We start from the raw sequence: 71496 nt of genomic DNA, 5'->3' as shown, positions 1-71496 counted from the left end.
TCCCACTCTGTGGGGGTGGGGTTCATACTTATGACGTGATGGCAGTTGGCTCTCTGTTTTGGCTTCCTTGCAGCTTGCGCACAGTCGCACCAAAGCCAGGTGTGTTACACAGGCTGTAGCTGATTCTTAGGCATTCGATACAAAGACAACACTCTTTGCGAAGGCGAGAGGCGAGCGGCGGTCAGGAGCGATGTGCGATGGAGGGAGAACACGAAGAAGTAGCACTCGACGGGGAGGCATGGCATTGAGAAGGTGCCCACGCACCGATCCGTGGAGGTGGCAGCGAGTCATATGCGTAGGTGCTCGATGTTGAGTAGGTGTGCACAAGCAGATCCATGGAGGTGGCCGGTGTTGTGTAGGATGCAGTGAACTAATCCGAGGAGGCGGTCGGCACGAGGTGGTCGGTGATGATCCAATGTACTCACCTTCAAACTCGATCTCCCCGTCGTCCCCTTTTTTAGCGGGATGCGCGGTGGTGGCAGGGTCATCGACCTCCCGGCTATGGCCACCTTGTTGCTCGTTGAGATCAGAGGCACCATGTAGTAGCTCAAAGCGATTGTCGCAAGATAACCACACATCAATTGAAGTGGAAGGAGATGAATTAACAGATGGAAGGAGACATATAGTATGGAAAGCAAATAATGGGTGATTAATTGTATTTTTTTGAAGAAAAATAGAGTCTAACTTTGCATGGTGACCATTTGATCAACGCGGATGGATGGTGGAGATCATTCGAATCTGCCACAACTAATGAATTATATAGGAGTATAGATACACATGCAATTTTTTGGCTAAGAGAAAATTACATTAACTTGTCTTGGAAACATGAAAGTTACATTAATTACACTCATTCAACTAGCTTTTAATAGAGGTACTTGGGAATACATTACCTAGAAACCTAAAATATTATCTATTTGGGAACTGAACTAACTTTTCAAAACTTCATCTAAAAGAGAAAAGAGTTAGTACAACCATATATTTGGATGAGCAGGTTCATTTATCGAGCCACTATCCAAGTGTTTTAAACCGTTGGATCCACTATCAAGAAAAATAGTTATATGTATAGCAACACTTGTTAAAAAGAAATACAATTATTTGTCTTTATGTGGATAGTTTAAGGTCCTGTTTGTTTCCAGTTTTTGGTCCTGCTTCTGGTTCTGGTTCTGGTTCTGGTTCTGCTTCTGCTTCTGCTATTGGTAAAAACCAGAAGTCAGAACAAACAGGGTTCTGGAGAAGTAGTTTCTAGTTTCTAGAGAAGTTAGAAGCAAATAAACTAAAGTTGAGAAGCTCGTTGAGATACGCTTTTCTGAGAAGCTATGTGCTGAGAAACCAAAAATATATTGTAGAAGCCAACAGTATATTTTCAAAAGCAGCTTTTCAGACAAACCAAAAGCACAACTTTTCAGAAAAACTCAAAAGGCAAAGCTCAAATAAACAGGCCCTAACCCTACATCGACCGGCTATTCATGACTTTATGTTTACCATAATTCAAAGAGCGGAAATGAATCTCCCCTAGAAATCACCTTGAGTTAGATTTTGTTGACCTTTGTTATATCATTTTGGGTAGCAAAGTATGCCAAAGGTAAAAACAACCCTTATCATCATCTTTCCCCACATATTTTTATGAAAAATGCCGATTGTGGCTCCTCTTGCTTTGCTGATTGTGCAGTTCCCCTTGGCTCTAGTTTTTATTCCACACCATGTCATCCATTTTTCCTGCCCCTCCAGCTTCACTAGACCTTTGTAATCGCCAAAGTGACAATATAAGGTCTTTTGATCTAGGGCCTGTTGGTTGCTTTTACAATCAGAAACTGAAATGAATAGATAATTTTTTGTCATAGTTTTTTATAATCTATTCGGTGGATTGTAGGAATTTAAGAAGATAGTTTCCTTCGGTTTTTCACAGATTGTGAAAGTCTATTTTATTGAACTGTCTATTAAATTTTTTTAGAATTTATAATTAAAAACTTTTCACAACCTAAAACTTTTTATAATCTAGTTTTTTATAATCCACAATCTATAAGCTACTTTTTATAATCTATAGTTAAAACAAACAACACCTATTACACAATTATACCACATATAAGGGGCACTTGCCCACCTGAGACTATGAGCTAAAAAAATATAAAGTGATATCTAGAGGCGTATCTGCAATTTCTCGTGAAACCATAATGACATGTAACGATCGGTGGATTTTTTACATTTTGACATTTTTAAAAATCATATTATACAAATAGATTTCTACGAAAACAATTTTTAAAAATAGACCCTTTGCATGGCATCATAACATTTGTCATTATGGTTGAATAGCACGGTGTCGTGACATCTGACGTGGTGCTAGTGATCTTTTATTTCGGATTTGAAAAATCATACGTGGTAGCTATTACGGTGTCAATTATTACGGTACCATATTATTCAACTATGATACTAAATATCATGGCATCATAAAAAAATCTATTTTTTTATATTATTTCTCCGTAGATCGGTACCTAAAAAAGTTTCTAAAAAGAGCCAAAATTCTAAAAATTCCACTAACGATTGAGTAAAAACTGCGTACTCGAAGTGCAGAACTACCGGAAAAAGGCAACCACAGGATATCCCAACGACCCTTTGCCCGTACGGCAGATCCACCGTGTGGGCCCAGCGGGACCCACCCATCTTAGACTGACAGTTCGGGCCCAAATCTCCCTATCGCGGCTCTTTACGCTCTAACCCTGGAGGCTTCGACATTTCAGCAAGAGCCAATCCCCTCGGTCGTAGCTCGGAAGCAAGCAACGGCTCAATTGCTCGCGCCCCCAAAACCCCTCGAGATCTCGGCTGGTGTTCCCTTCCCCTTCGCGCGAGACTCCCCCGACTCCGAAGCTTCGATCCCGACCCCCGGCGAGGCCACTGGAGGCGAATCCGGGATGCGTCCCAATATTGTCACCGAGGTCCGGTTTCCATTCACGATTTCAATTTTTTTTTGAGGGGAACACGATTTCAATTTTTGGGGTGGTTTTTCGGGCTGCATCCTGGATCTGAGGGCGCATTCGCTTGGAGTTGCTGCGGAATTCCCTCTTATTTTCCTGCGAGACCGGCGAGATCATGTGGAGTGGCGCTGTTAAGGATGTTTTTTGGGGGGGGGGGGGGTGTTGGTGGTAGGAATTCGGTCGTTTGGTGTGAGGCTTGGCGGTGGCGTTCAGGACATGGTGCTGTGCTGTTAGGGTTCGCGAGGGGAGGTGGCTGCCCGTGTGGATTAAGCAAGGAATGGGGGAGGCTTATATGCTTCGGACCAAATTTTGTTTTGGTTGCGATTTCTGTGCAGAGGGCCCCTGGTTTGCGTGTGGTTGTTGGAGTACTATTTGTTAGGCTTGAACACTTCAAGCTGGGCTTATGCTGTGTGTTTAGGCGGAACAGAGAAGGAAATGCAGCAAATATTGACGCTCTGTAATTTTCTTATGACACGACTTTTCCGTGGACGCAGGCTGGGATTTCAACTAGGTTGAATCAGTGGTGGAGCAGCATCCCGTTCATTACATCTGGTGTTGTCTTGGTATGCGGAGTGATTTATTTGCTGTGCTTGTTGATTGGCTATGACTCCTACGCCGAGATATGCTTCTTGCCTTCTGCAGTGGCATCACATTTTCAAGGTTTGTCTCTTTCTCATCTTTCCTTCTTTTGTATAACTTAGAATATGAGTCCTTCAACAGTTTCGAACAATAGCTTATTGCGTAAGGAGAGAACATATCCTTAGTGCAGAGCATATGATATGTCCAGACTCCAGACCTCGCTTGGCTTAAAATCATGAAATCTTGTTCTGTGGCAAATCTCGAACATGTAAATTCAGCTTCTATTTGCACATATACCTTATTGGTTATATACTTATATGACATGCCATCAATTGATGCGCCATTGTACTAAATTAACTTATAACAGAGTTTTTTTCTAGGGTATAACATTCGCTCCTCTAATAATCTGAATACTGAAGAAAGCTCAAGACTGTTTATACGATTGTCAGCCTAACTATTTGATCTACACATGCTTTAACTTCAGTTTCTTCCTTCCTGTGCAGATTATGCCATGCTTTTCTTTTCCTTTGCTATATCTAATTATTTACCCCTGACATAGTTCGTATTTTTCCTTCAGTGTACAGGTTCTACACGTCTGTTCTCTTTCATGGTTCTTTGCTTCATGTGCTATTCAACATGCTTGCCTTGGTTCCCTTGGGCATCGAGTTGGAGAGAATTATGGGATCGGTCCGTCTCTTATTCTTGATGCTCCTACTTGCGACAACTAATGCAATTCTTCATCTCGTCATTGCTTTCTTGGTGGCTTATAATCCGCTGTACCCTGTTCCATATCTGGTGAATGAATGCTCCATTGGCTTTTCTGGAGTTATATTCTCAATGATTGTCATTGAGACAAGTCTGAGTGGTGTGCAATCTCGAAGGTGCGTTGATTTTCTGGTGGTTAATACTTAATAGTACATTAATCACATTTGAGGACTCATAATTTTTCAGTAGATATGAGTGTCTTACAGAAACTGAGTATATACATATGTGGCTAAAAGTTTGCATACTCAAATTGTATGTGCCATGGGATGCCTAAAAGTTCTATTTGTCGTACCGTCTTTTATGCATGCAGAATATAAGATTATAATTGCTGTTCAAAATGTTTAAATTTGATTCTGTGTTGTACGATGAAACATTAGAGTAGTTTATATATGACACCATCACTGAAATTTGACTAGCTGTATGCCTGTATGTTTTCAGTGGGCGTAAATGTCTCATGGAAGCTGACTATATACATTTTATGTTAAAAGTTTGCTTACTTAAATTATCTGTGCTGAGAGATACTTGGAAATTCTGTTTGATCTTTCCATTTTTGTCCATGCATAATATAAGATTGTGAGCTGTTCAAAATGTTAAAAATTGGAATCATATTGTATGATGACACATTAGACTAGTTTACATATGACACCATCATTGAGTATTGCTTTTATTTATTACCAGCGCTTACTGATTTGAGAAAAGTCACTCTATTACAAGGGGGGTCAGTCTAGTTCAAACTCAAATTTGAGTGCAGTTATGCTAGGTATACTCCCAAATGGACTGCTGGATAAGGGTTAGATGGATCAATTTAGTGTGTCTTGAGAAAGTTGGGAACCCTCAAATTACTTTGCTACAGATGAGAATTGTCCATTGAATCCCCATAAATCTGATCCATCCACCCTGCACCTCATGGACCATGTGGAAAATTTGCACGGCTACACTCAAAATGAGTTTGCACTAGATATCTTGCTCTATCATAATTCCCAACAAATCCTTCTTAATTTTGTTGGTTGCTGCCTTTTATGCCCTGGATATTGTGGCGAGAGGCAAGATTGCCATTAGCAGAAAAGCATCTAGAAACCTCGACTTCAAAGTTTTAGATTTTTGAAAGAAATTGCCCGCTTTTCCTACTTGTATGCCCATAAGAAATCCAATTAATACTTTCTAACTTTCTGAAAGAAATTAGTTGTTTTACTATTTTATGATATTTTTTTGCATATATATTGACATCTCTTTCATTTGCCAGTGTCTTCGGCCTCTTCAATGTTCCTGCAAAATGGTATTTATTTTATGCACGTTCCTCACTTCCAGTTTACTAGATGCTATTGGAAAGCAATATGCTAAACGTGTATGATTTCAGGTATGCATGGATTTTGCTGGTACTGTTTCAGTTTCTCGCGAGCAATATTTCATTGCTGGGGCACCTGTGTGGCATCTTGTCAGGGTTTGCATGTTTGTCCCTTGTATCCTTCTTATTTTTTAAGTCCTTGTGAGCAAGACTAGTTATTATCATATTCCTTGCTAATCTTCTTTATTTGCCACCAGACACTTATGGGCTGTTCAACTACCTGCTGCCTGGACCATCATTTTATTCTTCTATTGAGGGCTTATCCGTGCTAGTAAGTCTCGTCAAAATGTTTTAAGTTGTCCTGGTCATACCATCCTCCATATTCCTGAGGAAAATACTTCTTCTTTCGATATTTGGCCGGCAGTCTGTTTGCGTGAGGCATCCTGGCTTTATTCTGTGTACTGGAGGGACTACATATGGCCAGCTTCCTACATACTCTAACACGTCTGCCGCACCAAGGTATTGTTTCCACATTGATTTCTATCGATGTAATGTTCACAGAAGTAGTATACTAACTGTTTTTTTATTTACAGCACTCTGATAAATGAAAATTTCTTAAGAAATATTTCTTCATGGGTGCCAAGCAGGCGGACACCCACTACTCAGGTAAGTTACAAATTATGGATGCTATTTCTGAACTTATGGTTGCAGGTATAATTTTCTGTTGATGACATTCGTCCGCTGTTTAGGGTTTAGGCTATTGTTGTAGTAATATTTGTTGGCAAGCTTTTGGGACTTTCTCCAATCTAATTGGTTTTACACCTATTGATCTAATTGGTTTTCCACCTATTATGTGATCAAACCGTGGTTGTATCTGTATGGCGGCGGTTGCTAGACCTGCATGCTACAATCTGGATCTATCCTCAAATGATGAGATAGAGTTAATTGGTTCATGGAGCTTTTCCATGAAGCTAAAAGATTATATGAGGAACCTGGGCTCAAAACCGAATAATTTCTTGGATAGAAGACATCATATCATTAGTTGCTTTTGCTGTAACTTTTGTGCAACTTGATTGTCCCATTGAGAGATAACTCATTCCAAGCATCACTCTAGATTAAATATTTAAATGAAAAGTTACACTTGCCGGTGCATTTTTTCTGAAAAGACAATTGTACAACAACCTTTGTCCAAGCAAGTTGGGGTAGGCTAGAGATGAAATCCATAAGATCCAACTAAAAAGATGATGAGAAAACTATAATGATAATAAATGTACTAGTAATACTAAAAAAATAAAAGTAATAACAACACAAGGAGACTGATACATAAGTTATGGTTCTGGCACGTGGATTGCTAACTTTCATACGCTTCTATTTATGGATAGTTCTTTGGGGATATTCCATTCCTTCAAGTCTCTCTATACAGTCTCATGCTAGGTTTGGGCGACCCCTGCCTCTCTTCACATTATCAGCGCGTCTTAGTATTCTGCTATGAATAGGTGACTCTAGAGGCTTCCATTGGATATGTCCAAACCATCTCAACCGATGTTGGACAAGCTTTTTTTCAGTTGGCGCTACCCTTACCCTATCACGTATATTATTATTTTGGATCCAATCTTTTCTTGTATGGCCACAAATCCATCGCAGCATATGCATATCTGCTACACTTAACTGTTAGACATGTCGCCTTTTAGTTGGCCAACATTTAGCGTCATACAACATCACAGGTAGAATCTCCGTCCTAGAGAACTTACCTTTTAGCTTTTGTGGCACCCTCTTGTCATAGAGGATGTCAGAAGCTTGGCACCATTTCATCCATCTGTCTTGATTCTATGACTAACATCTTCATCGATATCACCATCCCTCTATAGCATCAATCCCAAATATCGAAATGTATCCTTCTTAGGAATCACCTCTCCATCAAGACTAACATCTTCTCCCTCATGCCTAATAGCACCGAAATCGCACTTCATATACTCGGTTTTGTTCTACTAAATCTAAAATCTTTCGATTCTGAAGTATATCTCCACAACTCCAATTTCCTATTAACCCCTATCCTACTCTCGTCAACTAGCATCACATCGTCAGCAAAGAGCATACACCAAAAGACAACTGTACAGCAAAATCAATTTTTAAAGCACTGTACTACTTCATGAACCGTATATTGAACAGTTACGTGGCAAAATTGCCATTCTGCTTGTCCTGGTTAGTCGATATGGGTGCTGATTTTTATCCTCTTATAGTTCAGTTCAATGTTAACATGTTTTGTTCTGTTTCGTTTGGTAGCCATTGGAATAATGCTATCTGAGAAATATATCTGCTATAAGCTCACAAGATTTTTTCATCCATTTGATCAATACATTATATAGATTTGTACCCATATAAGCTTAAGACTGTTGAATATTCTTCTGTAGGAACAAGAAGACCCCAGGTTTCCAGGGAGAGCTCGAACACTTGCTACTGCAGGAACTGAACCAACTGCAAGGGAGGCAAATGCAAATTTGCATGCTAGGTTGTTGGATAACACAACTCCAAGTGATCCCCTAACACATTCACAGTAATGCATTTTCTACTTTACATTTTTTTAATGTGTTACACACCCAGTGTCTGTTTCGTTTTCTGTTCTCAATCTGACTTCTTATCCCTATCAAATAATTATCTCAATACTACCCTGATACCACATATAAGTCCATTTAGGATTGTTGTTGGTCAAACATTTTAAGCTTTGACTATCAATATCTAAAAAATCATATAGATTGACAAAATAAGATTATTGTTACTAGACTCATTGTGAATAATATTTTCATAATATATAACTCTTTCTACTTAAAATAATATATTTTCATAGATATTGCTAGTTAAAGTGTCATATTGGAGACCGTGTCGATGTCCTAATGTACTTATATTTGGGATCGGAGGGAGTGCCATTTTATTTTAGTAGCTTCTTTTCTTTTATTCCTTTTTATTTTCTTTATGTAAATTCCCATGTCCAATATGTCATACAATTTTGAAGTAATGTATATTAATAATAAGTTTCTCTTCAACAAGTTGTTCAAATGACCTAGTATTATCAAAGACTGGTCTGAAGTAAAATGCTGTCTGCCCATTGGTCTGAGACAAGTAAGCAGTGTTCAATTCAAGTGATTGTAGTTAGGCTTCGTGTGGTTTTCGTTTGGTTTGCCACCTCAAGTTTGGCTCAAAGTACCATATCAAGCTTGGTTCAGATGCACCCATGGTTAAATTATGGTGACCTGGCAATTTAATTATACAAAATTTGTAACTCATTCACAACTTTGTACTTAAGATTTAACTCCAATTAAGTAATGCTAACTTTACATAACCGAACAAGGGTAAGTGATACATAGTAAAGATGCATGAAAGAAGTTTTTCAAGGATTACAACTAGGGGTGGGCAATAAGTTAATACGGTTAAACCAGTTCGGTTTATTTAGGTTTCTGAAATTCCAGTTTCTGCGAACTGAGCAGTACTCAGTCGGTAGTGCCTCCAGTAGAGAGGACGGTCACCCGGGCTCGAACCCGGGGTGCACCGGTTTGTGAGTACCTCCCTGAGAAACTAGTTTCAGCGAGTTTTCTGGCCAGCCAGGGTTCGGTACTCCCCTACCTTAAATTTAAAAAATGTCCGAGGGAGTCTACTCGTGATCGAGAAAAAAAATCGGTTTCTGATAAATGAAAACCAAAACAACCACTTATTAAACGTAATATTTCGGTTCGGTTACTTCGGTTTTGGTTAAAACCGAATAGATGAACAATGACAAATCTCAATTTGCACAATGAGTCAATGACACAACTAAATCAATAGAGGATTCAATTTTCGGCATAGAGACATCACATAAGAATAGATTAACTTGTACTCAGATGGATCTTGTCTGCTCCTCCTTCCTCTTGGAGTCTCGATAAGCGGTGGGCTGGTAGCCCATCGTCGATGGGCGGAGCCATGGAGGGACGAGGGGAGTGACGAAGCTATGTGGGGGAGGGAGGAAGGCACCAGCCAGAGGAGGGAGGAGGGCAAGGCAGAACTGCGTGGGGGTGCTGTCATGAGTTGTGGCGGAGGAGCCGTCGAGTAGTGGTGGATCTGTGTGGGCATCTGGGCGACAAGAGGTTTTGTCTCTCTTCCTGGAGCGTTGGTCTCGATGTGTCCATTGGGGTTTTTGGTCACTGCATGCTACATAGGCCTTGGGCCTAGGGGCACTATGTGACTGCTGCTACGTGCATCCAAGCTATAGATCGGTTTCTTCGGTTTCCAGGAGCTGCAAACCAAAAACCTAACAGAGTCAAAACAAAAACCGAACATAAAACCAAAAGCTGAAAAAAATGAGAATATTGGTACTTCAGTTCGGCTTTGGTTTTGGCCTTCAGTTCATGGATTTTTTGCCCACCCCTAATAACGGTCTTGTACTTGATTCGGTTTGGTTCCTGAGATGCATTAGAGTTCGTACCAATTGGCAGTATGCATTCAGAACAAATAACATTTCTGGAAATAAAGAACACATAGGTTTCCCTCTACCTACCCAACTGCGGACAGATAAAGTTGTTGGAAACAGGGAAAAGGTTTTATATAACCAGAGTTCTCGCCAGGTGCCAAGAATGATGCGAATGGGGCTTGGAATTTTGAATTTAAGAATAAAAGAAATAGATATATATATATATATATATTTTTGCTATTACATAACACACGTGGATTAATAATTATGACACTTCTTTTCTTAATATGAGAATGAACATTATTGGTTTGTGTTTTCTAATCTTTCACTACAACAGGCATACAGCTGCAAACACAGTCAGAGTTGATGCAACAGTAACACCTGGCCAGGTTTTGTGTTGCTTACCTTCTATTGATTTCTTGTTAATGTGTATATTGACATGATAAAAGACGTTATGCAGGCTGATACATTTGATGAAGAACTTAAAAAGTTGGTTGGGATGGGCTTTGAAAAGGTACTTCAAGGCTTGTCATGATTCATGAACGCTAATTACTATGTTGCATCCCCTAAAAAAACTTTGTTACACTCTTTACTATTCCCATTTATCATGTCATGCTTGTATATTGTTTTATCATGTCCCGGCCTCCATTTGGCCCGCCCATATATTTGGAGCGAAGGGGTTAAACAAACAGACAGTCTGTTTTCAATATTGGTAGTGTGTGATTGGCGAGTTGCTAAGAGGATTCAGGTAATTGCATTGACAGTCATGTTAGATTATACTAGTGTTGGAAGACAAAGCACAAGTTATAACTCAGATGTTTTATAAGAGCCTACAACTGTTTAACCTATCATTCCACGTTTATATTTATGTTGTCCATATGGCACGACCGTGAGCATCTCACTGATGTATTGATTACCTCGCTGCAGACTCAAGCTGAAGTTGCTCTTGCTGCAGCCGATGGAGATCCAAATGTTGCTATTGAAATTCTTATGAGTCAGCAGGTTTGATTGACGTGTGTTTGTTAGTTGCTGATAATTATGATTACTCTTCGGGTTATTACAATTCTTTTCGGTTTATTTGGCCTTAATTCCAGAGTTAAGAGATTGCGTACTACTGTTCAGAGGAAGCAAGCATAGATGTTTGAGCCACCTTGTTTCTTTGTGGAGGTTCAAGATTAGACAATGGTACTGGTTGGTCAACTTCGAGAATGGAGCATTTATTGATTTTGATTGTACCAAAGTGGTTGCTGAAAAAGGATGCCCGTATTCATGTTTCTTTTTTGTTTTTTGTCAAGATGTAGCAACTATAGTACACAGCCTGGTTGTATTTCCACAGGTTCTGTCCTGAAGACATGTAAATTAGAAGTTAATGTTCGTGGCCCCAAGGAACATTAACACGGACAAATCCCTGAAGCTATAGGTGGCTATTTGTAATTTATCACCTTGTCTGACTCCTAATTGGTTATCATCTCTAAGAAAAAATAGTTTTCATCTACTTGTTTCTCTTGTCAACCCATCCAAGCCAAAGGCATCAGCTTAGTCGCAGGATTGGTCCCTGAGTTACCGCCTCATCATTCATGGCACGAGATCTCTGTGCAGTTCAGCTCGAGGACGTTCAACTAGTGTTCTGTCTCATGATCTAATGACTAGATTGGAGAGAAGAGAGAGTAAAGATCTTTGTCAAATTTTATTTATACTATATATCTCATGATCTGATAACTAGATTGGAGAGAAGAGAGTAAACACGTGTCATTAGGGAGAAATGATCTTTTGTATGATCGAATCTTATAAAATTACTTCCTCGTTCCGAGCATCTGATTTTCATCGGCCTACTCAGCCAAGCCTTCACCATAGGGACATTACTTCGGTAGTAGATATAGTTATAGACCAAATAGCTACAATCCTGGACTGTTGTCCTAAGCCAAATAGCTACAATAGTTGTGTGTTTCTTTTTTGAATTACACGAGGCCAGCTACCCCGGATACTGATTAAGAAAGAGATGAGCAGCCAAGTTCAAGTCTCTATGGCGTGTAGCTCGTTGGCTACCTCTACCAACCGAGTAGACACTCGATCTCTCTCTAGGGAATAAATCTCCAATAAAAAATCGAACCTAAGATCGAACCTATCGTTGGTTACCTGAACGCCGTCGGAGCTAGCTCGGTTCTCAATAGTTGTGGTTTGTCTTCCTCTAATTTCTAAATGGACTGTTTTCGTTGTCAAGCTGATTTGCCTTCAGCCTGGCCATTTTTTTTTTTAACACGAAACCATGCCTTGCGAGGTAACAGAGACGACGAATCCTTTTTAGGAAAGAGTATATTTTATTCCATCGAAACTTTTCGATCTCCAGATAACTCCTAAACTATTTTTCGGTTTACTTTGCCCCTAAAATATTAAGATCGGACCACCGAACTCCCCAACGATATTTGTCGAACTGGTTGCAAAAATATGTGTTCTTAACTAGTTGCCACCAAAGTTACGGTCGCTGCTGGTGATATGATGATAGCAGGGGCAGGAAATGACAAGTGGTCGTCAGGATAAACATGTGCTGCTTCTAACTGAAAAAGACAAAAAAAAAAGGGTAGAATATGCAGAGAAGACGAGGAACCAGATTGCAGTCATCCCACAAGGAGGCAGAAGAGAAGCGGACATCTGTTGAGGAAATTCTCAAGTACGAGGAGATGGCGGCCACGCACCGATCCGAAGGGACTACCCCGACGAAGAAATGCTCGGCTGCTCTAGTTGAAGAAGGAATACAAATTACAGTACAGAACAAAGTACGCAGTGCATTCCTGTTCTGCCAGTTCTGGTACACTCCGAAATCCGAATGGAACCGTGCTTGGAATGGCATGAGCAGAACGCGTATGCTGAAACTTCATATGATGCAGTTTTGTTCTTTTTTTTCTTTTTTCTTTTTAGCATCCGGCTTCTTGGCTATTGTGGTGTTTAGCTGAAAAATAAAATAAATGTAAAACCTGTGCCTACGCGTGTGGTGTCACTGGACATACTCAAAAGCCAAAACTTGTAGCGTAACGGAATGTATGCATACTGTACTTGGGATGTTTGTCGCTACTGCTTCAGTTGCATAGCAGGAAGACATGCCAACACCCCAATTCTTTTGCAAAATACTATGTAGTTAAAAAGGGATATGTATTAATATATTGGCCACATACTCTATGTTTGTACCTCAAACATGTCAGATCGATCATTCTCCGATTCCCTCGATCCAGGTGGACTAGCGACCCACCCTCTCATGGCACAAGTAGCCTAAGGCCGTCTCCAACGGAGACGCTATCGCCTCCCGCAAAGCACTGTAGTGCAAGATTTACCGTTTCTAGCTCCTGTATCCCTCTCTAACAGACACCGTATCGAGAGAAATTTCAGTATTTGCCACCTAATTCGCGTGCCTCTCTGGAATTGCCATCCAATTCGCGTGCCTTTCAGAATATAACACGGGGCACGCGAATTTTTTCAGAATATGACATCCGCGCCAACACCTTTGGCGCGGAGGTGCTCTCTCCACCGGGCCAGACCATTATGCCCCTGTGTACTGTGTAATACCCGCGCCAATGGCGTTGGCGCGGACCCTCCCGCGCCAAACTGCTTGGCGCGGACCCTCCCGCGCCAAACTGCTTGGCGCGGAACCTCTATGTGTTCGAGAATGCTGTGAAGAACTTGTTCCTACAGAGAATGTTCCGCGCCAAGCAGTTTGGCGCGGGAGGGTCCGCGCCAACGTCATTGGCGCGGGTATTACACAGTACACAGGGGTATAATGGTCTGACCCGGTGGAGGGAACACCTCCGCGCCAAAGGTGTTGGCGCGGATGTCATATTCTGAAAAAATTCGCGTGCCCGGTGTTATATTCTGAAAGGCACGCGAATTGGATGGCAATTCCAGAGAGGCACGCGAATTTGGTGGCAAATACTGAAATTTCTCCCGTATCGAGCGGCACAGTGATGTGGGGAGAGGGCAGGCGACGGCAATTTTGGGGCTCGATGTGGCGACAGCTTCCCTATGCGCGTGGGTTCTCGCGAAGGAGTCGTTGCTCCTGCGGCGAGGCGGGAGCGGTCCTGGCAAGCCCTTGCGGAGGTGAGACAGGCGACTTCGGTGGCCAGCGGAAGCGAGCAGCTTCCGGCGACCGGGGAGACGACGCATCCTGTCCCGTGGGTGACGACTGGGGCGACGGAGAGCCGGCGGCCGCGCTCGAAGGTTCACCACCGTCCATGTGCTCGGCAGCAGTAGCATGACCGTGGTCCTCCCCAAGCCTCCAGTAAGTCGTCGGGTTCCTAGATCCATATGTTTGCGTGGCCGACGGCCGGAGCAGGGCTTGGTCGCCGCCGGTAGTGAGGAAGATCCGTGTATTTCTCGATGGTTTCCTTGCTTCATAGGTTTCTTTGCTTGGTTAGAGCTGATCCATCTCTTTGCTTGGTTGGATTATTGATTCATGAATCTGTGGGGAGACGGCGTAGATTCGATTTTGGAGTGCACATATGTGATTGGGGAGAAATGGGGTTCTCGAAGCTAATTCCAAGTTTTATTCACTTTACTTCGATTTGGAACATGTTGTAGACAAAATAGACTGTGAATATCAGATAGTAGCTGGAGGCGGCTTTCTGTGAAACCTTGTGCCTTCATTGCCTACAAAGCGAGATTTTGCATCAGACATTAATATATGAACTGCATTTCTTGGTTTAAGTAGTAGTAGGTAATAGCTTAGTTAAGAGATTATTAACAAATGTAGGCACCAAGCTAGAGAAGACATAAATAGTTTTCTATAAGAGGAAGGAAGTAAGTGAATTTCTGGTCCAAATATGATGCATTTCATCAACTTTGCATGATCTGGATATGTCAAAACTTGGAACATCTTTTTAGAAGAGCAACTTACAGCGGCAATGTCAACATAGTAATTCATGTGGTTGAAAGAAAGTGAAGGTGGCTGGAAAGGTAAGACCATTCCTATCTGGGTTCTCCTGTTTTCTGCTCCATTCGTGCTTGACACCAAGGTAGATTATGAGATGGTAGATACATATATTAAAAATAGTAATAGAAACAAAAATTTATGCTTCATAAATCATAATTCTTGCAGATACAAGTTCGAGCTGTAGGAATCAATCCATTTCATTATTTTGACGAGTACAAGTTTTACAAATGTCAAGTGTCAGATCTGCATCCATTTCGAATTTTCATATGTCAAAGCACTGAACAACTGTTTTTGTCTACTAATTTTGAACAATTTGTAGTAAAAAATGATATATTGCAGGCGTGTTACGGAAATACAAGTTGATAAAAGTTGATAAAGTGCCGCAAGATGGGAAATAACTTGTAGCCTAGCATAAATCAGATACCTATCCTCGATTTACATGGTTCTATCTGTTTCATTCTGGATGCATTGCGGTTGTATTGCTCTAGCTGGGGTTCCTTGGCCTTTTGGAATCTGAGGTGCTGTTTGAATGACTGGTGTGAGTGTGATGACAAGAGAGATGGGAGGGGGACAACAATGCAATTCACTTGTAGGGGCGTAACAATGCAATAAGTTCTGTTTGCTGATTTGAGCTAAAATTGGTGCAAGAGCTTCTAGATTGGATTAATAGAGACGAGTAGTCTCATTTAGGAGTTGGATTACTAGAGCAAAACAAGTTTGTTGCTGGTGGAAGAGAATTCCATGTCACACATCTCAATTTGCATACAGTAATTTGGTAAAGCAAACTAGTGTGCAAGTTTACCTCAAATTTAGTTCCTAGCTCAATTTTATCTCAAATCAGCACCCATTAAATAAGTTTGTTGATCTTTAAAGTGGTAGACTAGTGCAGATCTTGAATTGGATGGGCATGTCCATTCAGGGTTCAACCTTCACTCTACATGCATCTTTAATACCAATTTTATTGCATGAAATGGTTAAGCAGTGTACATGTTAAGATAAAATTTAGTTCCTCGCTTTAGTTATCCCTCTCCCGTGCTTGTAGATGGACGCCGCAGCGCTTGCCGCGCTTGTGTCGAAGATGCAGGATCGTGTGCAGGAGGCGGCTCCCACGTTGAAGAAGGTGGCCACCATTGCGGAGGTCGACACCATTGCGGCGGACTTGGATCAGCTCGTGTTTGAAGTTAAAGATGCTATGCGCGGTGGTGGCGTGGCCAACCATGTTGGTCACGCCGAGAATACAAGCGTGGCAGTGGAAGAGGAAGCGTCGCCCTCAAAGGACATTGACGACGATGACGTCATTCCCATTGACTGGAGCCCGGATCAGCTTCTGATTTCGGACGACGGCATGTTTGTCGAATCTGATCGTTCTTGGAGGCTATAGTTGGGTAGGGTGTGTATCTAGTTGTTCGGTATTTGTCGAGTCGAGGTAGCCGCTCCCGCGTGATGTATGTGTTATTCCCGAAGACATATCCCTCGTATTGTGCGTAATGTTATGACATTTGGCGTAATGTTATTTTAGTAATCGAGTGTGCACTGTTTATGTTATGAAAAAATGTGATGTGTTCATTGATCGCTTCACATTTACTTTGTTTTCCTATTCCCTATATTCTTCTATGGGTTTATGAAAGATGAAGCTTGTCTGTTTAAAAACAAAGTTCTTATTTGACCTACATAACCAATTTACAGAGTTGGTCACCTTCAGTTTGTTCCCAGCTAGTTACTGCCATTGCTTTGTACCACCAACTTGTGATTGCAATGATTAATTGCATTTCTATGATCAAAATCTTGTTGTATTTCATTGCTGCCATGTATTTGGTTTGCAGGGACTCTACGGAGTACGCCCCGTTCCTGCGTGGTGACGACAATGGCATGAGCTGGGACAATTTTGTGCCTGGTACCCAAGAAGGAATCATCGGGGACACATTCTAATGTCAGAGAGGAGCAGCACCTAGAGGCACCGGGAGAGGTTGCATCTGCAGGTGGCCGTGGAAGCAGTTATAGCATGAAGGAGGACCTTCTTGTTGTGTCGGCATGGCTGAACGTGAGCATGGATCCCGTGGTGGGGAGCAACCAGAGTGTTGAGGCTTTCTGGCAGAGGATCGAGACATTCTTTCACGAGCACAAAGACTTCGCTTCGAGCCGCAATAAGAAGTCTCTAGAGGGGAGGTGGAGGTTCATCAACACTATGGTGCAGAAGTTCTGCGGCCACTATGGCAAGGCCACGCGTAATCGGAAGAGTGGGAAGACCGAGGCCGACACGGTACGTTATCTATCAACTTATTTTCAATTCGGGATTCCTGACTAGAACACCAAGTTTGACAATTGTAGCTTATGCAAAGATACAGGACCAAATCTGTTGCTTCACATGACTCAGTGCTTCTCTATTGCATTTGTGTTCCTGGTTTTATGCTATTTGCTGATGACATTGGAACATCTTGCTAGATCGCGGCGGCATTGCAGATGTTCCAGGCTGCGGAGCACAAGGAGTTCACGTTGATGCCTTGTTGGCAGCAGTTGCGGAATCATCCTAAGTGGCAATCGGAGCCTTCGCTCAAGAAGCAGAAGACCACCGCCGCGGCCAGCCCCTCATCGACGCCGCACGTTGAGTCTTCTCCCGGGATCAACGTGTCCGAAGGTGTAGCTGCAGGAGCTTCCATTGGCAGTCCACGTCCGAAAAGGCCACTTGGTCGCATTCGCTTGAAGGAGGTTGCCCGCTGTTCGTCCTCCTCAAACTCAGCTTCCGCCCCCATGGTTGAGATATTTGACCAACATTTGGCCATGAAAGAGAAGATTGTGAAGGAAAATGCAGAGAGGTTTGCTGAGATGATGAGAATGGAGCAGCAAAAGCTCAGACTCGAGGAGGAACATGTGCAATTGGAAAAGATCAAGGAGGAGAGGGAAAAGGTAAGGGAGGAGAGGTAAAAGTTAAAGGAGGAGAGGGAGATAATGAGCATGGATCTTTCGCAGATGGATGAGGACTAGTAGGCCTATTACAGGACCCTCAGGCAGAGCATTATTGCAGCTAGGCGCGCCGCCTCTTGGTCATCCGTCTAGTTTACGCTCTTGCTTGTGAATTAGGTTGTGCGAAACATATCTGCACCTTTCTATGTGGTTAATAAGTGCTGTCCAAGCGTATATGCTATTGTGTTATGTTATTTCAAAACCAGTTTGTTCTCCTGTGTTATGTAGCCTGTGACAGATGGCTTTGTTTGCATGTTGTAGTGGAATGACTTCTCAGTTGTAGTGGAATGAATTTGTTGCCTTCCTGTCTTCCTGTTGCAAGTGGTGTTCAGTACTACCTGGTCACCTTCCAGTTTGTGATGCATATGAAACCATGTCCGGATTTGCTTGTTGGTTTGTTATTACATCCCTCGTTGTGTTTAATTTGTCCGAATGCAGTATCTCTATCTTGCTGTGCTGCTAAATTTTATCTTTTGTAATTCCTTGTATAAATTCTTTTCTGATGTACTACAAGGCGTCTCAATGTTTTGCTGGGTGCATTTCCTATTTCCCAAACTACGTGCAAAGTCAAGTGGGAATCCCCAGGCCACAGATTTGGTTTTGCAGTTGCTCGAGAGGTATTGCATAGTATAAAGCTGATCAATAACATTTTGTTTCTATGTTCTGTGTTATAGGACAGGACACATTCTGATTCCATCTTAATGCAGTCCAAAAAATATTTACAAATCAATTCACACTTTTGATGTGTAGAATTTTCTCAGTCCTCAAAGCTCGAGCTGTTTTGTTGAATGGTGCTGTTAGAAAGGGGGAGCGCCTGGTTCCCCCTGGTACATTTGATCTGTCCATGAGGGCTGCATTTCCTGTTTCTAACGCTCGTGTCAAGGTTTGTTATGTATGCATTGTAGATTTCGTTGTTCATCTTGCATTGTGACGCACTTACATAGAACATAGTTGCATATGACACACTACTAAACATAATACGCACTTGCACAGGACTAAGCAGGGTTATTGATCAAACAAGATGAGGTTGATACTACTCTCCTCCGTGGAGCTACCAGAGATGCTCAACAATGTTGTCACGGAGTTGCTGATGACCCTGCCTGCTTCTTATAGCACGATACCTCTGCATAAATGCTTGCAGTGGGGGGGGGGGGGGTTGGGTCGTGCAACGGCTCCACAACCTCACCAGCACCCTCGTACATGCGTTCGACTTCCCCATCCGATCTCTCATCTTTGATTATCATGTTGTGCATGATAATATAGGCGGTCATGACGTTGTTAAGGGTTTCCTGATCCCATAACCTCGCTGCCCCCCGGACTATGGGAAACCGGGACTGCAGGACTCCGAAGGCCTGTTCCACATCCTTCCGTGCTGCCGCCTGCTGAACCACGAAGTGTTGCCGCTTCCTCCCAACTACAGATTGTATGGGCTTCACGAACGTGGCCCACTCCGAATAGATGCCGTCTGCAAGGTAGTACCCCATGGTGTAATGGTGTCCATTAATGGAGTATTGTACCTTGGGGGCCTCGCCAGCGGCAAGATTGTTGAGGAAATGTGAGCGGTGCAGCACGTTGATGTCGTTCAGAGAACCTGGCATGCCGAAGAAGGCATGCCAAATCCACAGGTCCCGCGACGCCACCGCCTCTAGAATGATCGTCGGTGCGCTGACATGGCCGGTGAAAGAACCCGACCACGCCGTCGGACAGTTCTTCCACCTCCAATGCATGCAATCAATGCTTCCCAGCATCCCCGGGGAACCATCTTCGCTCGTTGATAGCAATCAAGCGAGCAGTGTCCTCCTCATTCGGAGCACGGAGGTACTCATCACCGAACACATCGACAACGGTACGAACAAACCGCCTCATGCTCTCAACGATGGTGGTCTCCCCTAGCCAGAGGCACTCATCCAGAGAATCGGCTGGAGCATCGTATGCTAGCATACGGAATGCCGCAATCACTTTTTGCAAGGAGGAGAGCCCCAGCTCGCCTGCAGCGTTCCTCCTCTGCTGGAACCACGACTCATGCTCCTAAACTGCCTGCACAATCCTGAGGTAAAGATCACATTTCATCTTGAACCTGCACGAACACCGAGCATTAGCACCTCACACACCATCACTACATAATACTTACACAAGATAGCTTCTGTTTCCAAAATTGCCTGCGACGGAAAATGTAGTCGGGGTACACCGCTGGATTGGCAAAGTAGTCGTTGTACAACCTATTGTGGCCCTCCAATCGATTCCGGTTGACACGCCGATGACCCGACACTGAACCGCCCCAAGGCCCCCACTGTGATGCTTCCTCGTCCGCATGCCAGGCCCTGAGAGTCACTAAGACCAACTCATATTCCTCATCGGTAGAATGATTGGAGAAACACGGGTCTCTCAAGTACTGATTCCAGGCTGAACGATGATTCATTTGGCTGGCTTGCAAGTGAGATTACATCAGCCTCATATATGTAGTGCGATGGTGCGGCTTCTGCAGCAAGACTACTGGCCTCCTTCCTCTACAAGCTAAATTGCAATGGAAGCCACATCGTTTCGTACGGTGCAAACAATCTTTTGTGACTGCGTAGTGGCAAGTGGCGAAAAAAATTCGGTCTCAAAAATTTATTGCCAAAAAATATATTTATTTCCAAATAAATGAAATTTAAACGTACCACGAATTTTAACCGTGCCATTCAATACCCGTTGCAATGGGAACAAGTGAAAAAACAATGATGCTACGGCGGTTATGGCGGTTGGGTAAAAATCAATTTAATATGGGAGATAGAAGATAGTGGATAAGATATAGAGTTTCTGTTAGAGATGGATGGAATAAGGGAGACTGTAATAGTGATAGGAGATGTTGTAATAGTGTTTTAGAGTGTGGACATTTAAGATTTCTGTCGGAGATAGTCTAAATAACCCCAAGGATTCCACCCGAAATGTGTTAGGACTCATGTCAACAATTTTCCATCGCTGCATAGGAAAATAAGATTAAGATGCTCTGTAAAGAAAATGAAGGAATGCCCATAATACCCGTATTTAATCAGATCCAATTCGAGATATTATAAAGGTTAAATAATCAAGGACCAGAAGAACTTGAGAAGTTTCTAATGATTAGAGATTCAGATCACGAAATTGTATTTCAATTGTGTTTGCGAACCGATAGAGATTTCTAAGAATCTCAATAAAACAAAGGACGTCGTGTATCAATCATTAAACTATTCTTCTAACTACTATATTCATTCTATTTTACTTATCGTTTAGAATATCGACACAGTCTCTAACAAGCACGTTTGATTATTATTTTTGATAACTCTCTTGTAAAAGTAGATAAAAATTAAATGATGTTAAAGTATTTTTTACGATAAATTCATTACTATTATTTTTGTGTATATTAGTATTTAAAATTTTGACTGTACGTACTTTGGAACGACATCCAGAAAGGATGTAATATATGTATACGTGGTACCGTAGATGCCCTTGGAATGAACAATTTGATGTAAGAGGCCCTCGCGTCGCTTACGTCGGGTGACTCGGGAGCAACAACAGCTCAGCGCCCAAGCCACCACTGCGCTCGCCCTTCGCCAGCGGCCCCGTCAGCGACGGCGGCGGTGGCGAAAGGCCACACCAAGCGGTTTGCGTCCGGCGCTTCCTCCTCCCTCTCTCTCCTCCGCTCTCTCTTCTTTTCTTGCAGATCTATCCAGTGCTTCCTCCTGGTCAACGCTTCTTGCTGTGCTACAGCTACCCGGATCCGGCCGTCCCGGGCCCGGATCTCGCCTATCCTCGTGGTCTCGACGGCCTCTGAGGCTAGACCCGGCGATGTGTGGAGCATAATCTCCAAGGAATGTAAAACGTATTAAAGTGGCTGTAAGAATGCACTCATTTGTACTTGTGAGAAAGCATATGCAGGTGTCTTAAAAAAGGATCTCCTGCCACCAAAACAAAAAAAGGATCTCCTCAAGCAGATATCCCAAATCTGTCCTGTCCCAAGATCTTGAATCATAACATTATCGAATCGAAATGACACCAAAGTGAACTTAGCTTGCTCTTGCTCTGTTCAATCTTCAGCAGCTATCAAAGTTTTGTTTAACCACGCTTCGTTGTACAATGGCATGTAATTTCAACAAACTAAAAATTCTGATATACAGACTACAAGTCACTCTTTGTTCAGCACTCTTGGCACTTTGATGTATGGATCATCATAACTTGGAATGGCCTCTACTATGGCATCTCTGCATTGAGGAAAACAAAAAAGGCACTCAGCTTTTCGTTGCAACACATGGCAATGCTTCAGAGAAAAACATGGAAGAGAAATTGCTTTCTTACCTGTTAGCAAATGTTTCAGGCTTATCTTCTCTCAAAGAACTACCGGCCGCTGTACCTGTGGTCGAGATAGTGGAACATGAAAAAGGTTAATAGGCAAAAATACCACGTAGGGCACTTCTAGGAACTCTCAAGTCTTAACAGCTCGAGACAAAAAAAGGGGGTTACATCATAGTACAACTTTTTTCTCGATGCAAATCAAATATTTGATGAAAGCATAGAAACACTAAATCAAATTAATCGAAAAATAAAATAAATAGACCTCTTCTCCAAGAACTCAGAAGGCTTCCTACCATGCTCTTTTGCACACTATAACTCAGAACTAATTGTGCAAAACATAATTAACTGATGAGATTATTATCCTCCCATGATGCTTCCTTTTCACGTGTGCTGTCAAGTGCAGTACAGTACTACAGGACATAGCATCCACGATTTTATAAAGTTCAAAAGCAATAGGTACAAACAACCATTAGTAAGTTGTTTTGTTAAGTAAACAAATAATGTACTTATTCTAAAATATTTAAATTAACATGGATAATATAATATTACCCAGACCATTGGAGCAAACATCCCTGAACCAAGCGCGAAGCAAATGGTTAAGTGAATACAGCGCTCAACCAAGGCATGAAGCAAATGGCTAAGTGCTAGTTAGACAGTAAAAGTCCTCTATTGTGACAGCTATTTGGGACTATGGCCCTGTTTGACACAACTTATTGCTGACTTCTGCTTCTCAGAAGCTGTAAGCTGAAACAAATAGGCTAGCTTATGGCAGGCTTTTAAAAAACTGAAAAGCTAACTTCCGATGAAATGAACTAAAAGCTGATAAGCTGGTTGAGAGTGACTTTTCTGAAAAACTGGTGTGCCAAGAGTCTAAAAATTTCTCATAAAAACCAACAGCTTTTGGCATAAGCCACTTTTAGCAAAAGCCGCTTTTCAGCAAAAACCTATAAGTTTCAGCTGTATCAAACAGAGCCTATACCAAGAAACTTACTAAATCATATGGCAAGTCGAGCCCAAGTATCACATTCACTTAAAACGGCACAGCATTCCAAATTGTATCAAATCAAGAGATGCTAATAAGCAATGATGAAAATGTGAAGAAACAGATGCATACCAGCTCTAAGTGAGGGCTCAACGGACTCAAGATCAGCCGCCTGAAGTTGCCCAAACCTATAAAGAAAAGAAACAATGAGTAGCTCAGTTCAACCCCCCCCCCCCCCCCCTCAAAAAAAAAATCTGTCAAGCATTTTTCTCACAGCTCATACAAACATCAATCCAACACCCTCAAAGTGTCCAAAATACTGGCCTTATGCCTTTTCATTAACACGGAACAGTAACAAGAACCTTCCACTTTGTGATGACTAGGGCTAACAAACGTTTCATTGCATTGTTGCATTCGTCCTCTAAAGCTACATGGCATTGTCGCATTCGTCCTCTAAAGCTACCTTCCACTTTGTGATGACTAGGACTAACAAACATTTCATAGCATTGTCGCATTCGTCCTCTAAAGCTACATAGCATTGTCACATTTGTCCTCTAAAGCTACCTTTCATGAGTTTTCTATTCCGCACCATCTTCTTCAACAGTGAAAAGCCATTGGTCCTTTTTCATGGTGAATCTGCGATGCCGATGCACCTAATTAGATGCTAAGTTTAGTGTGACCAAGTGACTCATGTTTTACACACTGCAAAAGACTCGGTAGGTTGAATTGTTCGGACAAAAATACAAGTAGTGCTATCTTTTTTTATTTGGAGTAAAAATAGGACTTATATTGGAATGCCTCAATCGGTGATGATTCTTTTGTTCATATTAGGTAAATAATGGAACAAAATACCATCAAGTTAGGCACATGAAACTGCTGTTAAATCCATATTTAAAGTATAGGCACCATAGTGGGAACACAAAGGTTGCATCAAAAGTCCTTTACATGATCGAACAAGCTCCCGTAGTAGTTGTTTTGACTAGAGTTTATGTGATGTTTTGGTTCAACCCCATTTGATGTACGTTAGTTTCTATTTGTTGAATCAGTATGTCATCAGGAAGTTCCTTTATGTTTTTGACCATTTAGCACCTTGGAGTACATGATTCACAAAACCGTATGCAACAGATAAATATGGCCTATCTTTTCTGTAAGAATGATGGGGCACATGTAAACTGTAAGCCCAGCAACCTTGGTATCAATAATAGAATATCATAACTTGCTCACAGAGGCATCAAATTGTGAAACTTCTAAAACTATTGGAGGACATATCGTTCAACCTTTGTTATTGGACAATATATCACGCTGAAATGCAAGGAAGATATTTGTTCTATTTACTAATTGACAACTCCGAATGAAATCTGGTGCAAGTTCTCACAGCAACGTGCAACACTTATACAAACAATGCTTCAACATTTCCAAGTACCCAACGAATTTCTTTTTGTAAAATTGGTAATGAACTACGATATTTGTTCTCTAATTCCCCAAGTTCGACAAATACTTCAAACGCGCAGCAACGCATTGGTGGGGTGGTATTCCTAGTAGTTTACTCTACACTAATTTTTCACAGGAATCCAACAAGTCCAAATTGCAAGCACCAAAAACCGGCGCATGAACTATCCAGAGAGAGAAAAGGGAGCATAAATTACCAGTCCACCACTTGTCGAATCTTGGGGGCGAACTCCTCGGCCTGGCGAGCGAGCAGACAAAACACAAGCAAGCATCAGCCTTAGTCTCATCTAGAGAGCCCCGGAGAAAGAAATAAAGAAACGTGCTGACCGACCTCCTGAGGGGAGAGCGAGATGCGCGCGGCGTTGGCGAGGCGGGACAGGTCCGGCGGCTCCAGCGCCCCCGCCCCTGCCGCCGCGGCCGTTACGTGGGTGGAGGAGGAGGAGGAGAGGGGCCGCAGCCAGTGGGTCCTGGCCGAAGGGTTCCGCAGCGGCGGTGGCGCCACCAAGCGGAGCCTGGGGATGGCGGCGGTGAGCATGGCCGTCGTCGCTGCGCTGCTGCCCCTGGTCCCGTGGTCCGGCTGAAGGATAGGGAGGACTGAGGAGCCGGTTCTGGGTGGTGGGATCGACAACGAACTCACCATCTCGCTCGCTTAGGCCCACTGCGCAGCGTCGCCCGTTTGGTTGGGTTGCTTTCTTTGGCTGTTGTGTGGGGATGCATTTTGCCCTTGATTGTTTGGGCCGATTGTTCTGCTGAGAAGACGAAAGGCCCGGCCTGGGAACGCATGCACAATTGGCTTTGCAATTTTTTATTTTATTTTTTTAGAACCAGACCCTAGTCTGGAGCCTTCATTGAAGACTATTTTTAACGGAGGTGTGTGACACCGGAGCTTCGAACCTGATAGGCTCGGCTACTTCCTTGTGGCTTTGCCAATCGGCCTTGCAATTCGAGTGTCGACAACGCCAATAGTGCAAAATGCAAAGATCATGAAAAAAATCGCAGGAGCAACGTTTGGGTAAATATGTCCTGCAAGTTGCAAGAGAAATCTTACGGAGCCCGTAGACTGCAAGTTTCCGAGGGGAGCTACTTGTATCATATTGCGATCTGAAATCCAAAGTGGCCCCTCACCATGCGCCCTGAGGAAGGGAAGAAATCCCCTGCCGTCCAAACCATCTACTGGTATCTGCTGGCAATCATGGCTATGCCGCTATTCTGTTGTTGTTCCCCGCTAATGACCATTAGTAAACAGTAAGCAGCAGCACAGCAGCAGAAAGAAACAGACAGCTGGGCCCAGGGCGCCCCTAACCCGTCAAGGGCAGTGGTGGATCTGCAGGAGGGCAGAGATTAATGTTTAACCATTTGTGAATTGTGATTAATGTTGCAATATTTCTTATAAATATCTATTTTTTAAGTGTCAACATGAATAAAAGAACACTATCACATATTTTTCTAGCAATGTCAATACTAAGTAGTACTCCACACACTGGTCAGAGCACAAATCAACCAAGTGTGGAATTTAGTTTCTCGGATATTGTGGCATCTAGGTCCTTAGTTAAGTGATAAGTGTTTCGGTGATTAGTGACAACTGTATTATTGTGACTAATGCGTATGTTTTGAAGAGAATCAAATTTTTTTTAGTACACAATGGTTGAATGGGTTTTTTTTCCCTCATGAAATTCTATTGGTCGATCAAAAGGATATTTACGTCAAGACTAAGGATCTTCTAGTTTTAAGTGTCACAAGATGATAAAGGACACTTAGAGGTAGACAGGTCTCTTTTTGTTTTTTTTTACCGTACTATAAATGGGGCTAAGTGTTGTAGCTTGACTTAGTTGAGTTTAGACATAGTTGAATGCATACTTGCGAAAATCTAGCACTAGGCAGCTCATAGAAGCTCATGGGTGAGAAGTTGAGAAGTGAGAACTCAAAGTCGATTGAATTGAACGAGTTACACAAAATTTGTTCTTACTGGATTGTCTGGTGTGAGAAGGTTTAAACTCATCGAACTATTTTCCCTCTCTGTGAAGGTTTTAAATGACCTCACCGGATTGTCTGGTGATCAGAAGGACGCATACACTAGACTATTTAACAGAAGCATTGTTTTTTTGAAGAAAATCCAAGTTGAACTGACCGGATTGTCCAGTGATATAAAAGAAGTTACCACCGGACTATTTAACAGTGACTTAGTATTTTTGGAAGAAATGATTTATAAGTCACCGGATTGTCCAGTGATACTATGTGAAGTAATACCGAACTATTTTGCAACGGCTACTGACAGATGGCAGACAACACGTGAAGAAAAGTAGTCCCACCGGATTGTACGGTGATGACAAAGGCGTGTGCACCAGACCATCCGGTATTCACAAAAAATATAAGTGGTTGGGTAACGGCTAGATTTGGATCTCTAGCTTATATATACCTCATCACTTGACTTTATACGTCTCTCTTGCAACCCAGAAGTATTTATACACAGTTGGTGTCATTTAGAAGCAAGGGAGAGCACTTGAGGTGATTTACAAGTTCTTAATTGAAGATTAAGGATTTTATTAGTGCTTGAAGAGTAGCGAGTGTGCATCTAGCTGTTCTTTAGGCTTGATAGGGATCAAGTGAACCAGTTAGCTTGTTACTTTTGGTGGTTAACAACACCTAATCGGTCGTGGAGATTGAAAGTGTTCTCGGTGAGCTCTTGGAGGTCATGTGGGAGCCCCGGGAAGCTCGTGTACTTGATTTGATGCCCGCAAATTCGAAGATGGAGAAGTGTCAATCACTAGTGAGCACTTGAGTCTTGGTGACTCAAAGAGGAGCGACACTCTTGTGTGGATGCTCGAACGAGGATTAGTGGAGAGTGCCAACTCTTCGATACCTCGGGAAAAGCTCGGTGTCCCCTTTTCCTACTCTTGTTACCTTCCGTATTTTGCTTCTAGCATTTCCTTCATGCAAGTTTCAATGCCATACTTTACTTATGTTCTATATGCTTGCATGTTTTTACTTATCATTCTAGCTTGTTAGGTCGTCTAGTTGCTTTTATTCATTCTAGGCTAAGGTTGCTCTTTGTTCTAGAATTCGGTAGTTGGTTTGAGTTTTTATTAGTACCCTATTCACCCCCCCCCCTTTTAGGGCCCTTAGATTCTTTCAGATATCATTGGGGATCCAGGGAATCGCAAACCAATTGATGAGTATCCATTTGAAATTAGAGATCAAGTAAAGAGGATATATGTTTTGAATGGTCTAACTCAACCAAGGGGTCATATATTTTCTCGCAAATGGCAACAAGGTGAATGAAGATCCTTCCAACAACACTAGTTCAAGAAAAATGATTGGTTGGAGTATAGTGTTTTAAAGGGTGCATCGTTTTTCTTGTATTTTTATGTTTTTTTTGAGCTGGAAAAGCCTAAAAGTTTTGGGAATGATATCTTTTCAAAGGCTGGCTATGAGAAATAGAAGAAGGTTTTGGAAAAAAAATTGATAAACATGGTGCTTTCCATGCTCACAATATTACAAGGCTGAAGTGCGAGGACTTTATGAAGATTCACTTGACTACTTCTTTAAATGTTGCATGGTTTCTAATTGAGCAAGGTGATCCTTTCCATGGATATGATGAGTATTCTACTTCCCTCAACAAGCTTAAATTTAGAGAGATGGTTGACTGGTACAAAGACATGAAAAAAAGGAAGGTGAAGAATGCATATGAGAAAGGTTCTACACGGTGTCAAATGATATTTATTACTATTCAGAAGGACCTTACGCTTGTGCAGAAGAAGTCACAACAATGATTATGGATGAGATTGGAGTAGGAACTTCTTGGTGCTTATTGATGAGTCTCGAGATGTATCAATAAAGGAGCAAATGGCTGTAATTTTGATGTTAGTAGTTAGTACATTGTAATTTTTTGTTGTGCTTCTATAATTTTAGATTTTGTATTACTGACTTAGAATAAGTTGTGGTATGCAAGTTTGTGAATGATCAAGGAAAGGTTATGGAGTGATGTCTTGGACTTCAACATGTCCAAAAGTGTAAAGCTATTGCATTGAAAAAAAGCTTTGGTCGGTATGATTTCTAGATATAAGTTAAACATCTCTAGGCTTTGTGGGCAGAGTTACGATGAAGCTTAAAAAATGAGAGATGAATTTAATGGCGTGCATAATCTGATTCAAGATGAAAATTGTTACGCTTTTTATGTACGTTGTTTTGCCCATCAATTACAGTTAGTGATTGTTACTGTTGCAACTTCTAGTCTAGCCATTGCAGATTTTTTTAAATATCTTCCTTTAATAGTGAGCACTTTAAGTGTATCTTGTATGAGAAATGATGTGTTGCTGGTAAAACATCATGATGTCTTAATAGAAAAGGTGGAGAAAGGTGAAATAAGAATTGGAAGAGGATTGAACCAATAAAGTAACCTAACTAGGCCAGGAGATACTAGATGGGGTTCACATCTTAAAACATTGCTACGTATATACCAAATGTGTGAGGCAATCTTGGAGGCGCTTGATATTGTATGTGCGGATTCTATTAAACCATCATGTAATGGTGGGCATTTAGTTTGATTAGTAAAATGTAAAGCTTTGATTTTGTATTTATCATGCATTTGATGATAGATTTGTTGAGCATTACAGATGATTTATCACATGCTTTGCAAAAAGAAGGATTGAGACATTGTTGAAGCAATGAGTTTGATCATGGATGTGAAAGATCGCCTTTGTCCAATCCAAAAACTCGGAACAGCTCAAGAACAAAACAAGAAAGCAGAGCACATCGGCACAGGATATGAGAGACAATGGATGTGATAGAATTTTGTGGATGCTGCGATCTTAGAAGGTTGCTGAAAATATAGTTCAGGCTAGGAAGAATATAACTTTTCCACTGATTTGTCACCTCATTGAGCTAACATTGATTATTTTTATGGCAATGACATTAGTTGAGATGATCTTTTCAGCGATGGCTACTATAAAGATAGATTTATGCAACAAAATGGGTGATGATTGACTCAAGTGACTTGAAGGTATACTACACTGAGAATGAGATATTTAGAAACATTAGCAATGAAAAAAATTATAAAACAGTTTGAAGACATGAAAAAACGTCATATGTTAGTGTCTGAAACTAAATTATTGGTATACTCTATTCTCTTCTAATGTTCATAATTATTTGAAACTCGAAAGAAATTATTATATCGCTAATTTACCATGTTTAATGTTATATATATATATACCACTTATCAAGAGGAATAATGGGCTACCATCATCCGTCGTGTGTTATGCTGTTATTCATTGGTTTTGTAGGACCATATTCTCTATCTGTCTTTTCTTTATGTTTGATGTGTTTTATATTTTTCCCTTTTAAGTTTCTATACGAAATTACTTCGATCCACCCAATTATAGGACATAATTTATTTCATAGTAGCATGGTTGAAGGAGCCCCCAAATATTTTGGTCTGTGTTCGCCCCTGGTCCAGAGTGCTTTGTTTCCAAAGAATTGGAAGCAGCTGATACCATGCTTTGCTTCTCCTAACTAATCCACGGAACGAAGAAGAAAAGAATCGAAAGCACCAGTATAAAATCATTTCACTTTGTTGACGACGGCGAGCCCGAGGTCTTCCCTTCTGCGCGTTAAGACCTGAACCGAAGTTACCTGCCGTCTTGTAAGCGCGTTCCAGGCAAATATATAACCCATATATAAAGCGCAGCAAAAGCAAGTAACCAGCTCTATTCAGAGGTCAACGCCGTTCAGCTGTTGTGACTACTTGTGTCGGGTGACGCTGCTTGATCAAATCCACGTCGCAAACCAACGAGGAGAGATCGCCGACGAAGCTACACGTATGGGTCGCTGCAACTTGACAGATTTTGACGCAAAGAAAGGAGGAGCTGCGATCATAATCTGACCAAGGTCTGGCTTGTTTCTTTGCAAGTAAACAAGACGGATCCCGTCTTGCATCCTCGATCGTCAAGAAGCTTACTCCGGGAGAGGGAGAGGGAGGGAGATCCCTTCCTTCTCATGACAGCAACGCCAAACGCTCCGAGGAAAGGGACAAGGCAGATGGCGTCGTTTCGTCCAGACTTGAGAGGAAGCGCGCGCCAACCGCGAAGTGCTCGCCCCCATCCGCGGTGGGGGACTGGTAGGGGAGACCACGGACCCTCGGCTATGGTGGAGCGCTAAAACCAACAGATCTAACTTCTCTAAAAATACATACTTAGACAGGATATCCTGCCTCAGTTCTACAGACTATCTCTAAACTTCGCAGAAATTACTTACCTCATACTTCGTTCGTTTGTGTTCCGCTCCCGAAAATCCCGCTCCGGTGTTTCGACTCTGGCTCACGCGCCCGCCTACCCAACCCATGGACGGGCCTAATGACTAGTTCACCCAAAAACTTAGAACCATATACGTTTGCGATCGAACCTTAGCGTCTGTTTGGTACGAGACCAACATTTGACTGTCTCGGAAAAAATTGACGGCTAACATTTTTCTACAACTTTTTTAAGCAAAACTTAGACAGCCTAATCATCTACCCGATTTTGACCCGCTAAACTTTTGGTTTTACGTCAAACCAAACACCAAAAGCCAAACCAAAATTTGACGTTACCCTGATTTTGGCCCTGACCAAAATTTGGCTTCGGCCGGTTGGGGGCATGAATCAAACAGGCCCAACCTTTTCACTTGGTGCCGCTACTATTTGTCACGGCTTATGAATACAACAAACATGTTTTTCCCTGCATCCTCTAGTCAAAGCCCCTTCTTTCCCCAGAAGTGACGAGGAAGAAAAAGAATTACTGGCACAACACCGACCAATCAACACCTACTTGTGGTGTAGTGCTACTACTAAGTAATATACACGATTATCTAGCCTTCATCTTTTTTTTTGGCTATCATTTACCAATCTAGATCTACCATTACCAGTTTGATTCTACCACGATCAGTGAGAAATAAATCAAGGCAGGCAGGGAGTGTCACTGCAACTGCGAGCGGCTATGTCCAGAGGCCGAGCGTCTCGAAGACGCGCACGGCGAAGAAGCAGAGGTAGATGGTGATGAGTCCCAGCCCGTACACGCGGTCGATGCGCATCCCCCTCACGGGCACCACGAACAGCGCCCACGCCAGCGCCGCGCCCAGGAACCCCATAGCCTCGTACGCCGCCCCGTCCGCGGGCACCACGAACGGCGCCGGGTGCTGCGCGCCCGCCGCCAGCGACAGCGACAGGCCCAGGCCCACCACCGTGTTGAACAGCGGGCCCGCGTAGCACCCGGACACCGCCGTCTGCGCGCCCCCGGCGCCGCCGTGCACCGCCATCGCCACGTTCGAGACCAGGTCGCCCAGGGAGTCCCCCCACGCCAGCACGGTGACTCCCAGCACGCTCGCCTTGATCCCGACCATGTAACCGATGGTCACCAGGAGCGCCACCAGCTCGCGGGCCAGGGTGTACGCCCACAGCACGCTCATCAGGAACCCCGCGGCGAGCCACGGCACGCGGCGCCGACGGCCGCGCGGAGGGGAGGCGGCGTCCGTGGTGGCCGCGGCGAGCGCGGCGAGGAGGAGGCCGAGGAGCGCGCCGCCCAGGAGCACGGCGAGGCTGTGGCGCACCGAGGACACCGGGTTGCGCTGCGAGGTCCAGGTGGCGGCGAGGAGGACCGGCGCCAGCGCGGCGGACGCGACGGCGTAGGGCCGGGACCAGCGGTGCGCGGCGATGTCCGGGATGGTGAGGCGGCGCGGGAGGTACAGCGGCATGCAGAGCGCGCGCATGAGGCAATGCAGATAGGCTATTCCCCTTGGAGTGGGGCCGGCCGCCGCCGTCTTGGAGTGGGACGGCAGCGACGGGACGCCGTCGTCTTCATCGAGGAGCGGCGCGGAGAGGCTGGTGACCAGCGGCTTGCCCTGTTCGGCGCAGCAGTGTGACGTCCATACGAGGACGACGTAGCCGACGTAGAGCGAGACGAAAGACACGGCCGCCCAGACGGTGACCTCGCCGTTCACCAGCACGGCGAGCAAATAGCAGAGCGCGAGGAGGAGGAAGCAGAGGTCGCGCACGAACCCACGCCACTCCACGACGACCCCGCGGCGGGCGCCCACGGCGAGCGCGACGACCCCAGCGACTACCGTGGACACGAACAACGCCCCGCCGAGCGCGCTGTTGAGCCCCACGCCCCCGCCGTCGCCCGAAGCGAAGGAGACGACGCTGGCGAACACGTCGGGAGCGCCGTTGCCGAGCGAGAGCAGCGTGACGCCCGCGATGGCCGGCGGCAGCCGCAGCGCCGCCGAGAGCCCCTCGAGCGACGCGCAGAAGTACTCCGACGCGGTGTCGCCGAGCAAGTAGAAGAGCAGCGCCAGCCACAGCAGGAGCGCGGCGTACCCGGCCGCCGGCGCGCGGGCGAAGCCGCAGTAGAAGAGGCGGAGGTAGTCGACGTACCCCACCGGCGAGCACCGCGCGTGCGTCCGCAGGTACTGGCACCTAGCCTCCCTGCCCTTGATGGACTGCAGCTCCTCGCAGTTTCCAGAGGCCGACGATGACGACGACCCACTATCACCATCAATAATCGCCCCCTCCTCTACCGCGCGGTTGGTGGAGGTTGAGGAGTCACGCGGAGCGGCAAGGAAGGATGCGGAGAGGAGGAGGAGGAGCAGGAGCAGGAGGAAGCAGGCGCTGGGGACGGGGTTATTGCACGCGCGCCCGCGCGGGAGCGCCATAAAATGGGGAGCAAGGCGGGGTTTTTAACCGGAGAGGGCTAGGCCGGCATGCCGTGCGGGGCGCGCGGCAGTTGGGGATCTCGGTGCGAGACGAGTGAGTAGCCTCTCGGCCTCTGCGGTGGTGTGTGGCGGGAAGAGTGGGGGAGAGGGATTCGTGGTCGTGGGCGGGCGGCTCTGCTCGGTTCGAGGCGCAGGACGGCAGGAACTCAGGACCGGAGAAAACGAGGCTGGCCTCTCGGGGTCCTTCCGTGTGTCTACAGGCTGGGGACTGGGGGAGTACGCGCGATGCGATGGCGAGGTGGTGCGTCCGCGTGGAGGATGGGCGGCTAGAAGTCATGGTGATGCGGATGGGTCGGCGTCTCGGGGTCGCCGTGAAATGGAAGGGAGGAAGCGGGCAGCGGCAGCGGCCGTGTCGAGCGTGCTGTGGCTCCGCGCTTGGCTTGGGTAGGTACGTGGACGCGAACGAGGCTTTGTCTTTGCGTTGCTACCGTACACCGTGTGGTCCGCGCTGTGGCCCCGTCTGCCTTTGTGTCGCTCGACATCGGTGGCCTGTAAAATATTGTTTTTTCTGCTACGACGGGACAGTGTGGGGCGAGCATTTTTGCAGAAATTCTGTACTAAAACTTTCACCCTTGGAAACTTCTTACTGTCATACCGTGTAGTACCTATACTACTTTTGACAAGAGTCCCTAAATAGCACCAATTAGGAAATATTCGTTAATTCTGGGACATGCTTTGCGAACAGACGTGCGACGTAAAAAAAAACTTTTCATTAGATGCTAGGCCAAACCAGGGTTCTTTTCAGCAGGTAATCGGTCGAAATTCACGCATACTGAGTTTACCGCTCTAGTTCGATTTTAGAAATTGAACGGTAACCGAATTTGAATTAAAAATTTTAAAAAAATAAAAAATTCAAAAAATCCTAAAAAGCCTAGAGACAATTCTAAGACTTTATGTGAAAAAAATGAAATAATACGTTGTTTGCATCATATTATATAGGGAGAAAGTTCGAAAAAAATGAAAAAAGTTGAAGCGTGCAGCTCAATTATTAACTCATGTTAAGAAAAAGTTTAACATGCAAACACATATATTTTTTTAAGGACGTATCTTAAGTGGATCTTTAAAATTGATTTTACTTCATTTAGAGTTTTATTAATTTCTTTATAATTTTTACAAAGTTCACAAGCATAAAGTAAATATGTTAACAAACAACACTGTAATTAACTTTTTCATATCTACTATTATTTTTCCTACATAAAGTATAGTATAAATAAATTAATAAAAGTGATTCCACTAATTTTAGAGGTGTGATAGGTCAGTTACGAATTAATCTAGTTGCAACACACTTACACAATCCTGCATGTTACAATAACTAATTCATGATTTCATGTATTTTTAAAAGATATAGGATCATATAAGAAGACTAAAAAAATTAGTTTCATAATTTTTTATTAGCAAAGAGTAAACTATGCCTTTAATTTGGTTTGATAAAATACATTTTCTCACAGAAAATTTTCAAATTTTTATGAGTATAAATACTTTTATCATGTACATCATATTACAAAAAAACCAACAAAATTTGTTTCACTTGATTTGAAACTCAGATGAATTAGTTATTGATTTTACAAGATTGAGTCAAATTTTTAGTTTTTTTTTAACTTCACTGAAAATCGAGAAAACCGAGCGGTTACCGAAAATACGAAAAATTCAAGAAAACTGTTCGATAAATCGAGAAAATCGCTCGATAACCGGTCCGATTCGACTGGTTACCGAATGGAGAATCTGGCATTTTTTTATCCAAATTTTAAATTATAGCAAATAAATTTTGTATAAATTTCAACCGAAGTTCGCGCGATTATCACGATAACCGCGTATTTTTATTACTGCTGAGAAGTGATTACTGTTTAAAAACAGTAAGTAAAACCCTGGGCGAAACTGCCTTGGAATCTTGTACCAGCGCAAGCGGCTCACCTTAGCCTACAAAATGTTGTTGGACAGTGCGGGCTGTGGAGCAAGTAGTACTATCTTCCCACTAGTAATTGCACATGAGAAATCAACTCAGGATAGAGTAATTTGAATAAATAAAAAAATATAGTATAAAAAAGATATTTATATTTATAAAATTAATAACATAATCATGCAATGCTATGATGAATATCAAGATGATAACTGATTTGTGAGAGGAAGAAAATAATTCTTCTATAGTACTTAGGTGTAAAGATAACACAATAGAGGCGATCTTCGTGATATGACGGTGGATGCAATATGCGAATGATGGTGCATCCTCTCTAGAAAGTCAGTGTTGTAGGCAAAGTGCGGGAGGCAGCACACTCTTTAGAGAAACCTAACGTTGTAGGTAAAGTACGCAAGGCGGCACCCTCTAAAGAAACCCAACGGTGAATATATAAAAGAAAAATATTAGACGTTTAGGTATGGAAGATAAATAATAAGAGATTGAATGTAGTTTTGGATTATATAGAAGATAAATATTAGACGTCTAGATATGAAAGACAAATAATGGGAGATTAAGTATTTTTAGAAGGAGAAACAAAGTCTAACTTTATATGGTGACCGTTTGAGCAACTCGAATGAATGATAGAGATTGATCGAATCTGTCAAAACTCATATATTTATAGGAGTATAGATAATTTTTGTTGAGGAAGGGGCAAGGCACGCTTTTCATATGTTCTCTTAGATTTGATCCCGTCACCCAGCCTAGTTCTTAGGACAATCGTATCTAATAAGCACTGATCGATTCTTAGGCATATCGAATGCAAACATCTCATTCAAAATGTGCTTATGAAAAGAAAATGTTGACACATCTGCCAACAATGTACAACAAGCTAATTCTAGATGACCGTTGTATCATTTTGTCAGCGGCTAATTTGTTGGCATAATTCACCTAAACTAGGTGATCAAGATTAATCTAATCAGTAAGCACCGTCAATTAGCAGCAGAATTACGTAATTAACTTAGTCTAACCTTGATTAGGCAAAGCTATTAGCGAATTGTCTTGACGGATCAGGGTAGAGCCACGACATGGTCCTGTACTTCGGTGAAGACGAGTCGAAGGTGTAAAGGAAGCTAGCAGATCCGTTGGCGTAGTCGCTGGCAACACACCGACGACGGTGACAACCTTCGGTCACCACGAGCGCTAACCTTTAGATCGGGAATATTAGGGTTTTCATGAGCCTCACAGAATTGATCATCTATGGCCGCCGACTAACCCTTCTTTTTATATAGCGCTAGGTGATCGGGACCAAAACCAATTAGGTGGAGTCGCCACTGATTATGGCGCATGTGTGGGTCCATCGACCCCCTAAGGACTCGATCAGGTAGTTTGTTAGCCTAACTAAGAAGCTTACAACCAATATTCTCCCACTTGATCGAATTGTCACAACAGCTATCAAAATGCCACTATCATCCTTAGTCCATACTCAATCAAAACCTATGCTGGCAAAACAGCACACCGGGACAATGTGGTCATAGTAGCTATCAAAATGTCACTAGAGCTCATAACCTATAGTGCACAATTCTAGTAAATATGGATAAAGTTTATACTTTGGGAGATAGTTTCTCTCTAATGGTCCTTTATATCTAGGATCATGAAACTGAGATCTTTGCAGTAATTATCCCAAAATCATAGGTTATTAGTTAAACTCATGCCGGAAACATATTCTTTAAATACATTGGGTGGTAAACCTTTCGTTAGTGGGTTAGAAAGTATTAACTTTGTACCTATATGCTCGACCTCAATAGTCTGATCCTGAATTCTATTTTTCATAGCATGATGCTTTATGTCAATATATTTGGTAGCAACAATTGACTTGTTGTTACTCAAAAAGAATACTACAGCTTTATTATCACAGTATATCTTGAGCGGTTTCGTTATGTTGTCAAGTACTTTTAGCCCCGAGATAAAATTCTTAAGCCATACGGCCTGCCAGGTGGCCTTATAACATGCCATAAACTCAGATTGCATCATAGAATATACAATAAGGGATTGTTTGAAGCTTTTCTAGGAAATGGCTCCTCCCAGGAGAGAGAAAATATAACATGCAGTTGACTTCTTTGTGTCCATGCACCCCGCAAAGTCAGCATCCGAATAACCCATAACCTCAAGATTATCAGACTTCTTATATGTGAGCATAAAATGCTTAGTGCCTTGCAAATAACACAAGGTCTTCTTGACAGGTTTTCAGTGCTGTAATCCTAGATTCTACTGATATCTGCCCAACATCCCTGTTATGTAAGCTAAGTCGAGATGAGTGCAAAACTGAGCATACATAATGCTCCCGATGAGCCTAAGGAATCGTCTTCATCTGATCAACTTCTAATTGATTCATCAGGGTTTAGAATGAACCAAACTTATCCCCTTTAATGACATGAGTAGGTGTTGCAGAATAATTATGCATATTATACCTTTTGAGCACTCTGTCAATGTAAGCTCTCTTGGATAGACCTAATACCCCTTTGGACCTGTCCTGTTGAATCTCAATGCCCAAAACATAAGAGGCTTCACCAAAATCCTTCATCTCAAAATTGGACAATAGAAATTGCTTAGTCTCATGCAGCATGTCCTTATCATTGCTTGCCTGTAAAATATCATCCACATAAAATACCAAAATGACAAATTTGCCCCCTTTAACTTTAATGTAAATATAGTTGTCTACTTCATTTTCTTTGAAGCTGAACTTTCTTATGACTTCATCGAATTTAAGGTGCCATTGCCTGGATGACTGCTTTAGTCCATAAATGGATTTCCTAAGTCTGCACCTCATGTGTTCCTTGTCTTCCATGACAAAACATTCCGGTTGAGCCATGTATACATTCTCATGCAAATCACCGTTAAGGAATGCGGTTTTAACATACATTTGGTGTAGCTTTAAATCATAATGAGCCACTAGCGTCATTACAATTCTAAATGAGTCCTTCAAGACAAGAGAAAATGTGTCATTATAATCGATCCCTTCTCTCTGAGTGAAGCCCTTAGCGACAAGTCTTGCCTTAAACCTTTTGACATTTCCCTTAGAGTCATACTTAGTTTTGTAACCTATTTATAGCCCCACTGGTTTGACTCTGTCAGGAATTTCTACTAGGTCCCAGACCTTATTGAAACTCATTGACTCCTTCTCATCCTCCACGGTCTCATGCCACTTTGATGAATGCTCGCTCATTATGGCCTCCTTAAATGAGGCAGGATCATCCACCTTTTCTATGTCGTTCACATCTTCATTCATGTAAACGACATAGTCACTCTAAAGAGCATATCTTCTTTCTCGCTGTGATCTTCTTAAGGGTTCATTCGCGATCACAGGAGTCTAATCTATATGATGCTCATTGTTAGGTGTTGCGCTACTAATTCCATAATCTTCTTCTTGAGGCTGAATATCTGGAGGTGCAGCAACAATAGGAGGTGTAGGGACATTAGCCTCTTGGATAATTGGAATAGGAACATAAACCCAATTTTCCTCAAGTGAAATCTTTCTTCCCTGAGAGCTCCCACTGATTTCAACATTTTCAAAGAACTTAGCATGTCTCGTTGATAAACAGACATTGATAACATGATTCATCATGGAGGCTGAACTAGTAGCTCTAGATTCAGTAGCAGTAGAGGCGGTAGAGTGGTTGAGAGACCTCTTGTCCGACCTCCCAATGCTGGAGAAACCAATTCCAACGGTCCTAGTATACTGTGGTAATCAGGCTATGATTATCAAAGTGCAGAGTAGAAAGAACAATTTGAAAACCACCTGACATATTCAAAGACCGTTAAAGTCATGTCGGCATGCTAGAGAGACTAGTGTAATCGCAGTGAAATACATCAAGTCTGAAAGAAATATGTCCGATCCTTTCACCAAGGGTTTGGCAAGAAAGCCAATCCAAGTAACGTCCTAGGGAATGGGGCTCTTACCCTGTTAAAGGTGTTACCTGTGGAAACATATCCGATCTGATTAGAGATCTTGTGATTTAGGTTGTAGGGAATGGAGTAGAGTGACGCCAGAAGCACATTGTTATGGGTCCCATTAGCTGCAAGTGCTTCATCTGTATGGTAGGTTGAGCTCAGGCTCTTAATGAGTTCATTGCCAAATGGCGGAAAATTATCCTACAAGATTTCTTGGAGAACTCACCTATGTGAACTGGTCATGTGGTCATGATCCAGCAGAGGAAAAGGGATCCTCTCTAGTGAGTTCATGAAAAGATATAAGGGCATGGCTGTAAAGCCCTGCCTTGATAGAGGTGTTGTCCTGCTACCTAGTACTATCTGTGTTTGAAGTTAAAACCCTCAAACCAAGGCCCTGGATCAAGGTGCAATCCTCCAAGTTGCCTATGCGGAGTCGTAATTTCTTTGGCTAGGCAAGGTTCAAGATTAATCGCACCTTCACCAAAAAAATGGTATATTAAACAATTAAGGGGTTCGTAAGATTTTGTCAAATTTAAAAAAGGTTAAAGGTGGGGATTGTTGGAATTTGAGGGGTTTTCCTTTTAAAATTTGAATTTGAGTTGATGTCAGATTTGAATTTGAGCAAATTTTAAAAAGAAAGGAAAAAAGAAGAAGAAAGGAGGTGGCTTCGGCCTGATGGGTTGCTTCAAGGCCTATATGGCCGAGTAGCCCATCAAGGCTCGACCAACCTCACCCTCACAGGTAGCTTCTAGAAGATGAGCAGCGGCAGCGCTGCAGGAAGAGGTAGACTCCGCCCTAGCCGGGGTCAATCAGGTGACCGATTGACTCGGATGGTGGAGGCATGTACTATCCTCTTGGCCCCGTTGGATAATCTTGTGGGGAGGGTTTGCTCTTTTGGCGATTCAATCTCTTTTTTCTCCATCTATTTTGCGCCTTGAGTCTCCTGCTCACTTTCCTTCTCTCTGGTATCCTTCTCCTCCCGCTCCTTGGCTTCCCCCAGTCAATTCTGGTGATGGCACTTGTGACATGGTGGTGCACTTCCTTTGGTTGTATGCTTTGTTGTCATGCGTCTGCCGATCCGTTGGTTTCAGCCGTGGTGTTGTCTGGTGTCCGACGAGCAGCTAAGCTTGACGAGGTGCGTGTTGCTTCACGCATACAGTGGTCATGGTGGTTGTGACTCCGTTGTGGTGGTGGTAGTTGTGTTGCGCCTTCATGTGCATTTGTGCAAGTGTGCTCGCGTTGTGCTTGGTGGCGTCTAAGCCACATGTGTGGTGTCTGTGATGCTCACCTTGTGTGCGCATTCTTGTCGTGGTCACCAGGCAACGCATGTGCTTGGCTCTATCTTTGTTCGCACGTTCACGTCACATTGTGTGTGCCTCATGTGCACTCTGTATGTGGTGTGCGCGCGCTGGGCATAGCGTGGTGGGCGCGTGCTTTGCTCATGTGTTCGTGTCATGTGCGTGTTCTGCTTGGGGGTGACCGCATTAGCACACTGGTTCCCTTGGGCTGATCTTCAACGACATCCTCCTTAGCCCAGAGCTTGACCCCTTTGCTACTGTGTTGTTTCCTTGCTCATCGGTGCTTGTCGCAGTGTGCCCTGCTACCAACACATAGGTATTGTATCTCTAAGAACATTCACCCTATCTACCTCGTCATAGACGGGTGTCTCTATTTTCTGGGACATCACATTTGCGTGTCTTGCCTTGGGCTTCAGCTTTGAAAAATAATATTATTCCTATTCCTATTGCCTTTAAAGTAAAGCTTGCAATTTTGCCATAATGTGTGCCTATATTTATTGTGTAATGTTATTGGGAGTAAATTGCATGTTAGTATGGTGGATTTTTATACTCGATGATGATAGTAGGCTAATTGAGATTAGTGTGATAGTGTAGGATAATTTCTAATTTGTAGTTGTATCTATTAATGTTTATGGTCTTGTTGCACTTGTTAACACTGCAAGCAATTGAACCTGTTAATTATGTTCAGCTATTTAGATTTCAATATCTTTATTACTAGATAGGTTAATTGCTAGTAGATAAGATATTGAACTGGTTGATCACAATCTAGAACTTGTTTTGAGACTGTCACACTGATCGGTGATCTTAGGATGCGTTTGGTTCACTGTACGAGGGTTGGATGGGATCGTCCCATCCATGTTTTTCGTCTCGCCGGGTGTTTGGTTTGTGTACGAGGCATGGATGAGGGCATCCAACGTCGGAGAATATTCGGCAAGATTCGAGTCATCCCTTGAAAAAAGTCGGACGAGGCCATTCATGTTCGCTTCCCGTGAATCAGCAGCAGTAGCCCTTCGGGTTCTGTCTTGATGAAGTTAGTTAGCTAGTAGTTGTATGTGTGTAAATCATTTTCATTTAATTCTTGATTTTATTTGAGAGTACAAAAGTGATCCAAAAATTCTAGATGTTTTTTTAGCAAATTAGAGCTCACTAGCAACCCATTTTAATTATTTTGAGCTAATATTTAACTAAAATTCTCTAAAGAAGCCTACTTTTATAAATGCTAACAATTTTTAATTCTTCAAATAAAGTCTCAAAAATCTGAAAAAAAATCACTAAATATTCTTCGCATGTGATGTACTAATTTATAAAAATATTTTCAACCCTAATTATTTGGTCAAAAATGAATTCCTTTGTAATGGACTATTTTATCATTTCATGTGATATTATCTTTTTAACTCAATTTGAATTCAAAATGTGCAAATTCATCAAAATGTTTCACTTAACTCGTAGAATCTATCCAACTAAATAGAAAACTGACTCTCTTATCCACTCTAATAACCAACCAAATAGAAAATTATCTTATCTAATCCATCCAAACAAACAAAAAAATTGGATTATTCCATTAAAAAATAGAGATAGCCCCATCATCCAATCTTGCACTCCAACTAATGCACCCTTAGTGTAGCATTGTATGGTCGTTAATTTGATAACCCATACACAGAGCCTGTTATTTAAACTAACACTTGATGATATGTTTCATGTGTTTTTTTCTATGTTATTTTGATTGCCAGTTATAATATGCAGATGAATATGAGTAGCTTTGTTTATACTTTACATTTTGATAAAATGCTCATATTCATGTTAATTATCTTATTTTGTGGCAATATGGCTATATTTATATAATTTAAGTTTGAAATCAATTTAATCGGAATGTTGCTAAATAAACATTTGAAACAACACCCACTAGTTGCATCTAATTTTCATTTCTGCCGTGCCAGTTTTCCTTAAACACGAACATATATATGTAATTTCAGTTAAAAGGCTATAACAAATATGCTTGCATATTCCTCAACAGAAATAAAAACCTATAATAAAATCTAGCCGCGTAATTACGCAAACCACTTTGCTAGTTGACACTAAACTATTCATTGGCAGCCAAATCCATGATTCGTTATTTCTAGGACAGTTCAAGCATCCGATACCGACGTGCGACCTTCACGAAAAGCAAATCTGATTTTGGGCACCAAATGCTGGGCCAAACTGGGATGACGCCGATCGCACTTCCGCGACGGTGGACCATCGATGTGATGAAAAATAAATTTTATAAGGTCAGACCTAACAAAAGATAAGAGAGATCCTATAAAATTTTCTTTAAACGTACCGAATCAATTAGGATTAGGATGGAACCATCGAAATCATAATTGGTCGGATACTAAAACCACGTACGTCGCCACTCGCCACTGGGCTTACGCACGGCTCGACGATACACCCGCACCGGTCGCGTCGCTCTCCGATATCTACCGCGCCATAATCCAGGAGTTGGAGTTATAATGAGCCATAATATAATCTAGTGAAACATTCTGGCTGTACGAACTGGATTCCATTATTCTATAATGGAAAAGGGTTTTCCCGTGTAAAAAAAATCTAGTGGAACAGTTTGTTGAATTGTATTTTATTTTAAAAAAAAGCACGCTAAAAAATTGTGCTCAAGCTCGACACATTTCATATTGAGTTGATCTGGATTCAAACATGAAAGCGAGTTGATCTTTCGAGAACGTGCCATGCGCGTATTTCATAAATAAGGGGAGAGTTTCACACGACCTAAGAATTAGAAGGTGACTGACTACTCGCTGGAACCAATCTTGCACTTCTTCTATGATCGAACGGGCCAACGTGCTCAGCATAAGCGCTTCTCGGTTGAAGACTGTTGTTCCTCTCTCTCTCCAAATACTCCAGGAAGTGAGAACGACCAATGAATCGAATCTTTTGCGGCCTTCCTTTCGACCCGCTTGCGGCTGGAGGCCCACCAATCAGGCAAGCTGTCCGTGGACTGTGGGAGTAGCGGCTGAAGCCCACGACATAGCAAGATGTTGGTAATTTTTATTTATATACTTTTCATTTCCAAAAATTGCAACCATGTGCGCCTATTTTGCAAATTAACTGGAATATACTTCTGTGGCCCGTCGAATGGGGCAATAGGAGGAGGTAACGCCCTCTGATTAGGCATTTCGTTGAGTCGCCCAATCAGAGGGCGACAACGAGCCATGATGACTTCCATGTCGGATGCCACGAAGGTGTTGCCTATCAGACAGGCGATAACGGTCGCGCGGCATTGTGGGGCCCTTTTGAAAAAGCTATCACCATTCCAACGGATGATAACTTTTTCTATAAATGGCTGCGTCCGACCTCCCACGGAGTATTGTGGCCATTTGCTTCCCACCAGCGCTAGAGAGGGGGGGGGGGTAAAGGAGTGGAGAGGAAGAGCGGCGAAGCCCTACCAGATTTTATCTGTGTTGGAGGTAAGGATCCTAATCTCGGTATTTTTTTACAACTCAGTTAGGTTAGCCATCATATATAGTTTCAAACATAGGTTAGGTATCAAATCTAAGATTTAATGTTATTAGAGCAATGTTAGCGGATCTAATTTAGAGATAGTTGTATTGTTATCAGACCTAGAATTTTAGAGCAAGGTAGAGTAACTATTAGACCTAGTATTTGCTAGTCAGGCTTAGTTGGTTGAGTATTTAGGGTCACAACATTTGAAGTATGTTTTATTATATTATGTTGTTGTAGATATAGCATATATAGTTGTAGTAAGGTAAAATAATAGTATACTTTTCTATTGATCGTGGGCAAGTATGTCATATTATTTCAAGATTTTTTTCAAGATTGTTTTAGGAGAAATTGTTTATGGTTCGAAAGGGGTAGATCTGTCAGGGTTTCAATCAGTAGACAATGGTATAGCTAGACTAATGGAAAGGAGTTTTGGGGCATTGTACAATTGGTTAATGTGAGGTTTCAAACTTGATCTGAGTAACAAGAGATGACCATTAGTGTTGTAGTGAGCTGTGGAAATGAAGATGTTTAATAGGATTTGTTCCTGATAATTGCAACATTGAGTTGGAGGAGTACATGGAGCTAACAACCGAGAATGGTTGGAAAATTATGTTGCTTGCTCAATGAAGGTACAGGGAGGGAGTTGGGGAGTTACAAGCTGGAGGTACTATGGAGGAGGATAACGAAATGGTAGTGCATGAGGTGGAAGAACCGGATGTTGGGCAATCCTTGACTGATCAAATGGAACCAATAGGTGAGGCAGATGAGTGGGAACTCATCCCTGGTTTAATTAAACCAATTGAGCAGGAGGATCAGGAGAATGAGGAAGCTCCTGAAGATGACATCTCGGACAATAAGGATGATGTTCCTATCCATTTAGAGTGGAACAATCCTAATTTTGCAAACCTACTGTTGAATGAAGGTTATTATGTGCCGTACGAGTACAGTCAAAATGAGGTGTGCAAGCGGGCTAGGTACCCTAGCATCTAGGCTACCAAGGATGTTGTGGTTCAATGGATGACATCTCTTCAGAAGCAGTTCAGGGTTGTCAAGTCCAGTAGGAAGGAGTAAGACGTGAAGTGTGTGAATGATGGTTGCTTGTGGCGGGTGCATGTCTTCGAAGGATAGTGGGTTGATTACTAGGAGTGCTCAATAGTGGAGGGTCACACTTGTTACTTGGAGGAACTGGAGAAGCACCACATAAACATATACTCAAGTTTTTTTGCTAACTTCCTGTACGCTCAGATTGTGAACAACTTGAAATTTGAACCCAAATCCATAATTAAGGAAATTGAGGAGGAATACTTGTACACAATTAGCTACACAAAGGCTTAGAGGGCGAAGCAAAAGGCAATTGAGATGAGGTTCAAGATGTACGAAAGCATTGTACGATAATCTCTCATGTTTGCTTCATACCATTGGTCAGAGGAACTTTGGAACTTACTATGACATTGCGCACTACCTGTCCATGAAGGAACATGGTATGTTGGTCCTACAATGTACATTATTTGCCTTGGAAGCTTGTATATAAGCTTTTAGGCATTATTGCCATATCCTTTGCATTGATGGCATGTTTCTTATTGGCAAGTATAAGGGTCAGATACTCACTTTGATTGAAATTGATGAAAACAACAATGTATTATCAGTGGCATTTGCCTTTGTTGAGAGTGAGAACACAAGCAACCATCATTCACAAGCAACGGATTGGTTCCTGGAGTGCGTCAGGTATTCTGCTGTGATGGATCAACGTGATGTTTGTACAACACATGATCGACATGCAGGGATTCTACAAGCAATCCTTGACTTACAAAATGGTTTAGTTAAGCGACAAGTCCGACCTATCTGACAAGAAATTTGAAGAGCTAATTGTACATGAGGCATGTGGTGCCAACTTCTTCAGGCAGTTCAAGAACAAGATCCTGATGAACTTCTTTTAGAGGCTATGCAGTCAGAATCAACAATATAAGTTGGACTCCCAATGGAAAAGACTAGTTGAGCTAACCACGAAATAAATTGAAGATCATGCATAGAAGCCTGTGAGTGGATAGGAGGATCTCCTCGTTGCTCTTGAAAATATCTCACTAGATCATCTGGGATTGAGAAGGAGGATCGAGTCATCTGTTAAGATGTTCTCTGAGTGGATTGAGCATAACATGAAATAAAAGTGGGCTTTACTGTATGACACCGACCGAGAAAGGTATAGAATTATGATGACAAACTTATCAGAGGTCTACAATTGGATCATGCATGGTGTGAGGGGACTGCCTCTAGCCAAAACTGTGGAATTTATTATGTAAGGGATATGCAAATACTTCATAGACCGGTTTGTAGTAGCATTAGTGGAAATGAATGACAATCAATTGATATATGGGTCCAACTTGACTCAATGCCACTATAAAATTCTATGTAGGGACAAAGGTTGGAGGGGGGAAATCATGAAAGGGTTATTCAGGAGTATGTCCTCGGGAGTAAAGACTGCAGATGTACCCGCTACAAGCTAAAGTTGTTGCACAAGTCATGCTCTCGTGTGATTGCTGCTTATGTTGAGATTGCGATGATGCCTCGGAGGTATGTCTCCAAGTATTTCATGAAGGAAGCTATCTTGGATACATGAAAACACGAGCCATATGGGTTTGTGATAGTGGGTTTGTTTACACCATGGAGCAGAAGATGGGTCATCGCAAGACTACATGCATTCGAAATGACATGGATGAATTTGAAAATGGACATCGTGTAAAATTGCGCAACAAGTGTAATGAAATTGGACACTTTCAATAACTGCGCGAAAGGTCCATCAAGTGGCAATGATGTCAAAGCAGGTCCTTCAGGGTCAGAATATGATGACAGACATCTAAGACCATGCTGTGTAGCTGCTTCATCCATGAATTATGGAGTTATGTGACTTTTTAATCTCATGTTGTAACGACTTATGTTGTAACAAACTATGTTGCTAGAAACTTTGTTACATCAAATTCGTGTTGTTGGACTTATTATTGTCATGTTGTAATGACTTATGTTGTAAAAAACTTTGTTATGTTAAGTTGTGCATTGTAAGATTGTGATATATAAACTTTTTATTGAGTTATTGTACGATTATGTTTTGTTTAATTCTTGTTTTCTAAAGCATAACTGCTATATGATTTTGCAAGTATGGCTGACGTGCACCCAGAGCTTCTTAACCCACAAGTGGATGTTAAGCATCGCTCCTACTTGACCAATGTTCAGGACGTTGAGGTCTCAATACTCCAACCATGGGTTCTAGATGAACTCATGAGGTTCGGCCACCATCTTCTTCAGCTGCCCCCTACTTCTCTAGTTGTGGGTGCATGAGCGGTTCACCATTGGCTGACCACTCATGGGCCATGACCAATACGACATTGTGCCTCATGGCGAGGATAGGCCCACCATGGGTTCTTTGCGGTGTCAATGACGAGTAAGATCTCTTGCAATCCATTTCTCTCATGTATCCCTTACTTTGATTCTATGAATTTGTGTGTCTAACAATTCTTTCCTGCCCACTTTGGTCGCGCGCCAGTTCGGTCTGTACCAGTACTTCCCTACCCACCCATAGGATCATGCATGCCCGCTTGCATAGGTAATTGTTATAATTTGTTGTTTTTAATTTTCATTCACGCACCGTAACTCATCTAATAACTCATTTGCAGGATGTCATGGAAGGGTACATCGATACAACCCTATGGGTGTATTGAGCTCTGGACAACACTCTAGGACGAGGCACTAGAGGACATCGTTCATGAGGACTGGCTACACTCTGACGAGGCTTTCACGAAGTATCTGGCTTGGTTTCTCTATCGAACGCAGACCCAGGTCATATACACACTGTCTGAGGTGCTGACTCACGTACCACACGTGCAGGATGCATACCCGATGCACAGGGGCCAGGCACGGTCGTTGGTGGTACATTTCTTCAACATCAACTGTAGTTGGACCCTAAATTTAACTTATAAAACACTTGTGTTAGCCTACGTAGTGTTTGTTTATAGAGGGATCCTATGGAGTAGATATAGGTGGAGGCTGCTACTAGTTTCCAGTAGCTAGGCCATGAGATACATGTCCATCCACATGAGATACATGTGTCATTCTAGAGGATCTACGAGAAGGTGAGCAAGATCATGAAGATACTCTCTTGTAGCTCTAGTACAACGTTGTTCCAAGACCCCCCCCCCATTGTTTGGTTGGTTCACACCTTCTCTATGCCTCATGTTCGGCCTCCTTACCCCTCCTTGCCATCGACGGCCACTGCTCTAAGTCCTCACCCCTCTACGATGTTCACAGCTTGACATCCCCTGCCTCCACACCTAACTTTGGTGGTAGCTCCTCCCTGACGTCTTACATAGATGTCGGTGGGTCATCCCCATGCACCCCTCACCCATACACAGGTGCATATGTCAACAATAGATTATGTGTTCCATTATGTTTGCCATCACAATTGGTGCTAACATGTTTTGCTCCATAAACCACATGCAGGGTTTGATGATTTTGAGGCAGTAGAAGAGGCGGCAGCATAACTCAAGGACTTCATCGGGTCATGTTCTATGCAAGAGGGGGGAAACATGGTCAACTTCATCAACTTGGGTCCTACGAATGAGGAGCTGGGGCCATCCCAGTTAGGTAGCGCACCTCTGGTACCAACAATGCAACAGTCGCAAGATGAGTGCACGACACCTACTCCCGCCAGCCACCCTACGCAAACAGTGGCTCCGCCAAAACCTCTCACATACTCATCGCAACATGTGAGAGTGTGGACCTGCAAGGTGTCGAAGCCTAGGTCGCATAAGGGGTTGACCCAAATAGGAAATTTAGGGAGTAGTGTGTAACACATACTATCGACATCTTATTTATTCTACTTTGTTTTCATAGTAAATGCGATTCCATTTCCCAAATGCAATCCTCTGTCAGAATCATGGGAGAGAAATCCAAACAAACATCATATCCAAATAGTCATTCGAAATAACTACACAATAACAAAAAATGAAACGACCTTCTCAATTTTATATTTACTCAGGATGACTTTTTATGTATGAATGGTTCAATAATATTTTTGTAATTCAATTTACTAACTACAAACTTACTAATATCAAAATGTGATGTTACATCTTACTAGGGTTCCATGGATTCCTGAAGGAACCACCCCCTTAGAGTACCACACTAGCATGAGCGTCTGTTGTGCTTATGTGGTAACAAAGCCTGAATGTTGATGTCCTTCGATGTGGAGACTTTTAGTAGGAGGTTCTTCCTGTGTCCTGGAATTGACCCTGATTTTGTGGTATGTTCCACTTTCCACTCTTTAGAGCTTGTCAATTCCATATTCTGAACTAGACTCCTAATGTCACATTTACGAACAACAACCTTGTCTCTTCAAACAATCAATCAATGTGGTGAGGCCATTGTACAATGGGGGTGGATTAGAGAGGTTGAAACTAAATGGGAGTACGATATCAGGATTGAGAAAGTACACCCGAGGCAGGAGTCATGTCAGGAGCAGCAATAGGAACGTCGGTAGTGAGAACAGGAACACAAGTGGTTGGCTGAGAAGTTTCAAAGGTAGGAGGAGGAAAGCCTCCTCCAGGAGAACATTATAAGGAGGTAGGAGGACAAACTTCAGAGGTGTAAGGAACTACTTTGGAGATGTCAAATTCTCCTGCTCCACTAAGAAGAGAGTGTAAAGCAGCGTGTGAGGGAAGGGAGAAATATCCCCGCTCCACACAGTACAATTCTTGTTCTATCCCTAGCATTATAATATTTAAAACCATGTACCGCAGAGTGCGCATGTAGCATCATCACATGAGCCATGGCGGTGTTGGCGCTCTGAGGTCTAGAAATGAAGGTAGAGGGCCAACCAGATGGAGAACTAACATTTGAGCAGGGCCCTTGTTTTCCATAAGCATTATGTGCCATGTAGCCTAGTCTTCCCCATGAAGAGTGCCTTGTATGTCGATGATATGGTGTATTGCAATTGCCAAGATGGAAACTGTCAGCAATGAACGAGTCTTGAAGCTTAGGTTTGAGATCCCAGCTACGGAGATACTCAACCAGCGCGGGGATTGTTAGTGCACTTGTAATGCCTCTTATCCAGCGACCATTGGTAAGTCATTGAGTGATCATCCTTGTTTTTCATCACTTGATGCTGACAACCTTCCAGGGATGTGGTGCTAGGCTCTGAATTGAATAGCCTTCAAGCCAATTGTATGACCAAAAATGGCATTAGTCCCTATTTCCAAGTTCCACTATCACAGATGCCTGGGAGAAAGCTATTGTGTTGCACTCATGGGAGAACGGGTGCTCCTACCATGTATGTGCACTTTGCCAAATCATGCGTAGGCAAAGAGTAAATCCCATTCTCTAGAGGTCCAAGATGCTCAGCCCTCCATATTCAACTAGACGACATACCTGTGGCCACACCACCACACAATGGCCTCCTGATATCATCTTTGTGCCATACCAGAGGAAGGTGTGGTGCTTCTTGTAGATTTCCTAAATGGATCAAGGTTGAATCGTCGTCGAAATGGAAAGGTAGATCAGAATCAATAAAATGTTACCTTGGTGAGTAACAAGTGACACCTTTCTTGAGGAACCTTGGTTTCCAAGTGGGCAAGCAATTTTCCACCACATCAAACATACGTAGGTTGTAGATCCATCTTGCTAAGCTTGTGCGTCAAAAGGGGGAACCTAGGTATTTGCACTGGAAGTTTGAAGCTCTACATGGTAGGAATTGTAGAGTTGTCTCCATCTTCTCTGTAGTGCACTGGATTGGAGTCAAGGAGTATTTCTCCATATTTGTCACTAAGCCCATTTCTTCCTTGAATTTGCCTCCCTTTTATGAATGCACTCTTGTTGGGACAAACTAGGGCTGACGGATGAGATGATAGCATGTTTGCCATTGTTTTGGAGAAAATCTTGCTAAAACTACGGACCAAGCTAATAGGGTGGTATTCATTTAATGACTTAACTTATCTCTTCTTCAATGGGAGGATCATCAGCACTTTGTTGAGAAAATGGAAGCTTCGAGTGTCAAACACTGAGAGGGCCTGGAATGCAAGCATGACCTCTTTTTTTATGATAGGCCATGCTGTTTGTAGAAAAGCCCATTGAAGCTGTCGGGCCCTAAAGCCTTGTCTGACGACATGTCCCTGATTTTGTTCTAGACCTCATCGATAATGAATGAATGATCCATGTCAATGAGCTCTGCAACCCTCATGCCTAGCATGGTAAAGTCGATGGAGCATGAGCGTTGTTGCGGCTGACCGAGAATCTCATCGAAGATTCAAAGGCCGCAACCTCTTGCTGTTTAGCAGCGGTGACCAAGACATTGTTGTGGAATAGGGAAGAGATATGGTTCTTTTGACTCATTCCTTGCCTGAAGATTGAAAATTTTGGTGTTGGTGTCGCCTTCTGACAGCCAGGTGATACATGGCCATTGTCCAGTGATCATCCGCTGCAACGATGCAAGGCCGAGGCTCTTGACTTTGAGTTCCTTGCACAGGGTGTATTCTTCTTGCAAAAGGATGTGACGGTCTTGTGTAGAATTGAGCTAAAGGATGAGCTCCTTTGTTAATTGCAATTGTAGTTTGATTTTGGCAATGTGTTTTTGGCTCTAGCTATTGAGCGTGCATGTCGTGTTGAGCAGAAGCCAATCAAGTCACTGCATAGGATTGGCGTTGATCAGGGGGCACTGCCAGGCATCCTAAAGGACCTGGAGATATCCTGGGAGCTTTGACTAGAATGACTTGAACCTAAATAGCTTCTTGTTGCTCAAGAAAGTGTTCGTTTGTAGGAGTAGCAGAGCATAATCTGAGCACCCTGTCACTAGACAGTGAATATGATAGTTGGGAGAAAGCACTTCCTAGTTGGTCAAGATGAAGATCTAATCTATCCTCTCGAGAGTTCGGTGTTTGCACTCGCTGCTCCAATTGATGAGCCAACCATGAAGGTGTATCTCTTTAAGCTCAATGCCATCCAAAAAGTGACATAACCGACCAACTAGTCAACCATTGATGTTTGTGTTGTTCTCATCTTGGGCTTGACAAATGAGATTAAAGTAGCCACAAATGAGCCAAGGATCGAGGAGAAAAAAATCATTGCCTGGGTCATCCTACAGTCCGTAGACACCCATTAACCACCAAGCCTCCGAGCCCAACGTCGAAGTGACACCAGTTGTAATAGAGTAATCGTGCAAGGTGATATTCGAGATGGACCAGGCATCCATGCGCCAAACTAAGAGAATGCCACAACAAGTATTGATCACAAGCCAAAAAATAACAATTGAAATCCGCTCCTAACATTTCAAGAATCAACCCATCAGAAATTATAGTGACCTTGATCTCCAGCAAGCAGAGTAGAGAGACATGTTCCGAGATGACCAAATCATGGACATTATTACGATGAACACAGGAGTCGAGGCCCCGTACATTCTAAAATAGGATATTTGCATTATCCATTAGCACTATTGTACATGACCAGGGGATGCAGTTAAGCATCTGCTACGACCTCATCTACGTTGTCCTCAGGAGATGCCGTAGGTATAGCTACTGTGAATAGTGTGTGATTTTCCACAATGTGGATGGTCGAGAGTAGGTTGTTGAAGAAGTTCTTGTAGCATTCTAGAGCGTCCGTGTCTGGTGCATCATGGGTAGTGATACCCAACCGCATCATGACGGTGTTTTGTGCCGAAGTCTAGCTTGATGACCCTCCAGTGTGGCTCGCTAATCTGCTGCTACACTGTGGCTTGTAGTCTGGTGGTAGGGAGGCCAAGCAGGGCCATCGAAGTTGCCAGTGCAACCAAGAGCAAGGGGAGCAAAGCGACAGCTTGAATGAGTTGATGATTGATGACAATGTCATAGGCACACAGTTCAGTGGTGGCACTGGTGTGACAGAAGAGGACAATCACCATGGTGTGATCGATGAGAATGGTGCACCTCTTGTCTTCGTGATGAAGGTGCCATCCAAACTTGTGGCATCCACCCACGAAGTAACCCAAGTGCCATCACATTGGGTGGGCATCCCGCTGAGAGGAGGGAGGTCGTAGCCCTCCTTCAGCTGAATTAGGGTTGCTGATGATAGTGTAGGTGGGAATGAGATGGGGAAATGGACCATTTCAAATGTAGGCATGTCCCTGCTCAGTGGGCTTAAAGTATCTTGAATGCAACTAAGGGCTTAGGAAACTGACACCTTAGTGGGCTTAAAGTATCTTGAATGCAACTAAGGGCCTCGGAAACCAACATCATGGCAATAGCAGGCCCAGGCCTATAGGACTCCTTCCAGCCCAATCTTTACAATCCTGGGAAGGAGGTAGCATGAGGTGGGCCTCGGGTTAGCGTCTGTGGGTAGGCGAGCTCAGCTCCATTGGATCCAACGACCGCACCCACCCCAACCGATGAGGAATTGATAATTGAATAATTAAGGATTTATTAGAAATACGGTATATCCTGTAGATAGATCACCATCATACATGTGTCCTTCATCCAATACGATAGGTTTCATAACCACCATGAGGTAGATAAGGAATGCGCCGATATTCCATGCAATTCATCATGTTCTATATGGAAATGATCCCTAGATTAGGAAGGAGTCTTCCAGGTATTCAAAAGTAATACACTCCAGGAAGTTTACATTCAAACACTCCGAGTACGGTATGGTACGGCTCCCCGACATGACTATATAAGAAGGGGAGAGGGTATGTCCAGAGAGAGGAAATGGGGTGGAAGCCGGACAATTGGATCCTAGGGGAGAGAGAGAGAGAGAGAGAGAGAGAGAGAGAGAGAGAGAGAGAGAGAGAGAGATCCATTGAATCAAGGGAAGCGAGAAGCCAGACAAGTAATACAGAGCAAGCCTAGTTGGATAGGAGCAAAAACAATCCACTGAGATCAACAAATAGAGTCGAGCCATGATTAGATTCATCCGATAAGGGCTTCATGATTTAGAACATGAAAGAACTCGTTGAGATCCTTAGGATTAGATCTAGACATACCCTCATTGTAATTATCTTTTCCTGATATTAATCATGACGAAACAGAATGTTTAGCTATTATCCTAAGGGAGGTCTAAACCTGTATAAAATAGCATATCCTCCCTTTGATACGCATAGTTTATGACCATATTTTTCTACTTTAAATAAGTATTTACATAATCAACTTTCCCAATCGTTGACACCAATGAATGACCCACACAACCAACTACGGGATTGGCACCAAGACTCTATTCAAGTATGTCACTATCGTTGGGCATGGTTGGTGGAACGACCAGGTCAAAAGTAGGATCCTCTTCAGGATTCCCCGCATCTGCCCCCTCTAGTGACAACAAAGTTGATTTTCCTTTACCTTTTGAAGTCATATTTTATTTTCCACTTTTGGGCATTGTCAACTTCTAATTTGAATGTTGTGGTGTTAGAGGGGGCAGCTTCGTCATCAACCGCACCCAAGGCACCCACTGGCAATGTACCTTCACTGGTAAGGAAGCCCTCCCCCCTTCGGTTGTCTTTCTATGTCCGATCTGCCACTTGTGGTCCTGGGGCCCGCTAGATAGTAGGAGGGAATCTGGTGAGACGAGTCGGCATCCCGTCCACTATTGAAGATGGTTGACCAGGCCCCATTAGTTGTTCCTTCTAAACATGTGAACTTCAAGGTATTTGACCATGGCTTGCTAGAGTCGCTGTCGGGATCATAACCTGAGTAGTTGTCACTGTCATAGTCAATGACCTGGTAGTGCCCCAATAGGTGTAGTTTTTCCTGAGCAGTTGAGACCGCGATGCCAAAGGGGTGGAGCTGAAATGTCGCTTAGAGGGGGGTGAATAGGCGAAATCTAAAAAATCTCCAAACTTAAAACAGCGAATTAGAAAAGTTCGGAGCTTCCGCACTTTTGTCCGGAACCTCCGCACATGTCCGGAGGTTCCGAAGAAAAGTGCGGATACTCCGAACTTTTGAGGAAGTTTGAACTGGAGCTTAATCTGAGATAATGAGTGACAAGTTTATTGGTTACCAAGCATCAGTAGATGTATAACAACTTATAAGACCAAATACCTGTAGCTCAAACTTTGTAACGAGATAGATCGGGTATAAACCCTAAAATTCTATTCAAACGAAAGATTATAAGCAAATGCTAGAAATTGAACAAAGTTGACACAAGAATTTGTTTACCGGAGTTCGGCCACTCCACAAAGAAGTGCATATGTCTCCGTTGAGGAGCTCACAAAGAGCCGGGCCTTTTCTAACCCTATCCTCACCAAAGCGACCACAAAGATCGAGCTTCGGGTTTCTTACTCAACTTGTCGGGGTGATACAAACTTCCCGAGGCTCACCACAAACTTGGGAGCTCAACGGGCAACACCTTGCCGTCTATTTGGACGAACCACCAAGAGTAAAGAACTTGAAACCACCAGCTTGACAAAGAAACAAGTGCTCAAAAGATGGCTTTGTACTTCACTAGCACTCTTGCTTAAATTCACGCAACCCTAGCAAAAATCTCAACAATAATCACAAAAGGGGAGTGGAAAGGAGCTTTTAATGTGCTAGAAGCCTTTTGTCTCAAAGCTGGTCGGAATTAAAGGGCTCAGGTGCTGTTGCATTGAAGGGTGTGGGGTTTTTATACTCCACACTCAAAAACTAGCTGTTATGCTTTGAAAAGTGCGGACCCTCCGCACAAGTCCGGAACCTCCGCACTTGCGCGGACCCTGCGCAAAAAAGTGTGGACCTTCTGCAGTTAGCCAAGAACTCACTAAAGTGTGGACACTCCGCACAAAAGTGCGGACCTTCCGCACAAGTGCGGATACTCTGCAAAAAAAGTGCGGACCTTTCACATTTTTCTGAAACAAAAGTTTTAGGGCTAAATTTCTATGACTCTCATGGGTTTGTTTGGACTTTTGAGCATTGTCTCTGTACAACCAAGTAGATTTCATGTCCCCCTTTATAGTACGTCATCCTAAACTCAAATATAAAGCATAAAAGAATTTAAAAAACATAGGAGCCAAGTCGATTTCCTTTATCCATTTTTGGGGGATTCACAACGCGTCGCATTTCTTACTTGATGGAACTAACACCTGTCCATAACTCATAAAACTCATTAGTTCTTTAATTATTTTGTCATTATCACCAAAACCCACTTGGGAGCCTAGATGCACTTTCAATCTCCCCCTTTTTGTGATTGATGACAAGCCAATTAAAGCTGACAAAAGATATATGTGTTAAAAGATTTTAAATGTTTATGATATAGAGAGCTCCCCCTAAAGATGTGCATTGAATTGACTTTAAAACTTTTTGGCCTAAAATGCCAATTTGCACAAACTTTGGGATATGTGAAGGCTCCCCCTATATCACAGCATTCGTGGGGTGCAACAACCCTATGTGTGAATAGGAATAAGTAGACGTGATGCATATGACAGAATATATCACAAATTTTAAAAAAGGCAAAGCATCACACTAACACAATATGGTCTTACAAATTTAAAAGTTCAACTAGGCAAACTACAAACACGCATAGGTTCTCATGTCCACCACCACGCGAATTATTACAAAATGACGCGATAGATAAGATGACCAAAGATAGATAAGCCTTTCACTCCCCCTTTGGCATCAAGCGCCAAAAAGGGAGAAAGGAAAGACACGTGAAGCAACTAGTCATCATCTTTGTCGTCCTCAGTAACATCTTCTCCTTCTTCATCATTGTCGCCTTCTTCTTCATACTCCTGTTCTTCTTCTTCTTCTTCAATCTCACCACGGGAGTAGAAAGTACGGCGAGAGCGGGAGGCCGGAGGTGCTTCTTCTTCTTCCTCTTCCTGTTCATCCGCGGTGTCCCACTCGGCTAAAGGATCTTCAAAGTCGGGCAACTCTCGATGAGGAGAAGTGGGAAGTTGTAGGTGCTCCTTGACTTTCTTCACTTCTCGCTGCAACTCATTCACCTCCGTAGCATTGTATTTGCAAATGTTGAAAATAGCACGGAGAACGGATTTGACACGAGAGACGCAGGTACGAGAGCTACCACCACCACCATGAGAATGAGAAGATGGTGCACGAGGTGGGGCGGCACGAGACGAACTTGCTCCTCCACTAGAGGAGGCCTTGATCTTCTTCGGGCGATATGGTTCATGAATGCAATCCTTTGGAAATGAGATCTTGATGACTTTTTCAATGATGTGCATAACATAAGGAGCATATGGGAGGTTCTTTCTTGCATCTTTCATGGCATCAATTAGCTCCACCCATATGAAATCACCAACACTGAATGGTCAACCACCGGTTCCCATCCTTAGAAGAATATTCCTTGTGATACCATGGATTTTTGTCACATCTCCCTTCTTTGGATATAAGGTCTGATGAAAGAGAAGGTTGAGGATGTGATAGAATGGCTTCAAACCATGAGTGGTACCATCAGTCATCATATTCCTTTCATATAAATCACCCAGAAGATACTCCTTGATTTTCTTTTCAACATGGATAGAACCATGCTCATCATCTTTGGTTCCAAGTGCAAGGAGACGAGAGAATGTCTTGTAGTCTATGCAGTAATGGATTCCAAGTGTGGTCCAATGAATTTCATTCTTGCTTGCCTTGAAGAAGAAAGAGGCATGAGATTGTCCAGTAATTTCTTGATTCCAATCGAACTTGAAACCCATGACTCCTTTCAAACCCTTTTCTGTGCATGCTTCAATCACTTGGTCAAATATGGGATCTTCGGCGTCCTCCATATATTTCCAATCAATGTATTTCATTGGCACGATTGGTTTGTTCTTTGGTTGATAGAATACCGATCCATAGAAATCAAAATGAAACTGATTCCAGAATCTTGCATTTAGAGACTCGTCTTTTGGCCAAATAAAGGGATCATTCTTCCTTTCTTTTATGACTAGATCCTTCTGATTTTTGTAGCTTTTGGGTAGACGAGGATCATATGGCATATAGACTCTAGGTGGGCAAGGTTTTGGATATTCATCGTATTGGACTTGATCTCTCCCAAAGATTAGCTCTATCCGAGGAGGAGTGTTGGGACACGTCCTCAGATCAATTTTCTTTCCTAGTCTCTCTTCATCTCTTTCAGCTTGAGTTTTGGCACCTTGATTTCTTCGGGCAGCAGCCGCAGCACCACTATTAGTTGGTTCATTTATTCGAATTCCTTGAGCACCGGATCTACCACCACGCCTAACTGGTGCCTTTCTTGCAGCCACCTTGATATAAGCACCACGTGGCCTAGACGAGCTAGACCCACCGGTGTCATCTCCTCCCATTTGGGCTTGAGGATCAAGATGCCCTTTGGTGCGACGTTCTCCTTGATGCAAATCCCTTGGATCTGGGTGCTCCATCACAACTGAAATAGATTGATGACGCATAAGCGACGGAAGAAGATGGAACAGGAGGGAAATCAAAATTTAGAAGTTATTCTGCGAAAGTCCGGAGGTTCTGCACAAATGTGCGGACTATCCGCACATGTGCGGAGGTTCCGCACTTCTCAGAATAAACCCTAAATCGAGATTTTGAAGATTTTCGCCAAGGGAACCAAATGCCACTAGAGGTATATGATCTAAGACATCTAAGGAAGATATCTATCAAAGGAAACAGACTCTAAGGCATCCAATAAGGAGATCGGGCAAGAACTTGATTTTTTACCTTGAGAGAGATAAGAGATGAACTTGAGGTCGATCTTCAAGAGCTTTGTGGAGAATCCACACCAAGGAAAGATGAACTTGATTTGAGAGCGGAGCCTCCGAAGAAATGCCTTCGAGAACCACGAGGATGGGATTTGTGGTGAGGGACTAGGGCTTGAGAGAGAGAGAGAGAGAGAGAGCACGGTGGAAGAAATAATGACTGAGGGAGAATGGTTTTAACCCGAAGGGAGGGTTAAAAAAGGGTAAAAAGAATTTCTGCCAAAGTCCGGACCCTCCACACCTCTATGCGGACCTTCCGCATATGTGCAGACCCTCCGTATATATGCAGATACTCTGCACTTTGAAAAATAGCAGAGAGTGAATTCAAGAAGATTTAGATGAACTGAGCTTAGATGGACATGAGATTTCATACTACTTGTGATTAGCCATCAATCAATCAATCAAAACAATAATCACAAGTGATATGACATGATCAACGATCAAAGATCCAAATTTTGTAAATCACACAATTATATGCCTATTTATTTTGAAAAACTCCTATCTAAAAACTAGAAATCTACAACAACCAATTGTATGCAACAATTCAAGCCACGTTGCGAGAATCTAGGATATTTAGTTCACTTCTCAACTCGCAAAACATTTGCTCATCTAGTGGCTTTGTGAGGATATCGGCTAGTTGTCTTTCAGTTCTCACATGGCGAATATCGATATCCCCTTTGGTTGAGTGGTCTCTCAAGAAGTGATGTCTTATGTCTATATGTTTGGTTCCTGAGTGTTGCACGGGATTGTTGGCTATTTTGATAGCACTCTCACTGTCACACAAAAGTGGAATATTAGTCATGTTATAGCCATAATCTTTCAAGGTTTGCCTCATCCATAGGAGTTGGGCACAACATGCTCCCACTGCAACATACTCGGCTTCGGCGGTGGATAGAGCTATGGAATTTTGTTTCTTTGAAGACCAAGCAACCAAGGACCTACCCAAGAATTGGTAAGTCCCTGAGGTGCTCTTTCTATCCACTTTACAACCGGCATAATCGGAATCCGAATAGCCGATTAGGTCAAGGATGACCCTTTAGGATACCACAAGCCAAGGTAAGGGGTATGAACCAAATATCTAAGAATTCTCTTAACGGCCACTAAATAGCACTCTTTAGGAGCGACTTGAAATCTTACACACATGCACACACTAAACATAATGTCGGGTCTAGATACACAAAGTTAAAGTAAGGAACCAATCATGGAACGATATACCTTTTCATCAACGGCATTGCCCTCCTTATTTAGGTCGAGATGCCCATTTGCTTGTATAGGGGTCTTGATGGGTTTGGCATTGTCCATGTCGAACCTTTTTAGCATGTCCTTGATGTATTTCATTTGACATATGAAGGTTCCTTCTTTGAGTTGTTTGATTTGAAATCCGAGGAAGAACTTCAATTCACCCATCATAGACATCTCGAACCTTTTGGTCGTGATCCTACTAAAATCTTCACAAAAGAGTTGATTAGTAGAACCAAATATAATGTCATCGACATATATTTGGCAAACAAATAAGTCATTATCAATATTTTTTGTAAAGAGAGTAGAGTCGACTTTGCCTATTTCAAAGCCCTTTTTAATAAGAAAATCCCTAAGGCATTCATACCATGCCCTTGGTGCTTACTTAAGCCTATAGATCGCCTTATGGACTTTATAGACATGTTGAGAATACTTGGGATCTTCAAAACCGGGTGGTTTCTCCACATACACCAATTCGGAAATTGATCCATTAAGAAATGCACTCTTCACGTCCATTTGGTATAGCTTGAAATCATGGTGAGTAGCATAGGCTAATAATATGCGAATTGACTCAAGCCTAGCTACGGGAGCATAAGTCTCACCAAAATCCAAACCTTCTATTTGCGTGAATCCTTGAGCAACCAACCTTGCCTTGTTTCTTGTCACGATCCCGTTCTCGTCTTGTTCGTTGCGGAAGACCCATTTTGTGCCAATTACATTTGGTTCGGTCTTTCCACTAAGGACCAGACTTCATTCCTTTTGAAATTGTTTAACTCCTTTTGCATGGCCATCACCCAATCTGGATCTTCAAGAGCATCTTCTACCTTCAAAGGTTCCAAAGAGAAAACAAAGGAGTAATATTCACAAAAATTTGTAATTCTAGAACGAGTAGTTACCCCCTTTTGTATATCACCAAGAATATTATCGACGGGGTGATCTTTTTGGATACTTTGGTGAACTCGTGGGTGGGGCAATTGGGTGTGAGCTTGAATGGGTCCTTCATCTTCATCATCATGGATGGACTGACCATTGTTTCCATGATGTTGTCCTTGAATATCATCTCTATCAAATGCTTAATCTCCACCTTGAGTTTAGACTTGATCTTGTACATGTGTAGAATTCCTCAAGTTTTTCTGGCAAAGTGCGGATCCTCCGGACTTTCTCTGGACTATCCGCACATGTCCGGACCCTCTGCATAATTCTCCGAATCCTCCGCACATTGGCCAACAGCTGAGGAATTTTCAACTTCCCTTTCAACTACCTTTTGATCTTGAGCTTCCTTGGGTTTAACTTCTCCAAGAGCTAGCCTTTTTATTGCCTCACAAGGAGGTTATTTGTTACCTACAACATTTAGATCAACTTTCTCTACTTGAGAGCTGTTAGATTCATCAAATGTCACATCTCTCGCTATTTAAACATAACCGATGGTTTTGTTGAAAACACGATAGGCGTAGGCATTTGATTCATAACTAAGCATAAAACCTTCATTTATTTTAGGAGCAAATTTAGAACTCTTTGCTTTCTTATTCAAAATAAAGCATTTGCTACCAAAGACTTTAAAGTATGAAATATTTGGTTTGTTACCGGTTAGGAGCTCGTAGGTAGTCTTTTTCAAGATCTTATGGAGATATAATCGATTGATGGTATGACAAGTGGTGTTAATTGCTTCAGCCCAAAATTGGTCCGAGATCTTATACTCATCAAGCATAGTCCTTGACGACTCTATTAGAGTCCTATTCTTCCTCTCGATAACCCTATTTTGTTGAGGGGAGTAGGGTGCCGAGAATTCGTGCTTGATCCCTTCTTCATCAAGAAACTCTTCAACTTGTATGTTCTTGAACTCGCTTTCGTTGTCGCTTCTCACCCTTTTGATCTTTACTTCAAACTCATTTTGGGCTCTTCTTACAAATTTCTTGAATATGGCTTGTGTTTCACTCTTGCCATGCAAAAAGAATACCCAAGTAAAACGAGAATAGTCATCAACAATAATCAAACTATATTTATTACCGTCAATACTTATGTAGGCAATTGGCCCAAATAAATTCATGTGAAGAAGCTCCAACGGCCTTGTAGTTGTCATCATATTCTTGGCGGGATGAGGTGCTCCGACTTGTTTTCCCGCTTAATAAGCACTACAAATTCTATTTTTCTCAAAAGAAACATTTGTTAGTCCTAGGATATGCTCGCCCTTTTGAAGTTTAGACAAATTCCCCATGCCGACGTGGTCTAGTCGGTGATGCCATAGACAACTCATGCTAGACTTAGCAATCAAGCAAGTTTTAGGCTTCACTTCATCCGTTGAAAAATCAACAAGATAAAATTTATCTTTCAACTTACTGGTGAAAGCTATTGAGGCGTCTTCCCTTCTAGAGACGACCACACCCTCATTAGTAAAAAGACAATTATAACCCATTTCACATAATTGTGACACGGATAACAAATTATAATTAAGAGACTTGACTAACAAAACATTTGAAATAGAGTGATCATTTGAGATGGCAATTTTACCTAAGCCTATTACCTCTCTTTTTCCGTCATCGCCAAAGATGATGTTTTCATGAGGTCCTCCATCTTCTTCAAAAGATGAAAACATACTCTTTTCTCCGGTCATGTGATTTGTACATCCACTATCAATGATCCAACTTGATCCACCGGACGAGTATGCCTACAAAACAAAGTTATGCCTTTATTTTAGGTACCCAAATTTGTTTGGATCCTTTAGCGTCAGTCACAAGCACCTTTGGTACCCACACATTCCTTTTGACAACTCTATCTCTTGTGCGGGGATCAACATAGAGATAAACCACTTTACCATAGTGGTTTCTCTTGAGCATATACGAGGCATAAAATGTGGATTGAGGAGCATGAACCTTTGGTTGTTTTGCTTGAACCATGTGACCATCTTGCTTGCCTCCTTTGACGAACTTGAGGCATTCCACTCCATTCATCATCACACGATCATTTGGCTTGCTCGTGTATTGGTCAAATCCAAGACCTCTCTTTAGCTTATTGTCTTTGGCTTGAATGGTTTTGTAGAGTGCATCTTTTGATTTATAAGTTTTGATGCATCCATATTAGAGCAAGGCATTTAGCCTCTCATTCTCTTTTTGTAACGCTTGCAAGGATTCAACATTAGTGGTACAAGCATTTATATCAACATTGAAATAACGAGAGCACCAATTGCTAGTGGATGCATTAGATAGCAAGTTTTCCTCATTAGAGTTGGATAAGCCACTCTTAAGGGTATCAATTTGCATTTGAAGAGTTTTATAATTTTTATCCAAACATGATAACCTCTCTTGGGGCATAGAATTGTTACTCTTAAGATTGGGAATTGAGAAATTGGTCAAATCACAACCATTTGACAATTTCTCAACTTTCTCCTTCTCTTTAGCAAAGAGCTCCTCGAGTTCGAGGTTTCTCTCCTTTTCAAGGATGAGCAAGTCCTCTTATCTCTCGAGGGTCTCCTCATGACTATCTATTGTATCCATTAGCTCCTTTATTTTAGCAATGATATTTTTATTTAAGCCTTTAAATAGGCTATCACAATCATTATCATACTCACTATCGCTATCTAGGAGCTTAGATTGAGATTTTACCTTACGGCCTTTAGCCATAAAGCACTTGGGGAAGTCATCATCATCATTATCACTCATTAAGAGTGATTTTCTTGGTGTAGACTCGCGGATGGCAATGGTGGCAACCCCTTCATCATCGGAGTTGGAGTCGGAATTGGAATCCCACTTCTCTCCAATGTGTGCTTGACCCGAATATTTCGTCTTGTGGATCTGATATTTGTCCTTCTTGTATGACTTGCTCTTATTTTCTTCCTTGTCTTTTCCCTTCTTGTTGGGGCAATCGGCTATGAAATGGCCAATTTCACCACATTCATAGCACGCCCTCTTAGATGTTCTTTTTGTGGGCATATCTCCCTTGTATTTGGCATAGCCACTCTTTCTCATGAATCTCTTGAATCTCTTCACAAAGAAAGACATTTCTTCATCTTCGGAGCTTTCTTCTTCACTTGTGCTTGATTCTTGAATTTGTTTGCTTTTGCTTGCCTTGAATGCAACTTCCTTGTTCTTGGAGGTTGAGCTTTGCTTGGCATGAATCTTTACTTCATTAGCTTCTTTTTACATGAGCTCATGGGCAAGTATCCTTCCAAGCATATCGCTTGGTGTAAGCCTTTTGTAGTCTCTTCTCTCTTGGAGAAGTGTCACCAAAGTGGAATTTCTAGGAGCAAAATCTCTAAGCAATCTTTTCACCACTTTGTGATAATCAATATCTTCACTCCCAAGCCCTCTTAGCTTGTTTACAAGCACCATCATTCGATCATACATGGCTTGAGGAGTTTCATGATCTTCCATTACAAATCTTCCTAGCTTGCCCTCAAGTAGCTCTATCTTGGACTCTCTCACGCTTGTAATGCCTTCATGAGCAACTTGGAGAGTATTCCAAATTTGCTTAGCCTCCTCGAGTCCATCTACTTTGTTGAACTCCTCCGGACTCAAGGCACTAAGCAATACACTTGTAGCTTGAGCATTGCAGTGCATATTTTGCTCTTCATTTGACGTGAGCTCTTGATCTTCATCCGGCAAGTCAAAACCTATGCAAACAATATTCCAAATATTTGGATGAAGAGATATTAAATGCATTTTCATTTTGTGCCTCCAAGCGGCATAATGTGTACCATCAAAAAATGGTGCACGCCCGGATGGCACGGAGATATAATTACTCGAAGAATTTAAACAATCATAATTAAAAGGAACTTCACTTTCCTTTCCCTTACCACTACCATTGTCGTTCTTCAACTAATCTTTTAGACCCCTCGGGCTTCCGGATGTTGACATATCGATTTCCTCCAAGCGGTGAAGCCTTGTAGGAAATTAGGCTCTGATACCAATTGAAATGTCTCCTAGAGGGGGGGTGAATATGCAAAATCTAAAAATTTTGCAAACTTAAAACAGCGGATTAGAAAAGTTCGGACCTTTCGCACTTTTATCTGGACCTTCCGCACTTGTCCGGAGGTTCCGAAAAAAAGTGCGGATAGTCCGGACTTTTGAGGAAGTTTGAACTGGAGCTAAAATCTGACATAATGAGTGACAAATTTATAGGTTACCAAGCATCAGTAGATGTATAACAACTTATAAGACCAAATACCTACAGCTCAAACTTTGCAACGAGATAGTCGGGTATAAACCCTAGAATTCTATTCAAACGAAAGATTATAAGCAAATGCTAGAAATTGAACAAAGTTGACACAAGAATTTGTTTACCGGAGTTCGGTCACTCCACAAAGAAGTGCCTACGTCTCCGTTGAGGAGCTCACAAAGAGCCGGGTTTTTTCTAACCCTATCCTCACCAAAGCGACCACAAAGATCGAGCTTCGGGTTTCTTACTCAACTTGTCGGGGTGATACAAACTTTCTGAGGCTCACCACAAACTTAGGAGCTCAACGGGCAACGCCTTGCCGTCTAGGTGGACGAACCACCAAGAGTAAAGAATTGAAACCATCGGCTTGATGAAGAAACGAGTGCTCAAAAGATGGCTTTGTACTTCACTAGCACTCTTGCTTAAATTTACTCAACCCTAGCAAAGATCTCAACAAGAATCATAAAAGAGGAGTGGAAAGAAGCTTTTAATGTGCTAGAAGCATTTTGTCTCAAAGCTAGTCGGAATTAAAGGGCTCAGGTGCTATTGCATTGAAGGGTGTGGGGTTTTTATACTCCACACTCAAAAACTAGCCGTTATACTTTGAAAAGTGTGGACCCTCTGTACAAGTCCGGAACCTCCGCACTTGTGCAGACCCTCCGCAGAAAAGTGCGGACCTTCCGCAGTTAGCCGAGAACTCACTAAGTGCGGACCCTCCGCACAAAAGTGCGGACCTTCCGCACAAGTGCAGATACTCCGCAGAAAAGTGCGGACCTTCCGTATTTTTCTGAAACAAAAGTTTTAGGGCTAACTTTCTATGACTCTCATGGGTTTGTTTGGACTTTTGAGCACTGCCTCTGTACAACCAAGTAAATTTTATGTCTCCCTTTATAGTACAACATCCTAAACTCAAATATAAAGCATAAAAGAATTTAAAAAGCATAGGAGCCAAGTTGCTTTCCTTTATCCATTTTTGGGGGGTTCACAACGCGTCACATTTCTTACTTGATGGAACTAACACATGCCCATAACTCATAAAACTCATTAGTTCTTTAATTATTTTGTCATTATCACCAAAACCAACTTGAGGGCCTAGATGCACTTTCAGGAGCCTATGAGGGAGCCGGGTGGTGTGAAGCCATCCTCCGGCGGTGATGGTATGGTGCCTAGGGAGGCACTCCTAGGCGTGCAGGTAGCCATGATGATGCATAGTGGTGGTGCCATGTCCTGTGACAGGACTAACCGCACAGGACATCCACTAGCCCTAAAGAGCACGACCGCTTGCAGGCATGGATAGCAATGGCAATGGGTCGGGTTAGGTATGGGAGAAGTAGATTTCTATCGGACCCGCCACCCAAATCGTCTTACCTGACCCGCTCCCGTGAAGGGTGATGGGTAAATGTTTGTACACGTGATCATGCCGACCAGGTACTTGAAACCCGTCGAGTCACCCATGAGTATACGACTACGGATGGATTTGCGCTATGCGATGGTGGTGACTGGTTGGAGGTGGGATATTGGTTGGTGGTGGCCGCCGCCGCCAGCTGGGGGTGGGTGGTGGCGACGAGGCGCAGGCTAGCAGTGACGGCTGGCTGGGGGAGGGGTGCGGATGGGCGGAGGACTACCAGGTTGGGGCAGGATGTAGGCTGGTGACAACGGTCGGCTGCGAGAGGGGCATAGGCTGGTAGCAGTCAGTTGGGGGAGGGGCGTCGACGGGCAGCGACTAACTAAGGAAGCGGCACGGGCATACGGTGACTCCCGGTTGAGGGAGGGGCATCAACAGGCGGCCGCCGACTAGGGGAGAGGGGCGGATGATGGCATTTGGCTATGGGAGGGGGGTGGGCGGGTGGTGGCAGTGAGGTGAGGGTGGGGTTGTGGCCCGGTGGGTGGGCTTGATGGGGGTAGGCTGTAGTATAGTGAAGGAAAGCTGGGATCATTGGGCTGGGTTGGGGTTAGCAATGGAGTAGGCTGGGTTGATATTGCATATCAGGTATACCCATAGGTACCCATGGACAGAATACAAAAGTCATGCCCGACTTGATGCTTCACTGGTACTCGAACCTCATCTTAATTGCCTTTAACTTTTCCCTCCAAGCCTTGGCATCACTAATGGTGTAAAAATATTGCTCCTTAATTGTCCTAATTATTGATATAGGCTCGAAGGTCAGATTCTCCACAATCTGGATATGCAAGACATTGGGAACAAAATTGGAGGGCAGGTTCATGTGGTACTTCTCCAGTTCCTTCAACTGACAAGTGTGCTCCATCACTATCAAGAACTCTCAGTAATTAACTTATTTCCCTTTAAAGGCATGCACCCTCCACATGTAGTCAGCATTCACACTTCACATCATACTCTTTCTTGCTGGACTTGACAACCCTGAACTACCACCGAAGAGAAATCACTCATTGAACCACAACATCCTTGACAGCTTGTATGCTAGGATACTTAGCCCCCTGGCACACCTCGTTCTCACTATACAACCACGACACATGGTAACCTTCACTCACGACTAGGTTTACAAAATTAGGATTATTTCACTCTACAGAGATAGGATCAGATCCTCCTACTCCATCAATTCAACTATATCATGGATGAGTGCCCCTTCATCAGCCTCACCCGTTGGTTGCATCGACTAAGCCAGGGACTACCTAACATCCTGTTCTTGCACCTCGTGTCCACCATGTAACTCCCTAACTCCCTGCCTACACCTCTATTGAGCAAGCACCATAAGTGGCCAACCATGCTCAGTTGATAGCTACAGATACCTCTTCCAACCCGAGATTCTAGTTATCGAGAACATATCTCAAGAAACACCTTCACTTCGAAGGCTCACTACAACGCTAATTGCCAGCTCTTGTTGCTCAGGATTTAGTTTCAAACCTCGTATTAACTAGTTGCACAATTCCCCAAAAGTCATTTCCATCGGTCTAGCTATACCCGTGTTCTGACTGAAGCCCCAACAAATCTATCCCATCTCGGCCATAAACAATTTTCCTTTCTCCAAAGAAAATCTTAAAAATATATACTATTATTTGGACCTACAACAACTGAATGTAGAAAATAATACAAAACTCTAAGTAGTAGATATACAGTAACAGTACATAATGAAACATATTTCAAATATTGTAACCCTAAATACTTAACCAACTAATCCTAACTATCAAATTCTACGTCTAATAGTTATGCTACCTCGCTCTAAAAATCTAGATCTAATAATAGAGCAACTAACCCTAAATTAGATATGCTAACCTTGCTCTAGTAACAGTATAATCTAAATATGATGACTAACCTATATCCAAAATTAGATTTAATGGCTAACCTAACTGGTTTGAAAAAAAACAAAATTAGATTATTTATTGTAACAAAAGTAAAATCTGGCAAAGCTTCATCGCTCTTCCTCTCCTCTCATCTCATCTGCTCTCTTTTTTCCAAATTTTTGGAGCTCTCCAATTATTGGCTGAGAGAATGAGCTCCCTCCAGCCGGACGCGTGGCCTTTTGTAGGCATGGAAAAATCGCCTATTGGATACAAGATTTTTTCAACATATCGCCCATTGAACTGGCGATAAGTTAGGGGTGAGTCTCAATAGCAGCACGGGTCACGCAGGTGACTGTTGTCGCCTATTGGATGAGAGAATTTTTAACTTATCGTATATCCAACCGGCGATAAGTTATACTGGACTCTATAGCGAGAAATATTTTGGACAGAGATAAGTTTTTGATCGTGATGGCAACCAACATGGCTGTAACCATGGTCTCTTTTTGACCCTCTAATTAGGCGAGAAAACAAATTGCCTAATCGAAAAATGATATTTGAACATGTTACTCGTTGAACAGTGATAAGTATTATCATCCGTTCAACTGGCGACTGATGTATATTTGTGCTTTTTTTTAATGGCTGCATTTTTTTTGCTAATTTCGAAAATAAAAACATATAAATAAAAAAAATCGGCCCCTAACTGGCTATCTGCAAGTGGGCCCTTCGCCCGGGCGATGAACCCGAAGCTTGCGGGGCTTCGGAATCTGAGAAGCACAAGAAGAAGTTCGAGCTCCTTTTCTCTTCTCCACTGCGCCGGGGCGGCCGAGAAAAATTTCCTCTTCGCGCGGATGGAGGCTTCCGTTGGACTCCGTCCGCCGCCCGTCTCAGCGGGGGCGGCATTCCGACGCCGCCGATCCGCGGGGCATCTGCGCGCGGCTTGCCCTTCGGCCCGGTCCGTCTCCCGCGCGGTTAAGGTGGTCTCTCCTTCTCCCCTCTTTTTTCGCCCCTTCGTCAGGGATGAATTGTCAGTGTCTTCAGGGTCTGCGGGGATGCGGAAATCGATGGGTAGGCAAACCTCATCCTCCAGTTCGGGGTTGCTGCTTGCGGAGCTCCAGGGTGGGAGTTTCCGCGTCGTTCTGCTTTGGGGACGAATTTTGGTGCTTCATTTTCGTCCTCTTTTACCCCCTGATAGTGCTTTTTTTTTCGTAGTGAATAAAAGGCAGAACGTAACGTTTTGAACAGAAGATTTAGCACCTCGACAATACCTTATGAACAGGGAAAGCTACTAAACTTGATGCCCTCTGAAAACATTGTTGTTCCACTTGTTGCTTCTCCAAACGGGCCAAGAACATTCTTAAACCAATAAATTCTGTGGAATTGCAGTCTCCATGGTCAAACTGGCTGGCAACAAGTTGTGCGGACACTGTAAAATGCCCTAGAAAAACTGTCATCTTACACTTGTAAGGGATGAACAGTTTTGTTTGTGAGATACCGCCAGTAATTCTTAGTACTTTTGGTGCCTGATGAGTGATGATAACATTGGTGAAGTTCCCAAGGAAACAATGAACTGATCAACAAAGTTGCTTTCGGTTGAGTATATGATTTACAACAACGTATATGGTGCATATTAGAAAAGTTAAATTTAGGAATTGATTAGTGCAAGTGAACAAACTACCAAAACATTTTGAGAAATTGAGTAACATGTCTCTAGGCTGTATGCCATTGAAATGTTTCCTTAGTGGTTGCAATAAGAAATTGTAGATCGTGACGATGGAGCATGACCTCGTAGATTGACCAGCAGCAGAAAGGGTGTGGAAAATTACCATGTGAATATAGCCGTACTATGTTTGCAATGTGCATGGCCCATTTCCATCTAGTTGGCCTCCTGTTACTGGGATGTTGCAGTGGATGGTATCTGCACCTTCCTCAGCCAAGTTTCTCCCATAGATGTCATGCACAAGTGTGCCTTTACATACGAGGAGGTCTGTCATGTGATTACCGCTCTCTGGTAAGTGGTAACCGTTCATTAATTGTTGCTGCGTAAGCCTGAATATGTATGTAGTCTTATACTATGTGCTTTTTTGCAAGTCAAAGAGTTGCCAGGCCAATCTAGTTTATCAATGATAGAAAATACTGATCAATATCCAGTGTTCAGCATTCATAAACCTAATTGCCTATATGAGAGTACTGGGAGGGCAATCACTTATTGATAGTTCGATGCAGTTTTGTCGTTCGTATTATCTGTCTTTCCTTTCCAACCTTAACTTGCTATATTATGCTTCTGGAGACAGTATGCCCTTTTGTTGTGTTTGATTGCATCATGCGGATTGGTTTTTGTTTAGTGGACATTCGATTGATAATTAAAATTTGTTTCAAGAGGCTGATAAGTTCTTCTTGCTTCACAGATTAGAGCAAGTGCAATTTATGACCTGAAAAGAAGTAGAAGTAACCTCGAATCATTATTTTGCTATGACAAATCTGTTCCAGAAGAGGATATTGGGAAACCAGACGGTCTAAATTTGGAAAAGAAGAATGTTGGGAGCAATCCTCCCTGCTCAAGCTGTGAAGCTAAAGGCGCGGTGTTGTGTGCAACTTGTGCTGGTTCAGGCTTGTACGTCGACTCAATACTAGAGAGCCAAGGAATCATTGTAAAAGTCAGATGTCTAGGTAAACAAGCTTGACAATCATTCTGTGCAACAGTTGTGTTCCTACTACACAGATGATACATGATTTATATGTGCTGATATTCAAATTACTGTAGGATGTGGAGGAACTGGAAACATTATGTGCTCCAAATGTGGGGGACGTGGGCACACATGAATGCTAAAGCTTGCAATGTCTTCTCAGAAAGACAATCTACTTCTACTAGGATCCTTTTCGAGTTACATTGGTCGGGATTTCTGCTCATGGTGACAAGCAAATAAGCTCTTCGCATACTGTTCCATGAGCAATTTCTTTCTGTTTAATGTATCGGTTCTGAATCAGCTGCTGTAACTTGAGAATAGTTACATGTAAACGTGCCTTAGAAGTTGCTGAAGCACACCTCTTTTCCTTTTTTTTTTCTTTGTAATTTCATATTTGAAAGCATGTTGCGCTAAAGCATTATGATGTGATGCTGTACGATAAAGACGTAATGGCATGTGAAAGATGAGCAAAATGTTTATGAG

The 71496-nt window shown here is 42.8% G+C and overlaps 5 protein-coding genes across 7 annotated transcripts in view; 2 read left to right on the top strand and 3 right to left on the bottom strand.

Moving 5' to 3' along the window:
• The first annotated feature begins 2712 nt into the window (after window positions 1-2712).
• On the top strand, window positions 2713-11531 carry LOC133915777 (rhomboid-like protein 15). Of its 3 annotated transcripts, none has more exons than XM_062359079.1 (13): window positions 2713-2930; window positions 3464-3629; window positions 4126-4429; window positions 5557-5589; window positions 5671-5762; window positions 5856-5929; window positions 6023-6117; window positions 6192-6264; window positions 8010-8107; window positions 10374-10425; window positions 10497-10550; window positions 10964-11038; window positions 11131-11531. In XM_062359079.1, exons 1-13 carry the CDS (start codon window positions 2907-2909, stop codon window positions 11134-11136), a joined length of 1146 nt encoding a protein of 381 aa, XP_062215063.1. In that variant the 5' UTR covers window positions 2713-2906; the 3' UTR covers window positions 11137-11531. The 3 variants fall into 3 exon arrangements, 2 of the variants coding, with proteins under 2 accessions (XP_062215063.1, XP_062215062.1); XM_062359078.1 differs by having other exon boundaries at window positions 2714-2930; window positions 8010-8152; XR_009909388.1 differs by lacking the exon at window positions 11131-11531 and having other exon boundaries at window positions 8010-8130.
• Window positions 11532-18883: 7352 nt separating this feature from the next.
• Window positions 18884-19990, bottom strand: LOC133915776 (uncharacterized). The gene has a single exon (XM_062359077.1). The coding sequence runs from the start codon at window positions 19661-19663 to the stop codon at window positions 18992-18994; it is 672 nt and encodes a 223-aa protein (XP_062215061.1). The 5' UTR covers window positions 19664-19990; the 3' UTR covers window positions 18884-18991.
• Window positions 19991-21817: 1827 nt separating this feature from the next.
• On the bottom strand, window positions 21818-25320 carry LOC133915775 (glutamyl-tRNA(Gln) amidotransferase subunit C, chloroplastic/mitochondrial-like). The gene is made up of 5 exons (XM_062359076.1): window positions 24989-25320; window positions 24855-24895; window positions 23341-23396; window positions 22230-22284; window positions 21818-22135 (listed from the first exon to the last, which is right to left on the bottom strand). The coding sequence occupies exons 1-5, from the start codon at window positions 25295-25297 to the stop codon at window positions 22060-22062; spliced, it is 537 nt and encodes a 178-aa protein (XP_062215060.1). The 5' UTR covers window positions 25298-25320; the 3' UTR covers window positions 21818-22059.
• A 6017-nt stretch (window positions 25321-31337) lies between these two features.
• LOC133915774 (cation/calcium exchanger 1-like) lies at window positions 31338-33745 on the bottom strand. The gene has a single exon (XM_062359075.1). The coding sequence runs from the start codon at window positions 33331-33333 to the stop codon at window positions 31621-31623; it is 1713 nt and encodes a 570-aa protein (XP_062215059.1). The 5' UTR covers window positions 33334-33745; the 3' UTR covers window positions 31338-31620.
• Window positions 33746-69045: 35300 nt separating this feature from the next.
• LOC133915773 (uncharacterized) overlaps window positions 69046-71496 on the top strand; it is a 2486-nt gene continuing 35 nt past the window's right edge. The window contains exons 1-3 of the mRNA XM_062359074.1: window positions 69046-69303; window positions 70735-70996; window positions 71091-71496. The exon at window positions 71091-71496 is cut by the window's right edge and continues 35 nt beyond it. Coding sequence (XP_062215058.1) covers window positions 69064-69303; window positions 70735-70996; window positions 71091-71149 — 561 coding nt within the window. The 5' untranslated portion in view covers window positions 69046-69063 and the 3' untranslated portion in view covers window positions 71150-71496. The remainder of the gene's footprint in view (window positions 69304-70734; window positions 70997-71090) is intronic.

The sequence above is a fragment of the Phragmites australis genome, chromosome 4 (genome assembly GCF_958298935.1).
Source record: "Phragmites australis chromosome 4, lpPhrAust1.1, whole genome shotgun sequence".
Lineage (NCBI taxonomy): Eukaryota > Viridiplantae > Streptophyta > Magnoliopsida > Poales > Poaceae > Phragmites > Phragmites australis.
Note: the sequence above shows the minus strand (reverse complement) of the source record. Positions and strands in the feature narration are given on the sequence as shown.

Bases quoted from the DNA above. Each gene is read 5' to 3' on its own strand.
- LOC133915776 (XM_062359077.1), bottom strand. From the start codon at position 19,663: ATGCTGGGAAGCATTGATTGCATGCATTGGAGGTGGAAGAACTGTCCG.
- LOC133915774 (XM_062359075.1), bottom strand. From the start codon at position 33,333: ATGGCGCTCCCGCGCGGGCGCGCGTGCAATAACCCCGTCCCCAGCGCC.
- LOC133915777 (XM_062359078.1), top strand. From the start codon at position 2,907: ATGCGTCCCAATATTGTCACCGAG. The intron at 4,430-5,556 runs GTGCGTTGATTT...TTCATTTGCCAG, and splicing joins AGTGGTGTGCAATCTCGAAG to TGTCTTCGGCCTCTTCAATG. The intron at 10,551-10,963 runs GTACTTCAAGGC...ACCTCGCTGCAG, and splicing joins TTGGGATGGGCTTTGAAAAG to ACTCAAGCTGAAGTTGCTCT.
- LOC133915775 (XM_062359076.1), bottom strand. From the start codon at position 25,297: ATGGTGAGTTCGTTGTCGATCCCACCACCCAGAACCGGCTCCTCAGTC. The intron at 23,397-24,854 runs GTAATTTATGCT...TTTTCTTTATAG, and splicing joins ATTCGACAAGTGGTGGACTG to GTTTGGGCAACTTCAGGCGG. The intron at 22,285-23,340 runs GTATGCATCTGT...TCTCGACCACAG, and splicing joins TGAGCCCTCACTTAGAGCTG to GTACAGCGGCCGGTAGTTCT.